This window comes from Cyclopterus lumpus, chromosome 24 (assembly GCF_009769545.1).
Source record: "Cyclopterus lumpus isolate fCycLum1 chromosome 24, fCycLum1.pri, whole genome shotgun sequence".
Lineage (NCBI taxonomy): Eukaryota > Metazoa > Chordata > Actinopteri > Perciformes > Cyclopteridae > Cyclopterus > Cyclopterus lumpus.
The window spans coordinates 5249366-5321454 of NC_046989.1; the positions used below are offsets into that span (position 1 = coordinate 5249366).

A 72089-nucleotide genomic window follows, 5' to 3' on the forward strand; every position below is an offset into this window, starting at 1 on the left:
ACTCGGCAAGCACTCTGCAGTGGTGATAATCAGATGTATCTCATATTAGCATACGAAAGAACACAAGCCTTTTTGATTTCATTGACACGGGTCACGTTTGCATGTTAATATTTGTAGAATTATAATAAAGCATCAATGCTGATCATATTTCCCCTGTTTCAAGGACGTGCTCTGTATATTTTGTACACGTTCTTTATCCGTAACGATGTGATTCTTGAGCTGATTCCAGCATCATTCGGTTTCCATTAAAAGCCTTCCTCAGGCATTAATAGATGACATTTCTAGATTGTATCAAAGCAAATATTTGCATACTGTGTGTGTGTGTGTGTCTCTGTGTTTTTTCTTTTAAATTAAATCATGTTATTTTCCATTCAAATGAGTGTGAAGCGCTGCAGGGCCGCCAGCAGACACGTATTGTAGACATTCAAACAAAAGTGGCGGTGTGAGACGGGAAAAACAACGTATTAGGCGTGTAAAAACAAAAGCGCCTTGAAATACTCAAAGCGTTTATCTCGAACACTTTTTTTTTTCTTTCTCTCCCTAATCTGGATTCCAACTGTTCCAAAAGGGGGAACGCTGTGAGAAGAGTTGCTGCTTGAAAAATGAAAGAGAGAGCGAGAGCGCGGAAGGCAAATCCCATCCCTCCCTCCATATACCCCGATTAATTAGTTCCAAGTTATTCATGAAAGTAATACACTGATAAGGCCGGGGAACAAACAGAAGCCAATTACTAGCGCTTCCCTGTGAGCGCAGAGCCGCTGAACACCAGCAGCGCTGATGGAAAACATTTAAAGGATGGGTCTTGTTGGCTGATTGGACAGGTGTAGGAGGGTGTAGGAGGGTGTAGGTGGTATAGGAGGTATTGGAGGGTGTTTCCGAGCGCTCTCTGTTGCCCGGCAGCGCGCAGCACGTCTTTTTCACCGTCACCGAGCCAAAATCCAGCTGTTCGATGATGGGAGGTCATCGACATCAACAACAGAGTGTGAATGAAGGGATCCTCGGGACCTGACCTCGAGGACCCCAAAAAGATGCACAACACACACACACACACACACACAGAGCAAAGCACGGCCTGGCTAATATGTCCGAGTAATAGCCAGTCATGTAATCCTGCTGCTGCAACGCCATCAATACATCGATTCTGCCGCCGCCGTGCTTCACGAGCAGCCTTTGACTCCAGATAAGAGTTTTTTCTACATTAACCCAAACAGCTGGATTCTTCTGCCCACCGCATAATCAGGGATTGATTAGCAGCCCACTGGTCTGCTCATGCGCCTCAAAAACCACAGGGCTATATTTTCTTGCCCACTTCAGAGCCAACAGAGTCTAAGAAGAGTGCGTCATTACAACATTACATCTATGTTAGCGTGCATTACGTCTATGCAGCTGGATGGTCCGACCTCCAACCACGCCATGACCCGACATCCCTTCTCCTCTTAGCCATCCATCCATCCTTTCTGAAACATAACAATCAAGGCCAATCACCCAGCTTTGCGAGCGCGGTTTAAAATGTGGAAAAACACCCTTTTCTTTCTTCTCGTTCTTCCTGTGGTGTAAGTGTGTCCCCAGACATCACTCGCACAACCTTCCTCTCGATGTGTACAAGCAGGATTGATTTGTTAAGGAGTCGCCCTGGGGGAGTCAACAATGAGCCCTCAACGCAGGCTGGCTCGCCATTTGGATGGGGGCCGTCATCGGGAGGTAATTGACTGTCAATTAGGCGACGGAGACAACGACGTTGGAGTCAGCCGGAAGGCAGTAAATCACTACCTGTCTGTCAGACGCCTGCCGGCTGCCCCGGGGCCTCTCCATCTCTATTTCTAGGGTGTGTCAGGACTCAGCCAGCCGGACTCCCTCCTCAGCCCGTTCACACAGTGACACCCGGTACCTCAGAGCGCGCTGCCAGGGAGCTACGGGCTTGGAGGCGGGGACAAGCCAGGGGCGCTCCAACTCACACCTGAAGCCACTCAGCTCGTCCCACGGCTGCAGCTCGTCAGCTCGTTGTATTCGGGGGGATAAAGATCAGGACTGTCTGTGTTGACGTTGCGAGTTCGTGCCATGATGTCCGTGGACTTTCCTCCTTGTGTCGTCACTGAACTTTCCCTCGTGTCTTTGCTGACTTTTTTGTGTGGAGTATTTTCTTGGATTTTTTGGGGTTTGATGTTCGATCACCCGTGGACTAAGGGGACACTTTGAGTTTTTTGTGTTTCTTTTCTAAGTGACTTGTTGTGCTCAATAAACTACGCCGTGTGTTCGGCTAGAACTAAACCTTGCTGTTGTCGTGCGCTTGGGGTCAGAGACAAACCATAACAGTACGAACTCGCCATGACGACCCCAGCCGACACAGAGAGTGGATTGTCCAGCTCTGTTCAGGTTGCCCTTAGTAGGCAGCTGCATCTGACCAACACCCACTCTCACCAGCTGGAGGCGGCCTCCATTGCCGTGCAGAACCTCCAAGCCCAGGTCCAGCCGCTCCACGCTTCTGTGGAGATCCTGACTCGTCAGCAGGCGGCATCGGCAGACCAACAAGCCGAGATCCTGCTACAGCTGCGGGCGTTGACGATGGCCCTCACCACCCAGCCGCTGAACCAGCCTGTGAACCCGCCCCCTGTGTATCCCTCTCCGGCTAACCCTGCGGTTTCCAACCCAGTACCACGGGAGCCTCTCCAGCCCCCGACCGTTCGAGGGTGATTTTGAGACTTGTGCCACCTTCATCATGCAGTGTGAGTTGGTTTTCGCTCACCAGCCTAGCAGGTTCACCTCTGACACCGCTCGAGTCGCGTATGTGATTAACCTGCTCGCCGGCCGGGCAGCCCAGTGGGCTACCGCTTCCTGGGCCATGGGTGCCAGCTTCTGTCTCTCCTATAGGGAGTTTGTGGCAGAGCTACGTAAGGTGTTCCATCATCCAGCCAGTGGTCAGGACCCCGGTGCCCGGTTGAGCAGTATCCAACAGGGTGGTGGCAGAGTGGCGGACTACTCGGTGGAGTTCAGGTTGGCCGCTGCGGAGAGTGGGTGGAACGATCCTGCGCTTCGGGTCACCTTCCGGAGGGGGCTCAGCGAGGCGGTGAGAGACCAGCTAGCCACACGGGAGGAGTCCTCTTCCCTTGATGACCTCATCAACCTCGCCATCCGCATCGATGGACGCCTCTGTGAGAGGAGGCGGGAGCGAGTCCTCCGGGGATCCCTTCCCACCCCCCACAGACCCAGCACACAGGAGAGGACCCTCGCCGTAGCTCAACCTACTCCCCCTACTCCCGTCCTGCCCTCATCACAGACGACGACTGGCGAGGAACCCATGCAGCTGGGACGCATGCGCCTTAGCCCAACCGAACGGGAGGCCCGATTCAGGGCAGGCCTGTGTCTCTACTGTGGCCAGAAGGGACATCGCATCAGCGGCTGCCCCACCCGGCCAAAAGATTAGGCTCACCAGGACCTCGGGAGATCCTAGTGAGTCACCTTTCCTGTTCCCGTAGTCCTGCACCACCGAGCCGGCGGATTAGCGTCACCCTGGCCTGGGCGGATCAGCGGATTACAGTGGGGGCCCTCCTCGATTCTGGGGCGGATGAGTGTTTCCTGGACTCGGAGTTCGCTGCCCAGGCTAACATCCCGCTAGAAGCACTGGAGGAGCCCGTAGAGGCCTTTGCACTGGACAACCGCCATCTGGCCCGCATCACCCAGAGCACCCGTCCCATCTCCCTCACTGTGGCGGGAAACCATGTGGAGAACCGCAAGTTCTACCTGATCCAGTCCCCACTGGCCCCTGTGATCCTAGGGCACCCCTGGTTTGTACAGCATGAGCCACACATTGCCTGGTCCTCTGGGATGATACTGGAATGGAGTTCCTCCTGCCACGCCCAGTGTCTACAGGCAGCCCCCAGCCCGTTACCCCGACCAATCCCCAGTGTCCCTCCCCCGGACGTTTCCTCTATTCCTCCGGAGTACCACGATCTGGGAGAGGTTTTCAGCAAGACCCGGGCTCAGTCGCTCCCTCCACATAGGCCGTACGACTGTGCAATTGACCTCCGCCCTGGGGCTTCCCTTCCCAGCAGTCGGCTGTACAGCCTGTCTATTCCGGAGAAGGCTTCGATGGACGAGTACATATCGGAGTCAGTGGCAGCAGGGCTCATTCGGCCGTCGTCCTCCCCGGTGGCAGCGGGCTTCTTCTTCGTGAAGAAGAAGGATGGGGGCCTCCGACCCTGTATTGACTATCGCCAACTGAACGACATAACGGTCAAGAACAAGTACCCCCTCCCCCTCATGAGTTCCACCCTTGAGCCCCTCACCCAGGCTACCATCTTCACCAAGCTGGATCTCCGGAGTGCCTACCACCTGGTTCGAATCAGGAAGGGGGACGAGTGGAAGACCGCCTTCAAGACACCCCGAGGTCACTACGAGTACCGGGTAATGCCGTTCGGCCTTACCAACGCCCCGGCGGTATTCCAGGCGCTCATGAACGACGTGCTCCGCGACATGCTGGACGAGTTTGTGGTCGTTTACCTCGACGACATCCTGGTCTTCTCCAGGACCCTCGAGGATCATGTCCAGCACGTCCGCCGGGTGCTCAAGCGTCTCCTCCTTAACCGGCTCTTCGTCAAGGCTGAGAAGTGCCGATTCCACTCAACCTCTGTCGACTACTTGGGCTTCGTTGTGGAGAAGGGTCAGACTCGGGCCGACCCCCGCAAGATCCAGGCTGTGGTGGACTGGCCGAACCCCACGTCGCGAAAGGAGTTGCAGAGCTTCCTCGGGTTTGCCAACTTCTACCGGAGGTTCATCCGGAACTACAGTGTCGTGGCGGAACCTCTCACCAGGCTGACCTCTCCCTCCCAGCCGTTCATCTGGTCCCCAGCTACCGATGCCGCGTTTCTGGCTCTCAAGAGGAGGTTCACCAGCGCCCCAGTTCTACTCCATCCCGACCCTAAGAGGCAGTTCATTGTGGAGGTGGATGCCTCCGACACCGGCTTGGGGGCGGTTCTTTCCCAACGAGCCGTGGCGGATCAGAAGGTTCATCCCTGTGCGTTCTTCTCTCGCCGGTTCCTTCCTGCTGAGGAGAACTACGACATCGGGAACCGGGAGTTGCTGGCAGTGGTAGCTGCTCTGGGGGAGTGGCGCCATTGGCTGGAGGGGGCTGAGCAGCCGTTCACCATCTGGACGGATCATAAGAACTTGACTTTCATCCGGGCGACCAAGCGTCTCAATGGTCGACAGGCTCGGTGGGCCGGCTTCCTCAGTCGGTTCGATTTTTCTCTGACCTATCGTCCCGGTTCCCGCAACATTAAGGCGGATGCCCTGTCCCGACTACACCAAGGGAGGAGCCTGACTGCTGAGGAGTCAGTTCCCATCATCCCCAAGGGCAAGGTGGTTGGCATGGTGGCCTGGGGCATCGAGACAGTCGTGAGACAGGCGTTGCGCTCCCATCCTGCTCCGAGTGGCGTGCCCCCACGCCGTCTGTTCGTTCCGGAGTCGGTCAGGTCCCGGGTGCTTCAGTGGGGACATGCTAGCCAGTTTGCCTGCCATCCTGGCGTCCACCGCACCTTCACCTTTCTGGCTCGCCGTTTCTGGTGGCCTACTATGAGGAACGAGGTAAAGGACTTTGTACTGGCCTGCCCCGTTTGTGCCCGCAGCAAGGCCTCTCACCGGGCTCCCGCAGGGCTACTGCAGCCCCTTCCAGTTCCTAGCCGTCCCTGGTCCCACGTGGCATTGGACTTTGTGTCTGGACTTCCGCCCTCCCAGGGGAAGACGGTGATACTAACGGTAGTGGACCGTTTCAGTAAAGGGGTGCACCTGGTGGCCCTCCCTAAACTCCCTTCGGCGTTGGAGACGGCGGACCTCCTGACGAGCCACGTGTTCCGGCTTCATGGTCTCCCCCAGGACGTCGTCTCGGACAGAGGACCCCAGTTCATCTCCCAGGTATGGCGAGCATTTTACAAGGGGTTGGGCGCCTCTGTCAGTCTTTCCTCTGGTTATCACCCACAGACAAACGGACAGACTGAGAGGATGAACCAGAGCGTGGAGTCTGCGCTCCGTTGTGTGGCAGCCAGGAGACCATCCTCCTGGAGTCGGTTCCTCCCCTGGGTCGAGTACGCCATCAACTCCCTGGTCAGCTCCGCCACCGGCCTCTCCCCCTTCGAGGCGTCTCTGGGTTACCAGCCGCCGCTCTTTCCTGCTCAGCAGTCGGAAGTGGCAGTTCCCTCCGTGCAGACCCATCTGAACAGGTGTCGTCGTATCTGGGAGGTCACCAGAGCCGCCTTACTCCGAGCGGCTGAACGTGGCAGCCGAGGAGCCAACCGTCGCCGGAACCCAGCGCCCGCATACCAACTGGGGCAGAAGGTTTGGCTGTCCTCCAAGGATCTTCCCCTGCAGTCAACCGCTAAGAAGCTGGATCCCCGGTTCGTTGGACCCTTTGAGATCACAAGGGTGCTCAGTCCTGCAGCGGTGAGGCTGAGACTTCCAACCTCCATGAGGATCCATCCAGTGTTCCATGTGTCGAGAATTAAACCTGTCTCCCACAGTCCCCTGATGCCTCCTGCCCCAGTTCCACCTCCCCCTAAGATCGTAGATGGGCACCCTCAGTGGAAGGTTCGCCGACTGATGGATGTTCGCCGACGAGGACGTGGGTACCAGTTTCTGGTGGACTGGGTGGGCTATGGTCCGGAGGAACGAAGCTGGGTGTCCCGCCAGCTCATCATGGACCCAGGACTGTTGACTGACTTTTATCAGGCCCATCCCGAGAAGCCTGGCAAGTCGCCAGGTGGCTCCCGTAGAGGGGGGGGTATTGTCAGGACTCAGCCAGCCGGACTCCCTCCTCAGCCCGTTCACACAGTGACACCCGGTACCTCAGAGCGCGCTGCCAGGGAGCTACGGGCTTGGAGGCGGGGACAAGCCAGGGGCGCTCCAACTCACACCTGAAGCCACTCAGCTCGTCCCACGGCTGCAGCTCGTCAGCTCGTTGTATTCGGGGGGATAAAGATCAGGACTGTCTGTGTTGACGTTGCGAGTTCGTGCCATGATGTCCGTGGACTTTCCTCCTTGTGTCGTCACTGAACTTTCCCTCGTGTCTTTGCTGACTTTTTTGTGTGGAGTATTTTCTTGGATTTTTTGGGGTTTGATGTTCGATCACCCGTGGACTAAGGGGACACTTTGAGTTTTTTGTGTTTCTTTTCTAAGTGACTTGTTGTGCTCAATAAACTACGCCGTGTGTTCGGCTAGAACTAAACCTTGCTGTTGTCGTGCGCTTGGGGTCAGAGACAAACCATAACAGGGTGTACACGATTCCCTCTGAAGTAATCCGGCTCTTTCGCTTTCTCCCGTGTCGTCTTGTCCCGCTCCCCCTGATGGTGTTTACAGTACGTACGGCGCCATTTTCGCACGAGCGTGCAACTTTTCAAAAGGAGCCGTCGCTTTATTAGCTGCTTTTTGCAGACAAGGACCCTCAAATTCCTCAGTTTTGTGCGTCGTTTGAGTGCTAATTTGTTTAGAACGGAGCACTGATCCTAATCAAACAGACTCCAGTGATATGGCAATTATCCACGCTCATAATCAGACTTAATTCCCAGCTGGGGGAAAAAAAAGTGCAGCTTGAGCTTGTGAGCCGGGAGAGCTAGTGCTAGCTCCATATCACTAAAGGAGAGAAATCCCACCTGGAACCGGCCTCTGCGTACCGGCTCACCAGCTGAGGCGGAGATACAACCTGCCAACACTGAAGGAAGACTCGTGTTTGAGGGAAGGAATTACGAGTCGAGAAAACAAAAGAAAGTTGCGTGTGGCGGCTGCAGGAGGTGTTCCCACAGAGCCGGGTGGATTGTTAAAGATAATGACAGTAGCAAGTGTGTGTGTGTGTGTGTGTGTGTGTAGCTGGTGAATGGTGCATTATTCAAAGTGTTACAGTTTCCATTTCATATTGCTAATAGCTGCATGCTCCTGAGAACCTCATCTCGTCTACAGAGAGAGAGACTGGAGTGAAATTCCCGGCGAGATGCTGTGAATTCAATCAAGCACGAGCATCACTTGAAGACAAGGAGGTCCAGATGCCATTTGAAATGCTGCAATCTTTTAGGAATCATTAATGTGACAGTTGTCTGGCTAGAGTTAAAGGATTCATTAGTTGAGAGCTTTGCATATCATTCTTACCATTTAATGACATTTTATGACCACTTTATTACAGAGATGAGTCCATCTAAGCATGGTCGCTTATCTAAATGACTCACACGCACACACACACACACACACACACACACACACACACACAGCAGCATTTGAAGATATGTGCAAGATGATGGAAAGTTTTTGAGAAAAGAGGCAAAAATAATTGACTCGCTCCTCCCTCGGATGGGAGCGATACTCTTGCAACCTTGACATTCGAAAGTCAGTTTTGCCTTGTAGACATTCGATTGCTCTCAATTAACACCTGCAAAGTGACACCGCGCGGTCATAAATGCAACGGATGCCCACGATTCCCCTGCAGTGTGTCACCGCTCGAGGCAAACTGCTGGTTTTGATTAGCGACAGCTCTGACGATGTGAAAGGTCTAAGCCCCTCTAACTGCTGTGCTGATTCCTTTTTAATGTCTCAGTTAATAAAATAGCATTTTAATCCAACTCGCGACACATGGATACCGCTGCGTCCGGCCTTCCACGCTAGGGTGAACAGCGTTGATCTGGTGAACCGAGGGAAGAGTGTACATCCTGTCCTCTTTATTGAAGGTGTATAGATTCTTCAGGACCGGCATCCGTCACCAGACACCCCGCAGCTCTTCTCTGAAGCGGGTCGCTTTGAGATGTCCATTTTATTATGTTTTTCATAACGGTGCCCCGCTCCTCTTTGTCTTGAGGAAGGTGGCTTTTGAATTTCAGAAACGGAAATGTTTACGAGGCCAGACAAACCCGAGCGTCACTATGGAGGCAAGACGAGATTAGTTTTCACTTCTGCTAAAACATGAACTGATGTGCTTTTGCCGCAGGCGACAGATTTAAATGGTGCTGTGTGTTTTGTTGTTGGTGCGTATGTGTGCAGGTTGTGAAACAACACGGTCGTACGCGTCGTCTCTCTCTGATGGGTTCCAAGGTTGATATTGGTACATCGCAACGCCCCAATATAATTGATCTAATCTACGGAAGTGAACAAATTAAGAGTTGTGAGCTGTAGATGCTCGTATGTGGATTTTATTACCTCTGTGCAAATTCATGCTAGCTGTTTCTAGTCTTTATGCTAAGCTAACTGGCTGTAGCTTCAGTGTGAATAAGCATATTTTTACAACATGTTGAACTATTACGATTACACAAGTGTTCCATTCTAATGGTCCGCAGGCCCGTGGAGCTGAATAATGTAACTCGCAGTTTGAATCTGTTATCCACATTGCTAACTGCTTTGTCGACTTTTACATAATCTTATCTTCCAGAAGAAAAAAAAGAAGATATGTCCCCCCTCAGCTGCACAGCTGCTTCCTCTGACCAACTTTCTATAGCTGTACATGCAAAAGACTCTGCTGTGCAATCTCATATTTATGACTCGCGTTTTGAGTTGATAAATACATCTTTTCATAAGTATCCTGCTCTCTCCGGTCCTGGAGGCTTCAAAATCCATAACATTAGTTCCATCTCGCCCCCTCCCCCCCCCCCCCCCCCCCCCCCCGTCTTGCTCACAGACAAACTGACAAGTGCAGAACCAAGATAAAAGTCGAAGTTATGTGAAAACATTATTATGGGGAAACGATTTCATTGCATTTGAATGGGCTTTTTTTCCTGGAAAACGAACAGCGTGTGCTCTCCGAGAGGTCATGGATGAGAGAGAGTTTTTTTTCTCTTCTTCCTGTATTAGAGATTTCCAGGCAGACCTGCATTATTTACTCGCTCTTCAACAGCATTACCAGCCTGATACCGCTGCTGCGAGGTAAACAACGATCCCGACGCAGCACTGAGAGGAAGACCGTTAACATGTGCAAATAATTGCACAATTTAATTCGAGAGCTCTTTCATGCGTCTCCCCTCGACTCAAACTGCCACAGGTTTATTATTGTGCAGGCAGAAGTCCAGACTCCCAAATAACCTTCCCCATTATTTTTTAGGATGCCTGAAATTAGAGTTACAGCTATAATTTATGGTTCCCTGATTCCAATGATGATTAGATTTATCTTTCCGTGCTTACAACATCTTAGCATTTGCTGTAGTGAGGATTTTGATTCAAGTCTCTCAATCTACTGCAGATATTTCCAGCTATGACTCATGCATAACATAAATGCAGCACTTTTAATCTGTGTTATTCAGCAGGGGACAGAATTTTTCTTCTCTCCACCGAGGTTTCCCTCATTGAAAGAGATAAGTCAAATTAAATATACCCTCAAAGAACATATGGAGGCTGTTTGTGGAGGTAGAAGTAGAAGTAAGATGGAATAAGTTCGTACCAAATGGTGCCCGGCTAGGCCTTCCGTGAAGAATCTAGAGAACTTAACATCTGGGTGCCATTTAAAAAAACATTTTTTTATACGGTTTGAGGCTTTTGAGAGTTTCCTCTCAGCAGAAATGCCGATAACAGTACATTACAAATTCACAAAGGTATGTTAAAAACCAGTTCATTGATAAAGATAAATGAACTTCTTTATCTGAGGTTTTAAAGCCCCCAAGCTATTAAAACTAAGAATTAGCATATCTTTTCTTTTTTTTGGCTAATCAATGAAAAACTAAAGCTCCCCAAAACCAGTATTGATATGAGAAAAGGTATTTGCATTGCTTCTTCTTTTACAGCTGTAGGAAAATGACTTCAGTCGGAGGTTTACTCACTTGATTTCTATCAGCTTCCTCGTTGGTGTGAAAATATTTATCAGCTAAACAAACCTCGAAACGATTTGAGGGGAGTTTGGAACCTCAGAAATATTGCGTATTACAGCCCCAATCGTCTGGCTGGTTGGGAAAACAATATGATTGGAAGCAACAAAAAAAAATCCTATTTGAATATTTCCATTCTCTTTCCTCCCCTGTCTCTTTCTATTGGGTTACAAAAGCTCTCGTCTCCAACTCGCGAGGAAAAGGTTCACTGCAGTGAAAACAACGTTAGCTAAGAAAAGAATCAGCGAGAGACGTGTGCAGTGCGAGCTGTAATTAAAACACAACGTTTAGGACGACCACCACATCGCCCACCCGTGAACAGTGTCACGTGTGGGGAGCTCATATAAAGTGGAGGCTTCCAGGGTGTTGCTGCCATCCTCGAGTGAAATACCATAACCAATCTCAACAAATGCACTTGCAGAAAAATACGTTGTAGCTTCCAGTTAGAAACACGAGGAGCAAGCGAGTAAAACCGGGCTCATCCCTCTCCCGCGATAATCTGATGTCTGATGCGATCATGCGACCAATAAATGGTTGAAAACCGACTCACATAATGTACGAGAGACACCGGGGGGAGTCAGATACTTTGATATTTGGTTAAATCAACAACAAAAACAACAACAACTCTATACTCTGTAATGATTAAAAGCGTGTGATGATTCTATTTGGAGCCCTTCTTCTGAAGATCTTCTTAACTTCAGAAAACATTTTTTAAAGGGAGCACGAATCAAACAGACGACACCAGAGGACCAGCAAAAAACACCTTCCTGTCTTGTTTGCTCCGGGAAAGTCAACGCCACTCAACGCCAGGTAACACAACAGTCTTCTTTTGATCTGTATTGCTTATTAATTCAATCTGCCCGTGTGTCTGGCGTTGAGCGTAGCCCCTTTATTTATTTTTTTACATATCCCGGTGAAGGGAAGAAAAACAAAAAGTGGAGCGTGCTCTTTGTTTGTTTTTATATGAGCATCCTTCACCCCTAGATGACAAGGCAAGCGCCTCAACTATTCTGCCGCAGCGTTCACTGACAAAGACATCAACTTGTGAATCACTTCTTATTCACTGATGAGTAATGAGAGCTCTTCCCCAGCTGGTGCTGCAGTCGTAGCGTGTAGTGTTCAACCTACATAACCTCAGAATCGGCTCTGACAGAGCGGGTCGGCTGCATGGAGGGTTTAGTTACTACATGGGAAGAGGATGTTGTGGAGTACTGTTATAGAGCAGTGATTCCCAACCAGGGTATTGTACCTCAAACTCAAAAAGGATATCCATAAATCTGTGTTAAAACGGAGAGGTTACAAATTGGTGTAACTCTGATCTCTCTGAAGCTGCCATTCATGGGCTTTAACTCATTTACAATTATGCGAGCAAGCAGAGAAGTTGAAATAGTTCGCTAAAATGCCAGCTACAATGAATGAATAAGCGTTAGCTATTTCAATTTAGATAAAGCTTATGCAAAGGATAGACAGGGTTTCCCTGCAACTAGGGGCCAGACAGCACGGGAATTCTTGCAGAGCCAAGCGCCAAAGCTAACAGTTGTTGTGCAGTTATGTGCACCGCCAACCACACAAAGGGTGGATGGAAAATGCTTAATATTCTGCGGGATCACGTGCATTCGTTCAGAAGGATGGGTCCAGAGACGTTAAAATGGCGGCTCGGGGGTCCCGGTGCCCCTGAAGGCAGCTCAATGCTATCATCAGCTAGCAAGGCGATGAGTACGTTAGCACTCCGTGTAATTCATACCAACGATAGACTGGAGATAGTGAGTGTGATTACTGACAGCGGTAGTTAAGCTTTGCCCAACTGAACTGAATCAATATTTAGTTTAGCTATTATTGGTGTGACCCCAATCCGCCCTTTTTAATAGCCCGGATCCATAATCTTCTTTTGTTCTTAGCAAAGGCACGGGATGCCACCGGAATATTAACCATTTCCCATCCATCTCTTCTGCCGATGGTGCAGTTTACTGCCATCTCAGCTTTGGCACTTGGCTCATCGATTACGGACAGTGGCGAGCGAGTAGAAAAGCCCACAGTGGAGATGGCTGCCAGAGGGGTTCTGCACCCTCAATGCATCTCCCAGTCATGTTTGTAGACACGAAACCAGTCTATATGCTGGTGAAATAGCTCAAAATAATGAATTATGCTAACTGTTTCAACTGTGAGTATAATTCATTACGTTTAGCTAACTAGTTAAAATTGCTAGCTAAAAGTAGCCTCATGAATTACGTATGCTAACAGCTGAAATAGTCGTGGTACAAATATTGGATAGATGGTTAAAATAGCTAAAAGTAGACTCATGGGTTGAAGTACTGAGGTAATAATAAGTAGGCAAATCGATATAGTTTGGAAATTGCTAGCTAAAGCTAGCCTCATGAATTATGTATGCTAACAGTTGAAATAGTCGTAGTAAAAGTATTGGATAGATGGTTAAAATAACTAAAAGTATGCTCATGGGTTGAAGTACTGAGGTAATAATAAGTAGGCGAATAGATATAGTTTGGAAATAGTCAGCTAAAAGTGATAATAAACAGTTCAAGATTATAATCCATTCATAAAAACATATTTAGGCCATGTCGATGAAGCGGTACTTTAGCTCTTCTGATATAGCTTTGCGGGTACAGACAAATATAGATTATATACATGACCATTAGAATTAAAGCTCTGTTAGACTGCGTGATTGTGACTATCAAAATAATATAACGGGACAGTCAGTTTGTCCTGTTCCTGCATTATTCAGTGTGTGAAAGGCTCTGCATTTACGCTCAATAACCATGATGGTGACGGCACAGAGAGGTTGTTTTTTTTTTCCGGCTCGCAGCGATGAGAAAACTGAAGCCGCAAATTTTCCGAGCTGCTCGTTCCATCTTTTTTTTTGGCAAAAAACACCTCCACTCAATGACTCAGTCTGTGTTTGCTATTGTTTTAAGGACAATTCAAGCATCTCCATTACTGGGCCAGTTCTCTCAGGTCGTGGAGGGTTTTTTGGGATATGAATCAGACTATAGAGCTTTACGTTATATAAACCACAGAGAGAGAGAACAAACATGTTTTGCTTTTAAGAAAGGACATCCTTCCCTTTTGATTTATTTGTCATTACATTTGAACATGTCTTTATTTGCACTATGTACATGTTGCCTTCACACAAGATAGGAAAATAAAATCCCCAAAACATAAACGTCATCTTTAATTCGGCTTAAGAGCCACGACACGAAGAGAGCACGGCATTGAGGGATGCATTGAGCGGTCGTCTTCGTTGCGTGGATGTGTGTACATTAACTCATCACAATGAGAAGGAAATAACAGCAGTGAAACCCGCATACTGTTGTAACACATTGCACAATACCAGGTTGCCAAAGAAGCCAGATTAAAAAACACCATCATTTTGAATGACACGCTACACAAAAAACATGTTCATCGTTATCAGCAATACAACTTTCTCCAAGGAGATGGGAGCAGACGCACGGAGTCTTTTGGTATATATAGTTACAGTGACGATGATGGTCTGTGCGTACGCCGACGTGGAATCAGTAGGCTCTCGAGTTGCCACGGGGAACACGTGGTCCGAAGGGTGGGGGGGGGGGGGGGGGGGGGGGGGGGGGGGGGGGGGGGGTCGGTGGTTGTAAGGCCAAACATATATACGGTGTGCGATGACCGGCTTTTCAGATGAGCAGGAACTGAATGAGGTGAATAACAGGGCCCCGAACAAACACTGAGAAATCAATCGGCATTCAGCTTCTGACTGCCTTTTTTTTTTTTTTATTCACGCAGGCAGCCGAAAATCTAAATCAAAAGAAAAAGCTTCGAGTCTTACCTGCAGTTTTTTTATTTATTTATCTATTTAAGCAAAGCACGCTGGAAACTTCCCCCTCGTGGAGATTACGGGCAACAATCACTCTTCATTAGTACAGCAGAACCGACTTACATGGTTATTTTTAAAATGTTCTCCGAGCCGAGGATGTGTTAATGGATTGTTTACTTGCAGGGTTTGACAGCAACCAGCGACGCCAAAAGTGGCTTATTAGTGAAATTAATGCGGTTGTGTTATTTTAGGCCTATGCTCCAGAGAGTACACATTCCTTCAGATAAACAAAAAAAAAGTCATTATCAGGGAGCTAATTGTGCACCATGAATGTCAGGTATGACTAATGCGGGACCTGACGTCACCTCTTGAGGCTTGAGCTAATGTCTGCCTGGGTTTACAACAACAACAACAACAACATCTCTGTAATCAATAATCCCTTCATACGAAGAGAATTAGCGAACTCGAGTAACACTTCTTGGCATTTGGCTCAAAACTTTATTACTATGGAATATCCTGTGTTTTAATAGCCGAATCATGGGAATGTGATTTTTAAGCATTGCACCATTTTAATAGAGGCTTTTAAAAAATTTGTATTATTATTATGATCGGACAAAAACAAGTTCGACCTCCAATCGATCATGCGTCGCAGTATACTGCTGGCATAGCTAGTCATGCAAAGAATAATTGACCACAGATAAACTCAAAGCTGTCGGACCGCGACACTTTGTTTATATGCACAACCCTGCAGGTACGGCCTTGACTTTTAAAGACATTATCTACCTGATTTATAACTTCCTCGCCCGTCGTGATGGCTGATGTTTCATTTCACACTGCCTTTCCAGATGCAGCGGGGTTTTTTTTTGTTGTGGAGACACTGCACACCGGTTCCCCATGAAATCTCTGGACCATCTGGCCAACTTGCACAACGGCGCTTTACTTCAAAGGCTCGACGTGAACATTCCTTAAAGCTAGATCAATCAAGGTGCCTTCAGACAGCAGGCAACACAAAAAAACGACAAACATGAAAACAAAGCACATTTGCATGGACGCAGGCAAACCATATCTGGCGTGAACAGATAGTGTTAGATTTCAGGGCCTTTGATGGCTGGACACCTCCTCCTCCTCGGAGGTAAAATACAGGCCTGAGGCTCCATCAAGATTCTTGTTATTCATGCCAGTGCATATTGTTCACTGAGACAGAACACGGCCTATTATCATGTTTTATCATGTTGTTGTTTTTCCTTCTTCTCTTGGAGCTTTTACTCTCCTTTAATTGAAATTAGAATCAATGGTTCTTGTTTTTCTGAAGTTTCTCCAAAAAAATGAAAAAAAGCCCTCCTTTGTCAGGGTTGAAGAACACGTGAGGCGTGGTCATCTGCTGTGAGGCCGGTAGCCCAGAGACAAAATGGCAGCCGTGGTATTTTTGAGTAGATGAGGGCGGCTCACCCCCCCCCTCCCCCCTCCCCCCCCGGGTGGCACACTGAGATGACAGGAGATCCGCGGAGAGGCTCCAATTTGAACTGCAGCCCAAAAATGACGACGACACAAGAGTTGGTTTTAAGAGCGATGTGCATTGATTTTTTTAACAGCAGCCTTTGCTCTTTAATAATTGCTTAAGTGAGCAGCGTTGTCTTTCCTCCTCAATGTGTCTTGAAAGTTTAAAGTCAACAGGGGTTCAAGTCAATGGGATGCAAACTGGACTCCAACATGGAATACATCCATTACTCAAAACCCTCTTCCTGTCTCAACCACAACAAAAAAAAACATTCTCAATCCCACAATTCCCCCTTCTTCTCACCCTCCAGCTTGACCTCTCTCCAGTCAGTGTGGCTAATCTAGGCTGACTGGGGGGGGGGGGGGGAGTGTGGAGGGGGGGGGGGGGCCTGTGTGGGGAGAGAGAGAGAACCTGGAGAGAAAACGAAAAGGCGGAGAGGAAAAGAGACCGCACATCCTCTGAAAAAAAAAAACTTTTTCCACGAAGTCTGCAGGAGCAATGCCGTTCCCACGAGGCTGTCGTTCTTCTACCTGGGCTCCCCGGAGGCGCTGAAGGTGCGTCTGCTATATGTGTCCTGGTTTCGAAAGGTAGGCGATGAGCGCGACCACCACGCCCACGTACACGCCGGTGCCTATGGTGATGGAGAGGGCGGCGAGGAACAAAGCACGTCTGGAGGCGATGTTGGCCAGCGGGAAGTCACCTTTGTTCACCGCCTTGGTGGTCTGGGGAAGGAGGAAATGCAAGAAGAAGTCAGACAACAGTTTAGGAGGGGACCTCGGGAGAAAAGGGTGACCTATTTTTTAAAAAAAAGGGGCCATAATTACAGAAGCTGTCTATTTTATTTTTTTTGTGGCGGTCTGAGGAAAATATGTAACTGGAAGGGGGGGGGGGTGGTCGCCGAAAGAGCTCATCATGCATGACGGGACTAAAAAAAAATGGCAATTAGTGTGAAAATGTCAAGGACTGAAAGGGTTCATATCGGCGTCTGGCTCTGAATCATAAATGACATCTGAGAAAAGCAGATTTATCATAATTAAAGTGAGAGGGAGAAAAAAACAAACACTTGAGATTCAGCAACAAAAAAACATCTTTCACAGTCAGACACGCCGATAACAAGAAGAGTACACTATTATGGAAGATATGGATAATACATCAACACCTTGAGAGGTGAAAAGATGAACATCGCAATGCCTTTTTGAATCATTAAAAAGCAGGATCTTCGTGTGCTCTTCCGCATGACATAATATACAACAGCGTGACCCACTTCCCAAGTATTTAAGGTTATAGTGCGTTTTTACAACCCACTGTAGGCACACATAGATCCTCTCTGTGGGTTGTTGCATTAACCTTTCTGCTTAAAAATACAGTTCTTTTAACTCAGACTGACCGCAGTATAAAACAACTTAAATATTTTAGTGCCGAGTCAGGCGGCGGTTCTCTTTAACGTTTCATGTTGTTTAAAAAAAAAAAACACAAAAAAACACCACATTGCCAGAACTATTGATCGCAGCAGCTTTTAACGATATCCAGAGCGTGGATATAGCAGCAAACAAGCAACTAAATAATTTGATACTTAATATCTTTAAAGGTGCCCTGTAGAGTTTCTCTCGTAGACGGTATTTCGAATATTTAATCCTATTAAAAAAACGGTTCGATAAAGCATTAAGTCCCCCGTTAATGAGTGAGACGGAGGAACTGAGCCGACCTTCACGAGCCGGAGAGGACACGTCGGCTGTGCGGAGTGATGCGTTCAGGGTATCTCGCTGCTTGTGTTATTCCACACCAGATATGAGGACTTTGCTTGACAATGAAAACAATGGATAAGAGGTTCCTCTTATCTGTGTTTACACCTCTGCTTGTTCTGAGTGTCTTACAGCTGTCTTACTATTCCAATGTAATTGCTTGCCATGAGGGAAATGAAATGTTTTGATTTGTTCTTTTCATTCATAAAGCTGAAAGTGGAATTGAAATGGTTACAGCTGCTATTTTTTAGGACTTTGTGTGTCTTCCCCTCGACTAACTTCTCTTCTACTTGACTCTGGATCTAATCTCTTAACTACTGAGATGAGATGGTGTCAATGCACAACTATAATTTAACGCACCTATAACACAAAACACCGGTCACCCTTTATTGAGCCGAATGCTCGCGAGTGTGCAAAAATGACCTTCGTTATTACCATCATTAGTAAATGATAGTGGAGATGATGTGTGTGTGTGTGTGTGTGTGTGATGAAGCAGACATCCGACCTCCAACTCGGAGGCCCACGGTCATTTCTTGCAAAAAAGCCCCATTCATTTTGGAAGTGGAGCTGGAAATAAAAGACAAGGTCGCGTTTCTTGTTCACGGCTGCGTTTCGAGAGGAACTGTGGCTGCCGGTGGGATGCGGTCTGCTGTGATGATGATTTTTTTTGTTGTTGTTGTATCTGGCGGTGGTGATGAATATGGTAAATAAACACCAAAAGCAAAGGCGCTGCACGCATCGACATTTGATTTTGCTCTCAGGCTGCGTGGGGCTCAAGTGGATCAAACGGGGCTTCCTCTGCAGGGCGCCGAACCTCGCAAAGCAAAACGAAGACTTTGGAGTCGAGCCACTGCTTTTCCTCATTTAGAGGAGCCAGCTGGTTCAGGTACCTGACCCTGTTGCTCCTTTATTTTTAGCTGCGCTCTGCATGGCTAACTGAAGCGAGAGCCTAAATAGAGACACTAGCAGTTGGTTTAATGTTGCAGTATTCAGTAACACATAGCTCATACACAGGCTACATGTCAAACTGGGAGTTGTTTTCAATTTCTATCAAGATGTTTTTTTTAAAATGAATATCCATATTCACTGATGCACATTGCACCTAGAAAATTATTGAACAAAGATACTGTGTTATTCATAGCCTCTGCTATTTGCACTACGGTCATGCAAACAGGAAAAGAGCATCCGCTTCAGACTCCCATCTAGACTCTATTTCCCATCTGGCTCAGCATGCTTGTTCTTTCTGTCTGTAATGTTCGAGTTAACTCGGTACGGCGGATGCAAATTACAACTGACACAAAGTGGGATGTGCCCTGGGTTTTAATATTAGAATAATTAGACGGCGATGGCACATTTGACCTGATAAAAATCGGAAAGCAAATGCAACAAAAGGACAAAGGATACCTTTCTAGCTGCGTAACGGCTACTTACCCCATTTCAAGTGGTTTACGTTTGTCTTTTAGTTCAATCAGATCTTCATTGTGACGTTGCACGTCACCCGTTTAGGGTCATCGGAGACATATATCAAAGATCAGACAACTCGATCTATCACTGAATCTCATGCACTGTGCTACAGGAACAAAACACTACATTTTCCATTCTCAGTGGTTGTTACATAGAGAAAAACACTACGCATGGGGTCTTTCCCCCCGTGCACCACATGTTTCATTAGAGCCGAGACGATGCCTAATAGTCCAAGACAAAGACCGCCAGATGAGAGCCCCGAGAGAGAGAGAGAGAGAGGACTCTTTAGGAAAAAAAGACTGGAAAGGTCAGGAATAAAATATTGAAAGAGGACAAACCCTTTAGCTTCCACGGTCAATAACGTAATTATTGAAACAAAAGCACAGTTAGGAGGGGGGGGGGGGGGCTTATGGGAAATTAGGTTGGAGTTTGCTTTCAGGCGTTTTTCACTTTGTATCACGACCCCACAGCAAAGGTCTCCAGAAAGAGAGAATCCTAAAAAAAAAGAAGAGTCTAACGTTGACACCGGATAGTTTAATTAATGGTCCGCATCGCTGGCGGGGAGCAGAACTAAAGGGCACTCATTTGCTTTATTCATAATTTCTCTCCACCGAACACAAATAATTGGATATCAGCATGTTGTCATGTCATGACTGAATACTGTGTGTGTGTGTGTGTGTGTGTGTGTCTATGCTCAGCATCAGTGTATAATGTGTATAATGTGCCGTATATAAGTCGTTTTTTTCCCTTGAATCCCCTTAAGAGGAAAATGGCGAGGAGCATGAAGGCTTTATCTCCACAACCTTGACAAAATGATTGAAATGTGGTGTCATAGAAAAGCAGATACCATCACAGGCTTCGCCGCACGGAGACTCTCAGAAGTCGACCCGGCCCCCGTAACAGGGTTTCCTTCTCCATGAACGGCACACAAAGCCACGAACGTCTCTCTTTCTCGCGCCCCTCTGTGAAACCGTCTTTCCCACCTCTACCACGGAGACGCGCATACAAATGCATACAAAACAAGTATTAGCTCATCAATTTCCATCCACTGTGATGGCTGGTGTGCTCGCCCCTTATTAAGGAATACGCTGCCGACGTCTCCGAGCTGAGAGAAATTCATCAGCTCCTCTAAACAAAACACTCACCCTATTAGCGGCAATAATTGAAACTCAATTCTGCTTCTCTATCAAAATGCTCCGAGCTAATTCCACCCCCCAGATATTCCCGTTATTTTAGTCGTTATCAGTTCTGTGTGTGTGTGTGTGTGTGTGTGTGATAAACGCTGCGTCCTGAATAAGTAAAGCACTGTTTGCCCGTAAAGACGTAGAATTAAATATGTAGTCTTTGGCATATTCAAAGCAGCACATGAATGCGTGTTTACTTTCTCTGCTGATGGCCTCACTCAAACATCTCTCCTTGGGAGGTTGTGCGGCGTCTCTCTCTCTCTCTCTCTCTCTCTCTCTCTCTCTCTCCGTCTTCACGAGGTCTGACCTTCCATTTAGACAAAAACACTATCGACCTGCCGTCCGCGGACTCCATTACGGCCGCTAAGCTGTTGCCAATGCCCTCGGAGTAAGTGGGCCGAGCCGATGCGTTATCAATTCTAAACCTTTTTCGACTTGGGCTCATTCCTCCCCCCCCCCCTTTTTTGTTTAATCCCATAATGCATCTGCATGCGCCGCCCGACGAATGCAGAGAGGAAAAAAAAAAACGGTTTGGAAAAGGTTAGTTAGCCCAAAACGGTGATTCTACGTCCTCGTGACGTGAGAAGATCCAGATCCCTACTCGATTCTCTGAGATGGGGCGGAGTTCACAAGTTCTCAACGTACATAATCCTTGCGCTAAATCCTGCAGAATGAATTCGTTTTGGGGCGATGGTGGGGGGGGGAGGGGAACGATTGAATGAAATGAAGACCAGTGAGGTGGGTTATTAAGCTATAAAATGAAGAGACTCCCCGCTATATCTTTTCCTGACAGCTCTTCTTTACGCCACCTTCTAAAAAGGAGGGAGATTGGCAGAAAAGCCATCCATCCCTAAACACAGCCATCACTTCCCCGTAATTACCCGGGAAGAATCAAATTAAGGTTGTGACAAGATAATTCACTGACTGCCTTCATCTGCCTGGAACTACTTCCCCCACCACCACCACCACTGCGGATAAGTCGGCTAAATGCTCAAGCTTTTGACAAGAATTCAAAGTCAAAGAAGAGAATGTAGTGAAAAGCCTCTCGCGTGCTTTTTTTAAACATAAAAATGATCCACGCAGTGCGACCTCTAGCCCGTTGACGGCACACTCGTCAGAAAGAGGCTCGAATTGTGAACCCCGACGAGCAGCGATCCCTCGAGCAAAGTCCACGTCGGTGTCCATTTAGACGACCGTTACCGCGCGGATTGCCGATGTCGGCACTCTCAGTGCACTCCGAGAAAGAAACTGTTGTCTGTACAGTTCGTAATAACGTGGCTTTTTTTTTTTTATCCCTCCGTCAAAGTCGACATCTCTGGAGTTCAAAGCTTCTGGATGAGATCTGATAGCTAAACACCCGTAAATAAATCACAATTCGGGTTTGAATTCGGTTAACGGTCAAAAAACGGGACAGAAAGACGCACCGTTGAAAGGTTTTCCCCGGAGAAACCTTTAGTGTGTTTTCATGCTCCATCAAATAACGGCTCTTTAATCTGTCTGAGTGCTCATCGCCTCTAATACGTCGGCACACCTGTAATATCCTTCATGTCCCGTCCAAAAGGCTGTTCTCTCTTCTTAGTATTCGTATTGCTTTCTATTTATTTTTTTTTTTCCATTTGCAAATAGAGGCTTGAAAGTGATTCGTATCTCAGCCATTACAGATTGGCCTCGATTTATTGATGGGTTGCCCGGTAAGAAGAGGCCTTGCGTTGGCAGTAAGAGTCCTTTTTTCATGTGTGATGGGGCCTTCATCTTTGGGTGATGAGTCATAGAGCTGAGTACGCACATGTCAACACATTGTGTGTGTGTGCGTGTGGGAGGATACACCTGCTTTGTGTTGGACCTCGACAAACCGATGCAGTATTGTTCAGTGTGTGTGTGTGTGTGTGTGTGTGTGAGACACACTACAACTTTTTGGGGGCGTCGGCATTGTGTTTGTGTGTGTGTGTGTGTGTGTGTGTGTGTGTGTCTGTCCTCACCCCTTGTGAGAAGTAAAATGCTGCGATCCCCAAAGGCCAGAAACAGCAGAGCATGGAGAAGATGGCCAGGCCCAGGTGGTCTCGTGGGGGCACGATGATGAAGTTGTCCTCGCTCTCGCTGTCGCTGGAGCAGTCCGTCTGCAGACGGCAACACAGGTTTAAAAAAAAAAAACACAGATTTCACCTGAACGGGAACAAATGTTCTACCCGGTTAGCTTAACTTAGTTTAGCATAAAGACTGGAAACGAGAGGGGAACAGCTTGTCCGAGGGCAACTGGATCTGCTCATCAGCTTGTCTAAGGCTCACTAATTAAAGGGACAGTTCACCCCGACATCAATAATACATCTTTCCCCCCTTAGCTGTAGTGCTATTTATGTATTTAGATTGTTATGAGACATTGGCTGTAGAGATATCTGCCTTCTCCCCAATATTACGGGACTATATGAGCACCACATGCCAAGTGCCATATAGTCCCATTCATATTTGAGAGAAGGCAGACGTCTGTATGGCTGATGTGACCAAACCAACTCAAACCAAAACAGTGGAGACTGAAGTGAGTATTTTGTCGTGTGTTTTATGATTTGATTGAGGTTATGTGCCGAGAAACTGTCTGGCACATAATCCCCCGTAAAAAAACAAAACAACCCGCAACTTGTCATATTTTATGTTTTCTATGGATTAAACGAACACGATGCATCGCGTTCATAACTTGGCTTCGGACGTGCCGGTAGTCTGATGCTGTTAGCATCGTGCAGTGTCCTGTCTGGCTCCTTTTTTGTTGTTGTCTGCTTCCAGTCAGATAACCCGGCTGCTGGCGGAAGCTTCGTTATTTTTCGTTATATCGAGCTCTTGGCAAGAAAATTAATAGGCGTGCAAAACTATTCATTTAAAAGCAAACCCCATCATTAATTAATTGCAACTTCAGAGAAGACATAGTTTAGTGTTGTTGTTTTTTTGTCCTCCCCTCATGTCATATCTTGTCGTATCTGATATTTGCAGCATCCCTTTGGGTCAATCAGAATCAGTGAACAAACGCTGTAGCGCCCTCTTTAAAAAAAAAAAACCCCAAAAGAAGCCATTTCCTGTGAAGTCTGGAAGAGGCTTGATCATTGGTCAAGTGGATTTCCAGACGAGACATGCGGGGGAAGGAGGCGCATTTTTTTGTAAAAGATGAAAGGACAGGTGGAGGTGACTTTCTGAGAGGAGAAAGAATCTGCATTCACTGAGAAGAAGAAGAAGAAGAAGAAGAAGAAGAAGAAAGAAAGAACAAAAGCTATTTTGCGTAATGGGAAACAAAACATCGAAGAGTCACTGCATGCCGGATCATTTCGTTCCCCCTGTAATGTCAGCGCTCGTATTCATGGACTTTTTGTGACGCCCCATTAAGTTCTCATTAGTTTTGAGATATGCAGATTCCTACATTTCGGCATCCAAACAACAGATGGCATAAAAAAAAAAGAAAAGAAAAGAAGAAGCAGCAGCTACGGTCGAAGGTACACTTCATTTTAAATGTGAAATAGTTATGAATCAAACACACCTCCTCCTCCTCCCTGAAAGCCTTATGGAACTATTTCACGCTCCATGCAGAGTTCCTCACGTGAAACCGAAGACGACGCCTTCAGCGAACCAGAATAAGACGCTCGCACATCTGCATTATGTTTTTCGGGGGGGAAGGCTCTCTCGGCCGCGAAGCCGCTGCAGAAAAGATCGGGGGCGCATTCGTCCAAACGACCTTTTAACGTAAACGTGACGCGTATGTTTTGCCCCACAAACAAAAGGCGAAGGATAACAATAGAGATTTTATCCCCCCCCCCCCCCCCCCCCCCCCCCCCCCCCCCGATAGCGCCTGTAATGAAAAGAAATCTCCGTGTTTTTTCTTCTTCTATAGAAGCCATGAAGCTGCACCCTTCACACATCATCCTGTTTGAAGGACGATCCAGCGAGAGGGGCGGAACACGAGAAAGAAATGAAAGAAATCAAGGCTAACAGCGCGCTGTTGTGTCACAGAAAATGAGCTTCAATATGAAGCTGAATATTATCCCCCCCCTCCCCTATTCAGATGAGGGGAGGGGGGGGGGGGGGGGGGGGGGGATGGGACAAAACACGGGGACATCATCAAAAAGCCCAATCATCACATTTAAGATGGAAAATCTAACAAAGGAAATGCTCGTCCCTCATTTTCTTTGAGCAATCTAACGTCTTATTTTTGTCAGTATCTTCATTAATGACGCTTTTAATCCCTCTGTGTGGTTTTTGTGATACGAAACCAGCACGGCCTGGACCAGCATGGCCTGGATGAGCATGGCCTGGATGAGCTTGGCCTGGATGAGCATGGCCTGGATGAGCATGGCCTGGATGAGCATGGCCTGGACCAGCACGGCCTGGACCAGCATGGCCTGGATGAGCATGGCCTGGATGAGCATGGCCTGGACCAGCATGGCCTGGATGAGCATGGCCTGGACCAGCATGGCCTGGATGAGCATGGCCCGCAGCAGCGCTGGATAGAGTTGTTGTTTTCTAGTCCAGGAGTTGGTGCCCAAAAAAATCCATTTTGCATAACTGGCACCTGGCTTGTGTTTCCCTTTTTTGCTTAAGTTAAAAGAAAGCTATAAAATCCACTTTCTGCTACTGATAACTCGTTATAAACTATACTAACAATATAAACATACGTATAAACATGCTTCTGATGCGCCACAATCGGCTTATAGCATTGCATGTTTATAGTTATGAGCACAAATACATTTAGAAGATTGAGTATCGTTCTACTTCCTGATTGGAAGCTTCGCGTAAAGTAACAAATAAAATCAAAATGTTGTAAAATTATTTTTGCAAACCATGACGACTTGGCCCTGAGATCATGATGCATTATAACAGGGATTATAATGTATTATAAAAATGAATTACAAATAATGGAAATGATAATAAACGGTGCAATTATGAAGCGTTATATTAAACCGTATGGCCTTAAGTCTTTCTAAAATGCTATTATCATTGTTATTAAGCATTGTGAATATTTATGAATAATTTAGTATAGTTAAACAGATTATAAAGCATTATATAAGTATTCTTATACATTGGCATCGTAGCGTGTTACCAAATTAGTAATTGTAATTAGTAATTGAGCGAGTACGGTTAGATTTTCTTTGAGGTGAAGGAAAACAAAGGGCAGCAGGACTTTTGAATTTTGAGTATTATTTTTATCTTGTTAAATGTAAAACTATTTTAGGGAATATCGTCCTGGCAATCGAGGCTATACTCTGAAAAACAACGTAATTCTGTTGTGTTTCATGCTCTGTTTGTGTGAGATATGTATTTCAGTCCGCAGCAGTGCAGCGTGATGGCACTTTGCTTTGTATTAAAAGTTATTCCAACTGGTTTGACAGTGATGGGAGTTAATTTGCTTTTTTTGAGGGGTGAAAACATTTTCAATTAGGTTTAATAACACGTGGCCCTGGTAGTGTGTCATATTGACGGATTGATGGGTGGGGATTAGTGGGTGTCTGGGTAAAAATGTGTGGGGGCCCCGCCGCCCACTAATGGTAGGGACAAAACAAACACACACACACACACACACACACAGACACGCTTTCTATGTTAATCCCAAAAAATAGCCATCGTAGATGACAAAACAAGTCTGATAAACTCCAGAAAATCGAACGAGCGAGCCAAACCCGCCCTAATCCGTCTCTGCCGCCTCGGACAATGCCCCTCTGCGTCGGCAAGAAGCCGAGAAGCTTATGCGTCTGCTAAAAAAGCCGAGATGATCGATATATATATATATATATATATATATATATATATATATATATATATATATATATTCTCATGCTCTTTCATAACGCTGTGCGGAGGCGACGAAAAGAGAGGAAAAAAAAAAAAAAAAGGTCATAACACACGAGCATAATGCGGCCCACGTTCTGCATGATGTCGTTCTGCATTCACGGCCTCGAGCGAGCGCTAGAGCGCAATCTCTCTCTGGAGCGAGCCCTGCCCTGCCTCTGCGCCTCAGAGCTTACTGACAATATCTGCGCAGCCTTCTGGCTGTTTGGAGAATGAAAACCATACATCATCTAGGGATACAAGCTGTTTGGTTAGCCTAGGCTATCAGGGAACAGGGGGGGGGGGGAGGAGAGAGAGAGAGAGAGAGAGGAGGAGGGAGGAGGGAGGAGGGAGGAGGGAGGAGGAGGAGTCACGCGAGTGAGCAATGAGGTCGGCCCAGATGGAGCATGCGGGGTCTGTCTGGATGGACGGGGGGGGGGGGGGGGGGGGGGGGGGGTAGGTCATAAATCATGACAACAGGCCACCGGTCGTCTCGTGGAGCATTCAACATGTCGCGCGTATGATTCGCGGACGTTATCTTTTATTTCCCCTTCGAACCCGGCAGTCACCATGTGGGGGGGGGGGGGGGGGGGTTGGACCGACATACTTTGGAGTTTCCCGAGAAGCCGATTCGATTCAAAGTGAACGGGATATTTTGTTTACCCGTTTTTAATAAGCGCGCGCGTGTTGACAGTCGTACGTCCTAATGACGCCGCGTGCCGGCGGCCGCACGCTGCTCGGATGTGTCTTGCGAGGGGTTTGTGTAAAGCCTGTCGACGTGTGGCAAAAAGGCTTGACAGGTAACGAAGAACTAATGGATGGTTTTCGCCACTCAGGCGTGACAGCGTAACCACGAGGAGCGCTCAAATAATTCATTTGTTTGTCAAATTGCCTTCTCGCAGCTTAACGTGAAATGCACCCTCTCGCTCTCCGTTCTCTCCCTTCTTTTTGTCTTTGTACCTTTTCATTCATTCTTTTGTCCCGATGTCAAGCGAACGCATCGCGGCCTTGCCCTCCAGGTGATCCTATGAAGATGACGTCGTGGGGGGTGGGGGGTGGGTGGGTTTGAGCCACTCGTCTCCCGGCGTCCCATTCATTTGATTTTGTTTTTTTATTATTTGCGTGTGTCTACGAATAAACAAACGAAGCGCGGCGAGAGCGGTGAAATAGATAAATACGTACGACTCTTTTTAGTAAACGAACTCCCCGTCGCCGTTATTTTTCAAGGGGCCTTTACAAATGAAACACATCACAATTAAACATTCCTCTTTATGTGTTACTTTGATACGCTTTTTTGAAACCAGATTTATGTGGTCGAGAGCTGACTCCTTGAATGAAATGCCACAGGGCTCTGGAATAAGTCGAAAAACAACTCTACGTAAAAAAAAAAAGAAAAATTCTTTTAGATCAATGCTTGTGTGAACTGCACACCACAAACACACATCACCGAGGACCCTGAAATCAAATGACAGAAAATTAATATTGTCTTTTCAACCATTTCATGGAGCAAAAAAAAAAAACAGCGGCTTGAGATTACATGAATGAATTGCTTTACTGTGCAGCCACACACACACACACACACCACACACGCACACACACACACACACACACACACACACACACACACACACACACACACACACACACACACACACACACACACACACAGGTAGAGGTCTGGCTGTTGGAAGAAAGTACTTCACAAGCAACGTGGAATTTAAATTACTTGGCTGAATGCGTAAGCAAAGTTAATGAGCGAATTGCCATTAAAGATGCAATACGGCAACAGAAAATTGACACTTTCAGCACATTTGCAATCCCTATAAGAGGAGAAGTAGTCGCCGGGAAAATCACACAAACTCAAGCCCGATGTCATCTCGTCGCGGGCTGTGTCCATTAGGACAAAACATGCCATTTGGAGAAGAAGAAAAAAAGGGAGCAGGCACACATCATTAGGATCGGTGCTCTTTTAATAGTCCCATCTCATTTAATTACATTTCTACAAAAGATGGCGCGTGTTTCGCTTTGCATAAGTGTCATCTGCAGGTCATCTGGCCTCGCTGTCCCCCCCCCCCCCCTTCCCTTTGCATCCCAATGCAGCATCAGTGGAACGTGGACCCTGTACTTGTATAGACACACACTCTGTACCCTCCGATCCTTCGATCCAGATGGTCATGTTTACTTATTTCCAGGGTGTAGGAGGCCCCGAACCCCAGCTAAGGGGTTTGTCTTAAGGGTTTTGTCATTTATGAGACGGTGTGATTGAGGGCTATCGAAGGAGGGAGGGGGGGGCGGTGGCTGGTAAAAAGAAATACAAGCTTTTCCCGCGCCCGCTTAATAGGAACCCTTTGATTTACGCAGTGCCTGGACCCCGGCAGCCCTATGAAGCCCGCCGCACTCAGACGGGAGCCTCAGAGGGACGCTCAGTCACAGAGTGTGTGTGTGATCACAGTGATCAAAGCCTCGTCACGAAGCAATCCTCTCAAACATGCATTGCAGTCGTCGGGTTGTGGATGGGGAGGGGGGTGGGGGGGGGGGGGTGTGTGTGCTACCTGTGGTGAATTAACGAACACGATATTTGTTATTCCTCTCTCCATCGCCGATGGCCCCCTGGCCTCTTGTTGACAGGTGTGCAATTTAGGAGCGCGTAATGAGAATGCGACGCGGGGGGAACGCCGCTCATCGTGCTCGGCGTCCCCCCCGCCGCGCTCTCTGTAAACAAAGTTGAAAACGCAGTGATGAAATCGGGGATTACAGCTGACGGAAAAATAACAAGTAGTCCTCGTCCCGTCGAACCAGAACACCTCTCGTATGGGCCATGTTTATGTAGTTGTTCAGCGGGCCTATTGGGGTGCAAAGGGGGACAATTGTCTGGCCTGCATGGGACTTTTTTTAGCATGTGCCTCTCTTATAAAAGCATTAAATGCCCCAGAAGCAACATTTTTAAAAAAGCTTATATTGTAGTTTATAAAAAGAAGGGTTAAGCTCTTATAACCCACAGTCCACACTGAACACGTCAACAGTGTTTTCATCAAGCAGGAGCACTTCACGTACCAATGAAAGAAACTCATCACACCAGAAGCTAATATCATCTTAATATCAGCTCCATGACGACATATTTCCACAAGACAAACACCAGATCCAAATATTGTAGCCACAGTAGAACTAGAACACCTTATGTGGAAATAAAAGCCACCAGACTGAGTTTAAATGATTGGAGTGAAGCCGCTAGCATCTATAATTTAGATGGCGATCGATGAAACCATTTAATACGCTGTATTACATATTCACACCCAATGAGAAGGTGACCTGCAGGAGTTATGAAGAGAGTGGCTATAAAGGCTGAAAAGCAATCTATTGTAACAGATGACTGATTACACATACATAAAAATAAAGAAGAAAAAGCCTCTTCTCCCCTAAAATAAAACGGCTAAATCCAACAGACCGAAGGACAATCATTACACGACGGTCCCCTCAAACGGCTCAGATTTATAACAAGTAATCATCCAAGAAGAAGCTGAGATTACCCAAAACTCAGAAGCCTCCCTCTCGGTTTAAAAAAAAACAACTTTTTATTACTCCGGGCTGCCGTTCGGGCGCGGATTAAGGAAGTTTGGCGAGAGAGACAATGCTGTGCTCTTTAAAAAAAATATATATTTTATTTAACGAACTACATTGGAAACCAAGAACGGGGAGAACTTTTCTATCCAACAGTTTCAAACTCAACTTTCACATATTATCTCTTCTTTACCTGAACAGCCCAGCGTTCAACTGTACGTCACACATGTAAAACATATGCTGCCGCTCAATATTACTGACGTGAGTAAGAGGGAGCGGAAAGGAGTCGTCTGGGTTCCAGAACGCGTCTCTTTGACTGTCGCTGTCACTTTCCGCGCGATGGATGTCTTCCAGGAGCGAGTGTCAGAAAAACTGTGCGCCATTATCCCCCAAATTTATGGTCTGCTCTTCTCCCCATCTTCAGGTGTGGCCATTCAGAACACCTATTGACTCTTCTGATTTCTGATGACGTCTGATGAGGTCGATGAGGGCTGATTTTATGATGTATAGGCATTTTTTACATGGTTTTTCCATTTTTTTTTTTTGCCTCACACAACGTTAAACCTATGAGAACGACTTAGTTATGTGAGCAGGTGTGCAGATGGATGTGTGAATAGTGGAAACGGCGTCCACATTCTTGCGCCGCTAACTCCCCACTCACTCTGGGGGAGGTTGTAGACAGGAGACAACCAATCAAACGGCACCAATCACTATAATTGTGACACAAATCAACCTCACCGGTTCCCCCACCGAACGCTGCCAACTGTGGCCCTCGGTTAAAGAACGGCTGCCAGGCGTTTAAATCCAAAGTCTCTTTATCGGTGGGCGATTGCACCGTTTTGTTTCATCTACTGACCGTCGTGTAGTAAATCGTCTGTCTATGGTCCTTAAACGGTACTCCTGTGCACCTTTTTTTTATTATTGTGGATCATATCTTAAATTATGTTTTCAAAACTGTGAAAACCTTTTTTTTTTTTTATAGCTTGAGCATTTAAGATCTGAGGGAGTGATCGATGTCGGTCATTCAAATGTCATTAACGATATATGCAGCGTAAGCTTTTCATAATTCGCCTCTGCACAACGCCCCAACATATCTAGTGTAACTAAACAATGTTGACGGAAACAGCAAAAGAACAATAAACGTACAGTGAAAATGTCCAGGTGTTAGGAGGAGGAGCCATGTGTCCAGGTGTTAGGAGGAGGAGCCATGTGTCCAGGTGTTAGGAGGAGGAGCCATGTGTCCAGGTGTTAGGAGGAGGAGCCATGTGTCCAGGTGTTAGGAGGAGGGGCTATGTGTCCAGGTGTTAGGAGGAGGGGCTATGTGTCCAGGTGTTAGGAGGAGGGGCTATGTGTCCAGGTGTTAGGAGGAGGGGCTATGTGTCCAGGTGTTAGGAGGAGGAGCCATGTGTCCAGGTGTTAGGAGGAGGAGCCATGTGTCCAGGTGTTAGGAGGAGGAGCCATATGTTCAGGTGTTAGGAGGAGGGGCTATGTGTCCAGGTGTTAGGAGGAGGAGCCATATGTTCAGGTGTTAGGAGGAGGGGCTATGTGTCCAGGTGTTAGGAGGAGGAGCCATGTGTCCAGGTGTTAGGAGGAGGCGCCATATGTTCAGGTGTTAGGAGGAGGAGCCATGTATCCAGGTGTTAGGAGGAGGGGCCAGGAATAATGATTTCTTCACTTTTCTGAATAATTTGAATCCTCGTTCGTTAAGACGTCTCTAGCTCTTGTTTTTATTATTTGTATTAGTTGAACTGTAACATTTGACTAGTAAGCTATTTGAAAAGGCAGGCGCAGACAGAGACATTTAAAAAAATATAATTTGTCTTTTATCTTGGCCCAAGCGGAAATGGAAAGGTAGAGAATAATATGTCATTTCAACAATTCAATGAAAATGTTTGAGATGCCTGACTGGATGGTTGACTATTCATCTGACATGACAGTATGGAATAAAACCACAAAAAGGTACATTACATGTCATTTAGCTGACACTTTTATCCAAAGCGACTTACAGTCATGTTACATTCATACACTGTAGACAAAGCTACAGGGAACAATTCAGGGTTAAGTGTCTTGCTCAAGGACACATCGACTAGGGTGGGGATTGAACCGCCAACCCCCTGATTGAAAGACGGACCTGCTAACCACTGACCCACAGATTCTATATGGTAATTACTTTGTGTTTAATTTTGAGTTAGTTTTAATCTCCTAATGTAAAAAACTGTGATTTATGGGATCTGTAAATAAGAATAAGGGACCTATTTCTTTAACAATTACGTGACATTCTCTGACGTGTCACCCTCTTCCTTTCCTTCTCTGGAGCCACAATGCGCACACACGAAAACCCCTCGAGATAAATATCCCCGGTTAGCAGAGGTGAGCGAGCTTTAAAATCCAATGGGCAGACTCGCTTACCGCTGAATTGAAATGATCCGAGAGATCGGTTTGTCATTTACTGCTTAATGACAAATGGGAAATCTACGAAAGATTATATGACCCGAGCTCACATTGGGTGCTGGACCCCTTCAGGAAAGGAACAATGTGTGTGCACTGAACTGCAGCACGACTACACTGTAGATTTAATGAAGGCGAAAAGCTCATGTCCCCTCAGATTTAGTGGCAACGGAATAGCCCTCTAATCAAACCTGGTCTGATTTAAAAAGGCTGAGGCAGAGGGCAGTTGGAGGTATATTTATGTAATAAAAACCCATCTATACATTTGATTTTACGCCCGTGAGGCATTAGCACTCCGATTGAAACGTTGCAGACGTGTTCAAATCATTACGTGTAATATGAAATGGCCTGACGAATGCAAATTTCAGGTTCACTGGAGATGGCGTAACAGATGGCAGACAAATAGAAATGGCGAGTCTTCTTCTTCACAGCTCGAGGGCGATTTCTTTAATGCGGGTGAAAATACACGTTTCCATCTTTAGCGTGACGAATGCACGACTTTAAAGATCAAAGCGGGGACCTGGTATTTATTCCGCTCTGGCCATTTACACGTGTTTCCCATTCATTAGTGACCTCTAAACACAATAGTTTACATTGCTGTTAATCCAGAGAACAGAACATCTGGCATTTTTGAAGAGGAAGCATATTCAGATATGTTCATCCAGGAGACTATTTAAGGGGAGAGATTAGCATGGATACTGCAATAGCATCGTTTATATCGGAATCGGAGAGTGTACTTCTTTTTTGGGAGAAGAGCCAAGATGGGCACTTCTTCTCCCAACTGTCTTCGTCAAAGGTTTGATTGACAGATGGTTTATCCAATCCCATGCCAAGTATTATTAGAAGGTGCTCGCCCTTTTTCCAAACAGTTTCCAATGGGTGGCTCCTCAGATGTTTCTGTGGAACGAACCATCTGGCTAGCTCAAGACCTAAATCGAGCCTTTGATAAACACGTCTTCGGGACTTGTGTTACAGAGACGTATTCAGCATTACCGCCAGTCACCAGAGGTGTCGCCAAATCACAGAGAACTGAAATCTTACAGTGGTACAAACAAATACAATTCATGATATTGCAAACCCAACTATTGCTGAGGATCTACCAGCTCTATTCACAGGGATGAGTGGCTTAAACTGATGACCGGTTCAACCGTCTGTACTCTGCTGTTAGATGTGCTACCTTTGCCAGGTGTGCCCACATATAGAAGTATAGAAGACCCACCACCTGACACGCAGGTCCACACAGCAACGGTATGCTTTCTTTTTTTTTTGGCTCGTGATCTCACGAGCCGGGGAGCAACAAGACTAAAGAGGGAGGCGGAGACGGAGGGGGGTCCGCTTGGCAGACCTCCAGTGCTCATTGTGCACTTGTTAAGGCTGGAGCTGATAAAAGGAGACAGATTAGGTTGTCTGGGGTTTTTCCGGCACAGAGGCCTAAAACACGGAAGGACTTTAGCTCTGTGTTGGGCTTGTCGGCATCGGAAGGCAAAAATTCTCTTGGCTTTAATCTCCTGCACGGATAGGGGGACGTTGATGCAGTGCCTTGCTCAAGGTCTCTTCAGCAAGGGTGCCGCTGCCTATCATCGCGGGCCCTCTGTTTATTGGACGTTCTGCTTAATAACGCCACTGCCGGTTTCCAAAATTCCGCTCAAACAGAATAAACGGCAGGTAATGAAAAGGGAAGGAAGCGAAAAGTTACCTGAGGATATACAAACACGTCTCTTACTGGATGATTTTAAAAAGTAATAAAGGGGGTTGTTATGTGGAGATGTAAGCCCCAAAAAAAAAAAAAAAGGTTCTTGACAAAGGGAATGCATTTGTTGAAACACTTTTGTGTGTTTGTATGCAGTTAGTACTGAGCGAGAGGTTCAAATCTTAGGAGGATTGCGCATTTCTCGAGTGATACCATTAAAATCTCACAGTTGTTTATTATAACGCACATTCCAAGTTTGAAAACAGAAACACATTTAAATCCCCCCGCTCAGGCTATCTATAACATATTTTGATAATTGTAGAATTTGTGCTGTGTCTATTAAAGCCATTTAAAAATAAAATGCTTTTCTCCATCGCAGTAGTTTTCCCCTATTTCATTTCTTTTGATGAGTTCTAAAAACAGCAGGTGTTTAATATAATATCTGCATGTTAGAGAGGAAGCAGATCGAGTTAATGACCTTTAATGAATTGGTGAGGATTTAAAGCGTATTATTTTATATATATATATAACTCTGATCAGCGTAATCCTTCTATTACAGCAGGTTATTGAACCGCGTATGTGCTGCATATTTGTTCGCTGTAGGAAAAGTTTGCTAATCTCAAAGAAAGCTACAGCAGGTAAATCAGCTTTTTCTGGCACGATCTCGTTGAAAAGTGCTGACGAATGATTTTTCCGGGATGACGAGTGATATGCATTTGAAAAGGCTGCATCCCGCAACACTGCAGGATTATGATGATTAACGATTGGACCCCAACTCCTTTTGGGTGCCGAACACTTTTGAGCTGAATCAGGCAAAAAAGCCCATCACACCCCACTGATTCCTTTCTATTAAAATCAATACGACTCACAGAGAAACAGACGAGATGAAGGGGGATTTAAAAACTCTGAAAGACACAGTCGGCATTGCGGCGTGTGAAAAAATCCCCGAAAGATGTACCCCCCCCCCCCCACCGACGCCCGTAGGCCCGGTCACATCAAACCCCGCCGCGCGACAGCTACATTTAGTGGCCAATTTTACACCGTTTATTTAAGAGGGCGATACATATTTGTACCGCTGACGTCTGTGAACCACATCGTACGGATGAGCACTGGCGACACCTTCTCAAGAGGCCTTTGTAATGTGGCGCCGAGCCACTTGCAGCCACACTGTAACCGTAATAAAAGAAGAAGAAGAAGAAGAAGAAAAAACACGAGAAATCCGGCTGGGCCACAACCATCTTTTTCCTTTAAAAAAAACAGAGCTTCCTAAAAATCCACCACCCCACTGATTTAGACACACGAAATCGCTGCGTGGCTCCGGATAACTGAACAGTTTAGATTATACCAGAAAATTGACTGGATATAAAAGCATAGCGTTCAATCCTTTTGTCACATTCACAACCTTCTTCAGAGGAAAGCCTCGACGACCCACGTCTTCTTCTCCCTCATGAAGAGGTATAGAGATTGGATTTTTTGTGTTAAATCTATTTATTTTGTGCACTGCACATGAACTAGAGTGGTGAATGTTAATGGTTGAAATAACACACAAGTATCATTGTGATTTGAGCTGAACATTGTGAGCTGAACATTGTCATTTCACTCCCTAAACTGGCTTCCAATGATGAAATGTACCCCAGGAGTTAAAATTAATGCCTACTTTGATACTCATTTGTTTAAATACAGGCTCTATATTTTTAATACAGGCTTCTACCTATCTTTTTCTCACCTATTAATTTTTTGAATAAATTTATAACATAGTTTTGAATCTCGTTGAATATATAACCAGGAAAGATTCATGCCCTTGCGAGTCTTAACCTTGTCTAAACTGACCTTTTTTACGTACCAAGGACTCTCTAAATAGCTCCTTTCATAAGTGTAACTCTATTATAACTCCACTTACAGTCCTGTTTAATTTAAGCATGATTGTTCAGACTAAAAAACGAGCATCAATGTAAATGCTCTCACCCAAGAGTTCAATTTTTAATGAAGCAAAGAAAGAAACGCACCTTTTGTGACGCGGCGGCGGATAAATGTTTTTCACAATCGGGGCCTTTTATGTTTGTTTTTGTGTCGTTCACATTATTCCTGCCCGCAAAATGTAGATCTGTTCCGCGTACCACTTGGTGGCAGCAGTGTGCAACGCGTAGGCAGAGAAGAGCAACGCGTGCACGCTACAGGGGCAAAAAAACATGCGTGTAAATATATATTGCACAACTTTAGATGGTCGGAAAAAACTCTTTATTCATCTTTATTAATGTTTGTTAGAGCTGGAGGACACAATCAATGCTTTTTGTAAACATAACCTTTGTTTGTTTACAGGAAAACTCCACAGGGCGCCTTTCAGGCTAATTAATATTTTTGCCAAACAATCCCACAAAATGATGAATTTTCTCTCAATGTCTTCGCCCATTGTGGTGTCAAAGGGTTCTGCTGCGAGGCTACATAATAAGTCCTGCTGTGTATTTTCCTTTTTTATATATTTTGACACTGGCTGAGGGGACTGATGATGCTGATCTTTTGTTTTTGTTTATGTGCTTGTTCATGTGTGAAACAGGAAGCATGTGGAAATGTATGAACAATATGGTAATGTGTGCACTTGACCTTTGAACTGCCAAGAGGAGCCTCCAGTTGGTGCAACATTATTCTTTTCTTACTCATCTGTTGTGCTTTTTGTGCGCATCCACCTACGTTTACTGGTGAGAGCGAGAGAGAGAGCGAGAGAGCCCCAGAAGGAACTTTATGGCCTCAGAAAATGCATTTATTTACTATATACAAATGCATATGCGACTATTCGCTCTTTGACATCATGCACACCCATGTATGTCTGTGAAGTCAGTGAAGAACCATGTTTTATTTTCTTTATTCATGTTATGCTATGTAACCGCGTCACGTCCCATTTCAGCAGCTCCATGTTCATCGTAGCGATTCCGGTTAATTCCGGCAGACTCGCGTCTGTGTGTGTGTGTGGCAGTGGGTTCATTAGTGTCTCTTGCAGGACACCGGTCGTACTCAACATCCCATATTACGCCAGTCCCGATCCCCTAAATCCTTTAGAGTGCTCTCCGCTGTTGGCCACACCAGTTGAGGGTTGAAAAACGACTGTATTTGCTGTAGTACCGGAGCACGTAATAACACCCCGGGTGATTTGTTATTATCTGACGGTGATTTTTTTACCAGAGTTGGGAATCGAGGCCAAGGTCAGAGGATCAAGTGGGATTTGTGGTTAGTAAAATGTCAGTCTGATCCGGGCGTCGAGCCCAATCGTGTGATGATACAAGTGTGCAAATACCACAGGGGGGGGGGATAGGTGTGCACGCCAGCGCTTTGGACACATGGATGGGTGGAAACATCCACCTGTTGTGGAACGTTAGGAACACAAAGGTTTCTCTCCCCCGACTCCCAGAGAAATGAACCTCCACGGCCATCGAGTATCTCACTGAACTAAAACTAAAGCATTCTGCGCGGATCTCTTAGGAGATAGTGCTTAGCATCCTCCATGGTTTGCACGCTGCTCTCTGCATGATGGCAGAAGCATAAAACTCAAGGCGACATTCTTTAGATTTTATTGGATTTCTTGATTTTAAAAGGACCTCATTTAAAAATGAATATCACCCAAAAAAAGAAAGAAAAAAAAAGGTCCATTCTGGTTTCTCTCACTATTCCTCTCTTACCTCGTACTCCACGTACTCCTCCTCCTCCACCTCGTAGGAAACCGTTTGGATCTTGACGTGCTCGCCGTCCTCCAGCAGCTTCGCCTGGGGATCCTCGGTGGCGGGCGTGTCCGCCCCCGCCGCGTTGGACGCCTCCTTGGCTTTCTTCTCCGTGAACGTGGTCTCGCAGCACTCGCTTTTGTATTCCTTAGCCTTGATGCCGTCGCTGTCCTCCTTGTACAGGATGAAGTTGGGCCTGTAGAACGCCTCGACCGCCAGGTGCAGCGAGGTGGCGTCCAGAAGCTGCTGAGATTTTACCTTCCCGTTGGTGTTGTAACTACCTCCGCTCATCACGTTGCCGTTGTTCACCTTTCCTCCGCCACCTCCTCCTCCTCCACCACCTCCTCCTCCTCCTTCTCCTCCACCTCCAGCAAAGTAATTAATAATGTTTTCCTGGTACTGGTTATTAGGGAAGTCGCCCCCGTAACCGTTGACCATGTGCTTACTGTTTTTGTCCAACAACGGGTTCTGGAGCTCGCTGAGATTCTCCATGGCAACGGAGGGCGAGCGGGGAGCGGTGTGTGTTTGCTGCTCGGCGACGACGGACCAAAAAAAAGAAGAAGAAGAGGAAAGGATGTGCTCCTCAATGGCGTGCGTCGATGTCAGTAAAGGTGTTAGCGGCGTTCAGCATTCAGAGATCTAGGGAGGACACAGACGGGGAAGGAACATGTGAGGATGATTTTATTCGACGTCCACCAGCAGGTGACAGTTTGCCAAACACTTGCTCGCATTAGATCAAAGTTCAGCTGTCGTTCCCTCGGCAGCGACGACTTTTTACAGCGTCCCCGCCTGTCAAGAGCTGCACCCTGCACAGATGATTCATCGAAGTTTAATTTGCTTCCTCGCTCTAAACACATAAAGTCAGAGACACACACGCGCACACACACACACACACACACACACACACCGTACCACGGTGCCAGCAGCAATACATCAACGCGCTGCTCTTCAACAATATCATTTGATTATAATTGCTCGTCATGTGTCGTCAGGGTGTCATCGGGCCAGACTTTCTGATCGGGGATCAGTTGAGTTCTCGGGGGACACCCTGAACTGTGAACGTGTGATAGAAGGAAAAAGAAAAAGTTTGTCATATTGTCGGTTTGTGTGTATTGTAATCAGTCGTGAGGGGCGAGTTCACTGATATTGGCCGAATCGGCCTCATTCGAATGCATCTTGTGGTGATTAAAAAGATGTGAATCTTATTGAGCAACTCAACACTTAATTAAAATCGGGCACTTGATTCATTGACTTAACAAAAATGATTAAAATGTTCAAAGAGGGAAATTTGGACCACAAAAGTCCAGATGAATGTTTTTTTTTTAAACATTAAGCAATCAGTAGCTGTGAATAGACACTTGTTGTATGTTCATGGGAACGTTATTTAGTTTTCGAAATCTTATTTTTTCCGTCTTTGAGACAATTATTACACCCGAAGGAAGACATGATTTGTGATGACCAAGATCTACTCTGAAGTCAGATATGTGTTGTTATGAAACTTGTATATGTATATAAGTAAGCGCAACCGAGGCTCATTGGGTTTGTTGTATTGTGTACACACAGAATAAATGAATCATTACTGGTGGCTGATGGATTTGACGGCTTTATGGCCACCGTGCTTCGATACATTTCCGCCTTTCTAAAATAATATTAGCAAAAATCATTTCTGGCTGTTTGCCACAAAGAGGTTAGGGCCATAAATAATCTCATATTGCCCATAAATGTAAACAAAAGAAGCACAACCATACAAATAGAGGGTTGCATACTTTTGGTAGTTGCATAAATAAGCCCCCATTGATCCATCTGTGTAATACCGTACAGCAGAATGTTGATATTGTCTTAACAGAGGACACCTGACTCATCGGCTGAGATCAGCTCTACATTTAGTTATCACAAGAATCCAAAAACCAAATGAAACCTAAATCTGATTAATCTGCGTTTAAAACAGAAAAGCCCAAAGCAGATTATTTCCTTGGGGTCGTGACCCCAATCGTGCATGTCTGGCTCCCTCCACTAACGGTTAAAGAGAAGGTATTTACAATACCAAGACGACAAGATTACACGTAATGCCGAATAGCATTTGTGGCGATGGGATACGGATAATATCTTGTTGGTGCACAGGTTAATAACTTGTCCATTAATCATTTTGTGGACGATTCATCCCCCCCCCACCGTTATCCCTTGGTTAATCATGTTCAGAAACCTCTGCTGTTTCATATCCAGCAAACAAAATTCTGTGTCATACATTAATAAAAAAAAAAAAAACGTACTCAACGAGGTTCAGGACGAGTAATGAAAATATCAAGCTCTCCTCCTTATTTTTAAATTCTTAAGCTCCGTACGACATGATGTTATGGAGGAGTCTCCCATCGGGCATGAAGGAAGAGACCAATAACCTGCAGTGTGCTTCATCCTCTCTCCAAAAAACAACTTTCATTATCTCCGGCAAACCTGCGGGGAGATCACGTGTTCCGCCGTATGTGTGCGTCCGTCCGCGGCTAATCTCGCACGCCACTGGACCCCATCGGCCTCATCGCCTCGTTGCGCTCATTTACGACTCAACTCTACCTCTCGCCGGTTACGTTCATGACATTTTATTTGGTATTTTCTTCTGGCAGTTTATTTTTTTTGTACTGTCTTTGACGGCTGACTCCTCTTAACCGTCCAGTGTGGGGCTTCAGGAGCGAAAAAAGGCATCTCTGGGCTAAAACATTCATAGACATCCATAGAAAAGGATTCCATACCCCGATACGTTATGATCCACGAAAAAAGGCCGGCACGATGCGATATGAATAAATCCCTCCATTTCGTTGATCTTCATCTCCATCTTGAATGTAAGGCAGCCGGGAGGGAGGATTCATTGTGTGACATTGAACTCTTCTTCTGGTTTGGAGTGGGAGAGGCAGAAAACATCTGCACGTTGCCGAGAGCACTTTTTTATAGTTTACCAGGTAATAATTTCCCCCGACAAAGTTCTCTCATTCTCTCTGAATCTCTCTTCCTCGTCCTCGATTACCCCGACGTCGGATGTTGTTGCTGTTTGCGCTATTTTTTTTTGTTCTCAGTGTTTTCTGGCCCCCATGAATAAAACACGAGCCCCGCGGGGGCGCTTCGAGGTTTCCGAAAGCTCAGCAAGCAACCGGACAGCCGACGGAAAGTTTTCACGGGTTCCTCCCCCCCCCCCGTCGTCGTCGGACCTCCTGCTTCCGAATGCGCTGACGTCGACGTTCCGCGCCAGCGTGCCCTTTGGTACCACGCGCAGCCTCCGCTTATCGCACACTCGTGCAGTTCTCGAGTCGGCTGGAGTGTGAAAAGTGTGAGAAACGAAGAAATGAAGAAATCCTCATGAAAAACTAAAGACGAGCAGCTGCTGAGGCTCCTATCCACTCGGGATGCTGCCGCTGCAGGTCTGAGCCACGTGGTGGCATCTGCCTTGATAGCGTGTCCTTAAAATGCTAAAGAAGTGTCACCGCGTTAGCTGTGATTTGATGAATAATCAAAACCGATTACGTGGACATGAACTATTTTGATTTTTTTCCCCCGGAAGCTGCTTTCTGATAATTGGTTTCCAGCTGTCACATGCCAACTTTTTACCCTCGTGAGTTCTTTTCGAATGTCAGAAAGCATAATTCTCAAAATCGTGGAGGATGTCGACTTAAGCCGAAGCGGCTGCAAAAAGCGCTTCGACATCAATAAATCACCACGCGCATTAATGCTCCGCTGCGATTACCACGATCGAATGAGACAGCCGGCACGAGGACGAGCTCCTTCGACTTAAGTTTTGATTTGACGGCGGAATTTTGCATCTTCAACGGATGTTTCGCCCTCGGGACGAATAAAAATGAGCGTTTAGTTTTTCTCTACATTGAGGTAGTGCAACCAAATCAATGCTAATGAACTCCATCTCTCTTCTGACATGGACCCGAACTCGATAAGTGCTCTTCCAAGTAACCAGCTTTCCGGGTCCCGCGACTGTGGCACTCTGCACAAAGGCCCCGAGCTGACAGCGGATTAGTTTCCGTGTCATTACTTAAGATGCTCTGAGAAAAATCTTCTTGATGTTGTCGGGCATCCCAAAAAAAATACGTTGCTGGTGCAGAGGGGGGCTTTTTCTTTTCTTTTTTTTCACACCAAATGGGAATTTGAAGTGTGAATAAGCTATTTCAGTGAGAGCTGAGTAATGTAGGACATCGCCGGCGAGTCATAGAAAGAATCACTGTTCTGCGTGTCTGTGTGTGTGCGTGTGTGTGTGTGTGTGTGTGTGTGTGTGTGTGTGTGTGTGTGTGTGTGCGCACATTTTGTTTTGTGGGTGTTTGTGGTTTCGTGCCCAGCGCCGCGGCGGCTGTGAGTAAATATCCGTGCGTACGAGTGGGTGGAGGCGTTCGCAAGAGAACTAGAGAGTGACTAAAGAGAGGCAGAGAAGAAAGGGGAGGGAAAGAGAGAGAGAGAGAGAGAGAGAGAGAGAGAGAGAGAGATCGTACTTCTATGCGATGCTCCGCTCGAATGCATTCGGGCCTGTCGGTTGACGGGCGCCTGAGGCCCGGGAGGCGTAAAGAGCTTCGGGAGGCGCGGCTGAAAGCGAATGAGGCAGAGAGGGAAACAATCCGGCGTGACGGAGGTGGCAGACGCGCTGTTGTGCTGCAGTGCTGCTGCTGCGTGAGAGAGAGAGACCTCCGAGGTGTCTGTCGGAGGGGCTAATAGACGAGTGAACAACCTGTAAGCGTCCGGGGGTAAGAGCGAGCCCCGTGGCATCGCTAACATGCCCGTGGCTTCAACCTCCCATCAGACTCCGGTCAGCACGCTCTTTATTTCCCCGCGTCAGCCCCGTTGCCAATCAACCTCAGACCTCTGACCCCCGAAGCCGAGAGCGGTTATTATCAGCCGGGCCTCGAAAAGGCCGACGCGGCGAGACGCAGCTGAATACCAATGTGGCTTATCTCTCGGGCCGCGTTTACCGAAAACCCCATTTTCTCGCGGCTTTCTTTTCCTGCATGTGGAGAGATCTGCACACTCCACCACCACCACCACCACAACAACAACAACAACAAATTCATCTTTCTGTAATTTCATCTTTTTGGAGCGCCGGCTGGCGTGTAATGTGCATAATAAGGTAACGCCAGGTAGTTATCGATGATAGCAGGACGCTCATTGCACGTTCGCCCGTGAACCTTTGCCCCCTTGGCCTCGGCACATGAAAGTCCACCGGCAGATTAAGCAACAGGAAAGGGTGAAGGGAGTAATGGGCTTATAACCGTGTTGACTCCATCCATTATCATCAAAGGAGACTGCGTAAAAATGTCATAATCCACTTGAAATTAATCTGAATCCTATTCCCTGTGTTACTGCTGATAGTCTGTCCCCTCTGTCTATCTGTGGAGCTGATAAAAGCATTACACCCCTGAGCGAGGAACCTTCCACGAAAGGAATTAGGACTCCTCTGGACCCTTCCTTGTCTCTTCCCGTGTGCCGCTACACTCTAGCCGCTTGATTTTTTTGTGTTGTCCACGCCTCCGTCAGATGTTCCTTGGTGTGTAAATCCTCCGTTGAAAAGCTCCGCCACATGCGTTTGAATAATCCAATGAGTTGATAGCAGCCGCGTACACGAGTGGTTTGTTGTTAGGTGAGAGACTTGTTGTCTTCATTGCCTATTGATTATGGTCTCCAGTAGCTGATGGCAGGGCACCAGAAGTTATTCTGTTAGATAGATAGATAGATAGATAGATAGATAGATAGATAGATAGAGAGAGAGATATATATAGATAGATAGATAGAGAGAGAGATAGGTAGATAGATAGATAGATAGATAGATAGATGGAGAGAGAGATAGATAGATAGATAGATAGATAGATGGAGAGAGAGATAGATAGGTAGATAGATAGATAGATAGATAGATAGATAGATGGAGAGAGAGAGAGATAGATAGATAGATAGATAGATAGATGGAGAGAGAGAGAGATAGATAGATAGATAGATAGATAGATAGATAGAAAGATGGAGAGAGAGAGATAGATAGATAGATAGATGACTGCTGAAGTTGTGAGTGGAAAACCAGCTACTTTCTATGGTTTTTCTCAATCTATTAGGACTGCAGCTCAAGCAGCGATCAGACCTGACATCACTTGTGCGGTCCCAATTGTTGCCGACACCAGGGGCCGATCAGAAGGAAAAGGTTGGGGATTGAGTGTGTGTGTGTGTGTGTGTGTTTTAGAGAGGGGGGGGTATATAAGCTCCTTGCTGCATGCCTCTTTTGCCCGAGCAGCTGAATCTTGGCCGCAACATTTATCCCTGTCAACACCTTCAACAACAACTTACTGCGTGCATTAAAAATGAGGCTAATATTCACAAAATATCATGAGTGTAGACACTCCTTTTCACTCTTTTGGATATATACTGTATATCTTTGTGTCTGTGAAGAGAAATATTCTTGATTTAAAAAAAAGAATATAAATAATAGAATAATAGAATATATATATATATATATATATATATATATATATATATATATATATATATATATATATATATCTAGAGCCCACAGAGACTTGATGACTTCATGTTATTAAAAGCTCCCTCAAAGCACAACACGCACACAAAGAAAAAGGGATGGAGCAGTTGCAGGTGGGAACTGCCTGCGGAGTTCTTTCTCAACAACATCCTCCATCACAACACACACACACACACACACACACACACACAGACACACACACACACACATGCGATGCGACACGTCACCACTTGTCTCTATTAAACGGTCATGTAGACGAACATGCGCATACATGTAAAAACACATCCTGCGTGAAGGCACATTCACTGAAGCCCCGCGTGCATGCAACAAATACCTTCACGCGTTTTTGAAGCTTTTTTTTTTTTTTTTTTAAACACACCATTACGCACGCTGCAAAAAAAAATAATATCTGGTTTATAGTTTGAGCTTTTAGTGGATGAATTAATCTCCTACCTTTTTGAGTTCTCAACAATCCCAAATATTGTTTGGAGGATGCAAACACTCGCTTGTTTCCGCCTGTGCATTGTGGCCGGGATGCGCACGGTGTCGCCCAGGGAAATAGACATCTCTCAGACTTTTTTCATTTGAAGAAAGAGCCAATCATTTCGGGCTGAACAGGTTCTGCGCCGCCGTCACAGTGTCGTTGTCTCTCTATCTCTCTCTCTCTCTCTTCTCTATAAATATAAAGGTCTCCCTTCCCAATAAAGCGTTTACCTTGAGAGTCGACTGCACTGTTGTTGCCTTCGGAAAGTTCAAACACCCTCTCCCGTTGGTCTGCGCGAGAGGGATGGAGAGAGAGAGAGAGAGAGAGAGAGAGAGAGAGAGAGAGAGAGAGAGGGGGATGGAGAGAGAGGGGGATGGAGAGAGAGTGGGGGGAGGTTCAGAGAGCCAGGCGCGGCTGGAGAGAGGAGGAGAGTCCCGGATACGGTTCGCAATGCGCGCAAAGAGAGAATAGAGAGCGCGTGCGCTTTACTTTCCTTGAGCGCGTGAAGGATGTTCTTCGAGAGGATGTGTTTTTTTCTTCTTTCTTCTTTCTTCTTCTTCCCAACCGTCACCAGGCAGCAGTATCCAAAGCACTGGATGATAACAGTACATTAACCCCGCCCGCACACCCTTATTTAAATCAATTATTGAGCTACAGTTGGGAAGCAGATGGCGAGCCTGCAAACTGTAATGTTTTTTTTTATGCAAGTGATATTAAAGTATGAATAAATAGCAATGGAAGTGAGCGAGATTATGATTGGGTGGCTGGATTGTCATCTGTCGTAAATCGTAAAACAGGTCGCAGCCACAGAAAAGCGTTTTCCTCAAACAGCCACTACAATTACCCGGAGTGGAACCGAGGGTGGGGGTGGGGGGATGTCTGATTTGATTAGTGCAAGTGAACGCGGCCATAACGTCAGCGAGAGCCCTCTGTGACGTTTGTGTGGCACTCAAATTAGTCACTTTAACTTTCTTCGGTTATAAAATAGAGCCCGCAGAGCCAAAACGAGTTCCAGTTCTTATGAAAACACTCCCAGACCAGACAAGGCCGTGGTAGCGAGCCGTCAATAAAGCATACCCTGCTTTATGGTCTTATTTCAATCTCAATGGACCATCATGTACTAAATGAACATCACGCTGCAATGAAGAAGACTTGAAACTAGAGATTGAGACCATGAACTCATGTTTACTGAGGGAATAAATCAAGAGACAGTTACAAGTTCTACACAATCTGCCTTCTTTTTGCACCAGAGGAGTTGCTCCATGACGGATGGATGGATGGATGGATGGATGGATGGATGGATGGATGGATGAAGAATGCATGTTCAGAATCAGAACCTTTTATTGCCAAGTATGTTTTCACATTGGAGGAATTTGTCATGGCGGGTGGCGCAACAATAGACAATAACATTAACAAGTGACAACAATCAACACAGTGCGTGAATTAAGAACATAAATATAAAATAAAGTGCACAGACAGGCAGGTTTCAGTGCTTTAACCAGTGTAAGTAAGTTTAAAGTGACAAGTGCATTTAAAGTGAAGAATTAAGTGAATTTGAGGCACTTTCTCCATTGGCTTGATTTTTTAGATTTGGAGATTGCCACCTGATCAAACCCCACCAACACAGTCCTGAGAGAGAGAGAGAGAGAGAGAGAGAGAGAGAGAGAGAGAGAGAGAGAGAGAGAGAGAGAGAGAGTAATATTGATTATAAATGGCTAGCTGTCTTCTTGGCTCGAAGGTCTTGTTGTTGTTGTTGTTGGCTTAGTGGGGAAAAAAAGAACTTAAAAATCAAACATACACACAAAATCCCACACTCAGTGCAATTAAAAAGACTAAAATTCAATAAATATCTCCCAGACTGACGGGTAGTAGTGGAAATGACAACCAGAGAACAGCGGTTTGCTACTGCGGCGCCGAGCTCTGCTCCAAACGATTTTGGGGCGATTTCTCGTCGGTGTACTTTGCTGATGTTCTCCCTCTGAAGAAGGAGTGAAACAGAACCAGCGAAGGGGTGAAACCGCCTGATGTGCCACTCTTCTTTTATTTCCAACAAACCTATAAGGGAGCTGATTGTTTGAACAATTAGAAAGACTTAAAGTGTGTTTCCACGAGTTTACAAGGCAATCAAACCAGTCCGAGTTTGGCGCGAAAGAAAAAAACCTGTTGAACTCATCCCGAAAAAACTCACGCGGCGCGTTAATGCAGTTTGAAAGCCATGTTGTGGGTGTCATTTATGCAAACATATATTTGTGATTGTGCTACGTTCAGGTGACGGAGGATAACAAGTGAGGAAGACTACTTGTGGAAGAAGGTGGTCGGATGGGTCATTCCACCTGAGGCCTGTACTATGAGTGAGCCGCTGTGGAGACGACTATAATTACAAGTTAATGTGTTGGTAAGATGCATTCCTATAGAATATAATTAAATCACCCACATATTATAATAGTGTACGTATAGAGTACCTGAAGGAAGGTAACGCGTACAGTCCTGGTTATATAAATGTCATTTATGGTGCTGTTAGACTACATTAATACAGGTGTGTGTGTGATCTCTTTGCAGGCGAGAGACCAAAATGCTTCTTTCTGGGTTTTTTTTTACCTCAATGAAAATTAGTTTTTTTGAAAGGGCAAAAAAACATGGATACAAGCAGAATATTGTGTTTTGTATTGTCTTTTTTTTCCAATACATTTTGGACTTTTTGACTTTGGAGTTATTGCAAATGTTTTGTTCACACAAGTCCAGAACCAAACCTATACGTTGCCGTCACTCTCGGATAATATTCTACAAATGTTCGGCCCATTATTACTAATAATATTAGTGGCTCCTCATCTTTATCTGAAATTCAAATGTCAACGTTAGGAATTAAGCTTTGGAATATTTAGTGCAGCCCGATATGAAGTATAACTTACAGATTTTAATTATGATCTTATATATATATATATATATATATATATATATATATATATATATATATATATATATATAATGTATTTGCTGACATCGGTGTCACCGCTGAATACGGATAAAATATTGAATATGCATAAGAATGCATCCGTGCAACCACACAATGCACACAGGTAGTTATTACAGAGGCAGTGATATAAGGCCTTCACAAAGGTTAAGTGTGCAGAGTAAGTTACCATGGCGATCTACCCTGAGAAGAAGTAAACCACCTCCATTGAGCTTAAAAACCCACCTGAAGTTACCTCTCTATCTATTCCTGCTTTGTAGTTCAGGGGTCAGGAGATGTTTTTTTACATTAAACGATGTGGCGTGAAATAAGACTTTACATGTCCCGCTATTTATACGCCTTCACCATGAGATCAGGTTGATTTTTCTCTTTAAGTGTAACAATATGTATTGTTTATTCATCAGATGTGGCGCACAATGCTTCCTGGTGCACGTAGGCCCGGCTAGCGCGGCTTACGCAGTGGGAGAGATCAACGTTCTCGGTCAATGTAGCAAAATCTGGGGAATTTAATCTTTCCAGTGGGACACATGTACCACCGGCACTGATTAGACATCCACATGAAGGTGTTGCATTTAACTTTTAAGCCCAAGACAGCCTCCACGTGGGGTTAATGCGTATAGTTCAAGTAGCCTGTTTAAGTGAGTGAACTTCAAAGGTTGCCACATCATTATCCAGGGCTCCGAATCGTCTTTAACAGTGTAAGAAGGTTCCTGACCACAATCTCTGCATTTTTTGATCTTTGAAGAAAAAAAAATGCTCCTACATTATTTTTTGCAGGCGAAAGGGATCTCGTGGCACCGACACTTCCGTCCTTTCATGTGCGGTGTGTTGTGCGATTGGCATTTAAACGCGTGCGCTACAGTGCAAGAAGAAAAGTGAGCGGCTCAAACACGGTCTTGTGATCATTGCTTTGGTTTGACCATGAGTGGGGGGGGGGGGGGGGGGGGGGGGGGGGGAGTGAAACGGGGGCAGGTACGTAGGGACTTGGCTCTGATAGACGGTGTAATAGCCTTGAGTGTTCTGAAACACTGATCACACCTCTGTTTCAACATTACCCCAAACCACCCTCTGTTCTTACCCTGCAGTGTGTCATTTCTTTCTCAGTAAGTTTTTTCTTCTTCTCAATGTCGTCATCTCTTGTCTTCTTTTTTTTTCCTAACTCAATATTACTGCACTCATATACGACAAATAGATCTTGATCCATGGCCAGCTGCACTCAGGACCCCATCAGAAACCTATCAATCATAAATATATATATATATTTTATTTTTGTATATATATATATATATATTAAAAAAATATATATAGAAAAAAATTAAATAAATATATATATATATAAATACAATTATATATATATATATATATATATATATTATTTTGAACCCAGCTCGCCCACTGAACCGAATTTGTCTGTATCCTCTTCAGCTTGTTGTATCGGGTCATTCAGCATCTCGCCGTGCCGCCGGGCATGACTTGCATTACAGATGAGCTGCAAGATCCAATTTGTTTATGTTGAGATGACTCCAATTCCTTTGCCGCAGAACATTAGGACTGCAAATTAATATCCCAGGGCTCAGCGGCTCACAGGTCTGTTTTTGAGACAGGTGACAGGCACACTGGGGGTAATGGCAGACGCACAGAGGGAATTCTTTAAGAGCTGAGGTACCTCATCTTTATAAACCCTTATTCTCCCCTCCCACCATTTTTCCCCTCATGGTTTCATCCGTCACCTTTAGAGACCTTCTCCTAAATGAGTTTAGAAAATAGAGGCCTCGTCTACAGCGTCGTGCTCAGAGTTACAACATCTCCAGTCACTCTCGCCTCTCGGTAGACATTCTCGGGGAGCAGCGGGAGGGAATACCAATGAGCGGTGATGTGAAAGTAAAGTTGTGAGAAACCTCCACGCAGCTGAGCCGGGCGACGGTGATGTTCACCGATGTATATGCAGCACTGTTTATGCTGCGTTAAGTGTTTAATGTGTGTTCAGTATGGCAAACACATTGTTATTGACACATGCATAAAGGTTATTGTATCACACATGTACCACATGTGCCATAGTTAAACTGTTTTACCCCACTTCTTTATGCTAAGCTAAGCTAACCAGCTGAATGAAAGCATGTGTTTGCAGCCACATATTTACTTTATTAATTTGCTACAATAATACCACTAATATAACAACAGTTGCAATGGGATATATTCAATTGGCCACACGCAATGTATGCATTAAGAAAAGTTTCTTTGTGAGATGGAAAGTTTCAAATAAGAAAATTAATAATGTGTATAATAATCTATAAGTTAACCAGCATCTGCTTAAAGGTGCAGTGTCGGCGTCGAGCGGTATGGTTGCAGATTGTAACCAACTTGAAACGTGAATGGTCTTATCAAGTGTTTAGTTTGTCCACTCTGGGCTGCTGTAGAAACATGGCGGCCAGCTCCATGAAGAAGAAACGCTCCGTATGTAGATATAAACATCTAATTATAAAAGGTAAAGAAAACACAACGTTTCTTTTTTTTTTTTTACGGCGATTGTACACTGAATAAAAAATACTTCATGTTCCGTTTCTGCCTGTCGATCCCCTGAAATACTGCACGCTGCACCTTTTCTAAAAGTCATGTTTAATTCACCGCTACACACAGCGCAGTCGTGACTCTCGGGCTACAGGTGGGTCGAGTCTAAACCTTCTGCTTCGTGCCGCAGAAGAAGCCGGCAGGTTTGATGGCGGCATACTGGAAAGAAAAAAAAAAAAAAGGTGAGAAGGGAAAAAAAGAGCAGATTTCGTGGGCTTTAAACTCTCTCGGCTCGAGGTGAGATCAGTCGGGGAGAACTTCAGTCACGTAGCGTAGCCGCGGCGCCTTCACACCGACGCTGCGCTTTCTAACAGAATTTCAAGCTGTGAAGAGAGACAGCTGTTGCCTGCATGCTATCAACACACCATTGTTGTCCCTCTGAACTCAGCGCACACAGAGACCAAACCAGTCCCGCTTCATCTTTTGAATGCGCGACACTTTCATCAGCGGTTTCAAACATGTCATTTCCTTCTTTTTTTTTTGACCCCCGGCTAACCTTTTGTTGGTCATTTTTCACAACGATCGAGAGCGGCTCACAGTTGTCTTTTGCGTTCTCTCCGCCGAATGAAAATGTGGACCTCGTCCTTTTTGCACACCGCTCCAGAAAATGACTTTTGAAAGTCTTTCGTGAATTGTGTTGAGACTCGAATGTGAAGAGAGCAGTCGTTGCAGATTATTGGAGAAAAGCGGCGAGGGCTGTCGAGGCGTATATCTCTCCTCTCCAGCCGTGTCTTTAATGCACATTCATATTCTTACATGCCCACCTCCATGTCAAACATTCATTGTTCTTACGCTCGCAAGCACCCTTCTGTTTATAGTAACTGGCTTTTTACTAATAAGCTTCGTTGGGAAGCCATGAAGCCTCTCATTTGATTAGTTTCTCTGTTTCTTGTTGTTCACTTTGTGCAATTTTTCGATTTTACGCCAGAGATCCACACATTTTTTTGTCTGTTAGATTCCTAAAGATAATTCTCTCCACTGTTCCGTCCGTAGTCTCGGTAACACCTCTCGGTATTTAGTGTTTTCATAAAATACTCTTGTTTGCATGCCAATACCATCATTTTGATATTAGATCATTATTTTCACGTCTAAAAATGGTGTGCCTCGTGGGAGGAAATATATTCTCCTTTCAACCACACGCACAGGCTATAAGTAAGTTATTCAAATGTACCAAACTTTTTTTCCCCAAAATGTTTCAAAAACCATTCCCGACGATATCGATTGTATCTTGCATTAAAATGGAAGTAGACAAATTAAAAGCAAAAGAAAACCAGTGGAGTTAATTGGGGCAGATAGACCAACTCTTTACCGCAAAACATGTCTCGTCGGAAGCCACTTCAACATGTCTGTTCCACATGTGCGTAGCAACGCTTCACTGTCGCGCTAATGAACACAGTTCTCCAGTAAAACCAACCGAATAATCGCCGATTGGTTCAGTCGCAAATGGGACGCGCGTCACCGGCTGGAAAGGACTCATAGCGGGATGACTGATGAGGGTCGAGATTACGGTAATTATGCTGCTCGGCGAGATGAACATCCAATAAAGAGTTGTCATGAAGGACATCCGTAAGATCTCTTGACAGAGCATGCGTGGGCATGTGTGCACGTGTGCATTTGTGTGTGTGTATTTGCACATAAATCTACGACTCTACTATAATACGTGTCAGTGCGTGTGTTTAATTGGCGAATGCACCGTGCGTACCAGTCTGAATGCTATTTGTCCTGCATTTCACATCCATATCAAGCCGGATACATATACTACTTGAGTTATTGGGACTACATCCCTCGGAGGGCTCAACTTTCTCTTTGATCAGGACCCTCTCCGTCTCCGTTGCATCACTGCCATGCCTTTGGGTGTCCTACCAGACATCTCTCTCTCTCTCTCTCTCTCTGGCTCTTTGATTCCACCACTTGCCCTCCCTGGTTGTGACTGTTTCAGCCGCCAACTAATCGGCGTCTGTGCGCGTGTGACCACGGATAACCCCCCTGAAGACAGCTTTTAGAGCGAATGCCGACGCACAAACTGAGATATCGATGTTGGAAAAGAGTCTCGCCGAAAACCCCCGAATGCCTCGCGTTGCATTTTAATGCCTGCGGGATCGCGGTCTCCTTGGCAATTAATTAAACTGTTAATGGGATTGTCTTAATGGAAATATATTGCAGAAACAGCTGCGCAGCTGGGTAGAACGTGTGAGAATCTTAGTCCTTCATTTAAAAAGTGGTGCATTCCCAGTCCTCCGTCTTTATGAATTGCGTGCGGTTTAATTTGTTTCTGTCTGGCACGGTATCATAAAAGAAGGGTGCGTGTCAGAATACCGGGCCCAGATTCTCCGCCCTCCCTCGGCGCTCGGCGAAGCCTCCCGCGGCCCGTCTCGGCCTTGATCCCGGCTCGGTGATTGGCAACTGTTTAATGAGGCCCTGTGTACCTTTTGATTACGAGGCCCCCACTAATGAACAGCATGTCAGTTTTGCCCTATTAGCCGAGAATACAGTGCCGGCTACCCCCCCCCCCCCCCCCCTTGGGTAATCAGCGTGTCCAAATGCCAGTCAAAAGGGCACAATTGATATTTCATGCGGCTCCCCTGTGGGAAAAAAAAGCCTAATCATCATCGTTCGGTCTTTTAGATAATAATTCTGTCATCTGCTCTGCATAGGAGTCCGGAAAATGGTTGTATGTATTGATGCCGACACAATATTTATCACATATACTTTCTGACATACAGATATATTTTTCAGCTCGTGTTGGAAAACGCAGTGCGTGTACACCGGGAGTCAGACGGGATGATTTCCAGATCACGAAAGCGAGATATATAAATATATATATATATATATATCAATATATGCTGCAAGGCTGGCCTGGTAGGAGAGAAGGTTGTCAGGCATTGCATCTAGATTTTAGAAGATGAAGCAAGTATTAAATTCACAGAGTTTTCTGGCTCAAAAAACTTAAGGCACGAATAACATGAAACTAAATCTCTTCTACGATTCGTCCTAAAAATCCTTGAATTATTTTTTTTATTTTTTTGAGCACCAACTGCTGTAATAACTCCCTTCTAATAACCTTTTTGAGGATTTCAGTCAGGCTGTAATCGCTCTGTAATCGGCCAATCCAGAGTGGGCTGACGATCACCCCTTTTAGTTCTCCTTGATCCAAGCACAGTTTTTCATTGCATAAAATCATTTTATAAAATTTAGTTGGAATTAAATGAGCGTCAGTGAGTTCATTCCCAGTAATAGTTTATCTTTACTAAAAACAGCAGCTTGTCTCTCCATATTGTTTCGATATATATTATCTTTCAATGCTCGTGTAAATTCCTAGCGTTTGTATTTTGGGCATTAATATGCGTTTTTCTATGTGTTGACCTTTGACCTGATGATCGCTCGGAGCTGTGTGACCCTTTCCCCCTCTCAGGGTCGTGCGTCTCTGCTTCCGAGATCTTATACTTTACTTTCTCTCTGCCTTCGAGCTCACTATTTTAATTTTACCATAATTTAACACCCTTTGCAACGTAATAAACACCCCAGGTTACTATTGTTCTTTTATTTGATTTTTTTCTTGATATTTTTATACTTTTCTTTATTAAAACAAGTTTTGGGCCATCGTCATTTGAGTATTGACAACCGTGGTGAAAAGTCTCCCCGTTGCAGTAAGAAACAAAAGGCACGAAGACATAAAATTCAAATGAAATTGGTTTAAACCAATTAGCTCAATTTGATATGCTGAGTATACTTTGGGGACCAGTGCGGACTGAAAGAGTCCTAATTGTGTTACTGCGCTTACACTAAAACGTGACTTGACTATTGAGTTAAGACGTCAAACTCTAGGGGTTTGAAACATCCCGTGTATATATTTATTTGCACCCTTATCATACACCGACAATGCAAACCAACCTTGATTCTGCGGCTTAAAGGTGGGGGAGGAGTCACCTTCATTGTGGGCCGACATCCGAAGGAATCTCTTGATGAGTCAGAATGCACAATGAGATCTTGCGGTAGAAATATTCACAGCTGAGTGCGGACGGAGGCAAGGGAGTCTAATCAGCAGCCAACACACACACACACGCACACACACACACACACACACACACACACACACACACACACACACACACACACACGTACGCACCTGGAGAGACCATATTCACTGCAGAACAAGACACAATCTGCACCATGCTTCACTGGCCTCTGCTTCTAGTGCTGAGCTCATTTGGACATTATTTATATGAGTTATGGCATTAAATGTATTTGGACTTTACTTGAAACTTTGACATTTTAGTTATTTAGGCAAAAGTTGTAGATTTTCAATTTCAGAAAATAGAACAAATAGTTCCAAATATATATATATAAAATATATATATATCAAATATTAATAAAATAAATAATAAATAATAATAATACATAATAATAATAATATATATATCAAATAATAATACAATAATAATAATAATACAATATATATATATTGTTAAATGTGTGGTACCATTAGAGACAGGTCTGCTGTAATTAGAACAATAGATCTTTTTTACCTCAATATACAGTACATTTTACTTGCTAATTACCTAATTGGTTTCCTGGTAATCAATTACATTTGTCAAGTATTGCCTTACTTATCACCCTTCTATTCAAATACCGGGGCCTATTCGTATTCATTTATTCATATATTATTTGGCAGATTTAAACCTCTTCACTGGATGTTTCTAGTCCACAGTAAGAGCAGAGATTCACATCAAATATGGGGTTCATGGGAACGAATTGTGGACATAAGCTTTCTTGTTAATGACCCAAATTCAATTAAAGCCTCATTTAATACGTCTCGTATATCCTAATCTCTTTCGTAAATATATTGACGACTAAAGGGGGGTTATGTGTGAAGTAATAAATGTCCTCTCGGTGAAGACACCCTCCAGCTACGGAGATTATGACTGAATGACTCAGCCTGAGGTTGAGAGGATATTGGAAATAAAAACTTAACTCGGAGTCACTACACCATGCTGAGAGAAATCCGGCCGTTTTCTCTGCAAATTCAATTAAAATGTCAGACTTTGCGTTGCTCCATGCATAACGTCGGGGTGTATTACATCTCTTTTTTTGTTGTGACAGAGGAGTAGAGCGCGTGGGCGTGAAGACTGGAGGTTCTAGTCGTTGCCCTGTAAGTAAATTAAAGTAAAAGTAAAGAACATCAGCCAGCAAGTTAAATGAAAGATGGCGGAGCACATAGTTGGATCACATGACCTGGATCACAGTAACATCCTTCCACCATACACCAACATGGGATAAAAATATGATATCATTTCTATAAATATATATAACATATACATACAAATGCAAAGATTTCATTAGGCAATCAACAATTAGGACGTCTGCGTGTTTGTGTGTGAAAAAAATCCAAATCGATTGCCATTTCTTACACATCATCGTCGGCTCAGTAGACGGACGGAGACAAAGCACCGCTCATAAATCTGCCATTTTTCACAGATGAGGATTGATTAATACGGCTACCAAATCATTAGTCCTGTCATGGGGGGGGGGGGTTTGTTTCTTTACTTGTTTAACAATCAGATGATATCAGTATTCCCGGCACCACCGTGCTCCAGGTATGTCGTAGATTATCACCGGAATGATGCTCCGACATTATTTCTGACAACACAAACAGGGAGCGACTCACAGCCGGACTAATTTGTATGCGAGAGCAGGGTGTGTGTACACACACACACACGCACACACACACACGTTTATACAAAGTCCAGAGGGCTGCGTTGGTCTTCACAAGACTGTTGGATACATGTTTTTAAATGACATATTGACACCGGAGCCTTCCCAGTGTACTCAGAATAAAAAGTTTAAAAAAAAAAAACATTTTAAACACGGGAGAAAAGGCCTCAAAGCAACAAAAAAAATAGTTCATCATCCTGGGAGCATGACATAATTGTAGCCTCTGAACAAAGCTGACATTTTGACCTCAGGGTTGCGCAAGAGCCCACCGAAGAGAGTATCCAAAAATGGAAAGGGTACATCCTCTGAGGGAATGAAAACAATAATTATTAGGTAAAAAAACAAAAAAACATACTTATTTATATAATATTTCCTTCCACCCCTTCCTTTACGCTTTGCGTGTGTTTATATTTTTTTCAGACACTGAAGTTATATATATATAATATATATATATATCCCCCAAAATCAGCACAATATTGCTATTAACCAATCCAAGCACCAATCCAATGTTTGTTTTGTTTATGCCAACTCCGTCTCCACTCTGCTCCCGTTTTTCCAAAATCCTTTGAGGACCATAATGGAGGATTCGCTCCATTATGCTGCGCAAAGCTATACGAACCAGCCGACCGCTTTAAATGGCTTTTCATACGCGTAAAAAGGCTTAATTTTTTTTTTTTAAACGCTGTCCGTTGAAAAATCATCTGGTTGTCTTCTGACTCCGTTTACACACAGGCTGCAAACAGACAATGTCTCTCTCTCTCTCTCTCTCTCTCTCTCTCTCTCTCTCTCTTTTCTGAGTGACGGATCTAGATTGACAGTGTCTGCTTAGAATAGGATGTCATGAGAGGCGGAATTTTTTGGCGTCTGGGTTTAATGTGTTTTGTTTTCCTGTCTGTGTCTCCTCCTCTCGGAGGCCTTTGAGTCTTTGAAGTGCCTCCCCCCCCCCCCCTTTCTTCTCCAAGAGATCCTTTTTTTTCAAACAGTCATTCAAGCGCTCGGTGATGTCACACGTCTTCTCCGTCTCCGCCGTGTTCTTCTCGATTATCAGTTGAACGCGCGTCTTTTTTTTAATGACGCGCGACAACGTGAAATAAATAACGGAATCGACGACTTGAAAATAGAAGTCATTTTTTAGTCACTAATGGAGTATTACGAAATATTGAACAGATGTGTTCAGTTGAATGCAACAATTTTTCATTTGCCAGGAAAATAAACCTCTATTTCTACTGCGGTTGTCAAGACGTGACGCCGGATGTGTGTACATCAGTCGTCTTATGGGGAACACCATTCATTTTTATTTACCACTTTTATTCCCCCATTAAACAGATGCTCCGGTTACTCTGGTATTTTACCGTGGATCGTATCGCATGCTAAATCTACCGATGTGTTTTTTGCTCTCGGGATACAGTTCCCTGTAGCGTTCAGTTTAGCCCTAAAGTTGACTTCTTCATGTGTTTTTATCTGACAAGTCTATGATTAAACCAATAGAGGTTTGTTGTTTTGGGTTGTGTTTTTTTTTTGCCATCGCTTGGCATTTCCGTGAAGTCACAGGGGCCATGTTTCCAGGAACTGACGGACTTCTGCAGGAAGGAATGAGCCTCCAGTGTTCTGAGTCTGGAACGAGGAGCGCGAGGCCTCCGAGCACGGAGATAAATTTAGTCGACTGCTGTTGGGTGTTAGATTTTAAATGCATCGGAGATGAGAAGGTGAGGCTGGAGCGGCATCTTCACACACACACACACGCACGCACGCACACACACACACACACACACGCACACACACTTGCACACAAACACACACGCACACACACATGCACACTTACACACACACGCGCACGCATGCACGCACACACACACACACGCATGCACACACACACACTTGCACACAAACACACACGCACGCACACACGCACACACACATGCACACTTACACACACACACTTGCACGCATGCACACACACACACACGCATGCACACACACACACACACGCACACACACTTGCACACAAACACACACGCACACACACATGCACACTTACACACACACGCGCACGCATGCACGCACACACACACACACGCATGCACACACACACACACGCATGCATGCACACACGCACACAGACACACAAACACACACACACTTGCACACAAACACACACGCACACACGCACACACACACACAGACACACACGCACGCATGCACACACACACACGCACACACACGCACACACACACACACACAGACACACACGCACGCATGCACACACACACGCACACACACCTGCACACAAACACACACGCACACACACACACACACACACACACACACAGGTGTTGCACATTTCCCCCTTTTTGGAGTATTTGCCTGTCTGGAATGTGCGATAACTTCGAACCACATGAATCAAATGTAAACGACGTCTTTGATGAGCTGATCAGTCCGTTTAATTGCGAGAGGACATTTTATTCTCAGAGAGACAAGAGAATCGCATTCGGACATGTGAGAACAACAATATCCATACGAGCCACACATGAGGTGCACTGCTGGTCTTAAAAGCGACGTGTTGTGACAGGAGCTATTTTTCCATGTCAGCCGTCTGCTGGCGTACAACACGCTGATTACTTTAATGGAATATTAGCATAAAGACGGGCGACAACGACCCCGGATGAATTTACCGGCGTGACACGTGGGGCCAAATGCGTTTTTTTCCCTCGATGATTAAAAGGGGGCGAGATCTCGCTGGACTCGTGAAGCTATAAAGACAAAACGTTATGATTATCGATCTTTTTTTTTTTTCTTCTTTTTTTTTTTTTTGCATTTCACACAAAGGATTTGTTTATCGCAGGCCGGGCAAAAAGTCAAGGAACACAAAACCCTGTTTGATGGTCGTATGCTCGCCCAGCTTGCAGGGACGGACGTTTTCATTTTCATAGACGCTCTCTGCATGGACTTGAATATGAACAGGCGGGGTTATATTAAAAGTGATTATAGATGGTCGGTGCCTCCCCGTCCATCTGTTGATCGAATGGACGAGGCATCCGATGCATCACGTCCTTGTGTCTGTAATACAACTGACATCGCATGCCCCGAGGGGGGCAGATAGCAGGAAACAAAGCATTCATCATCATCATCATCATCATCATCATCATCATACAAATCACCCTTCCCTTCTTCCGCTTTCGATTTTCTTTCCCCGCTCTCTCTTTCTCCAGTAATGTGTTTTAAAAAAAAAAAAAATGTAACAGAGATGAGTTGTCTACATGCTTCCATTACAATTACTAAGCACCCCCCCCTATCCTCCTTCCCCCCTCCCCCCCCCCCCCCCCCCGTCCGTCAACATCTTCTGACATCAGAGGCGGCCGAAAAAGCAACAGGAACCAGTGTAATGTTCCTTTTAATGATTTCAAGCTAAATTATAAAGGCGGCGCACCCTCTGAAAGCTTTTTGTCGGCGCACTCTTTGATTGCGATCAATTGCGCGCACAAATTGAAAGGGGAACAAAAATAAATAAACAAAGTTTATTGAATGGATTGGTTTCATTTGCCTTCCCGAGGCCGTTTGCGTTAACGTCGGTGCGATGATAGCAAGCGTCGGGGGGCTGCGACTGCCTCGGAGATAAGAGCGTGCTTTTTCCCCTGAATACGCTCCCCCCCAAAATGTTCATTACGGTGTGAGAGAAACAAACAAAAACAAAGGACACACTGAACCCAGAGGGCAGTAGCGATGGCCGCGGGGATATGTTGTAAACAACCAGAGAATAAAGCACTTTTAGTCTTTCACTTTGCATGAAGCAGGTTTTAATTTTGTAATTTTTAATCCTGACTGCCGACTTGTGCAACCAGGGTAGTTGGGCAATTCATCACACGCAACACAATGCATTGACACGTCCTCGATGCACTTGCAGTGTCACAAAGTATTGAGAGTATACATAAAAATACCTCACCATTAAACCGGAGGATTTACCCCCCCCCCCCCCCCCCCCCCCCCCCCCTCCCCATGTGGGGTGTGCCGTAAACACACTTGTCGTCGCATAAGGACGCCGAACACAAAGACAAGATGGACACTTTGTGGATTGGACGACGGCGCTGATGGAAGCCGGATTAATATTGATATGTCATCTTAACATTTTTGGCCCGCGCTCGCCAGGCGTGAGGTGGGGAAACCGGCACTCTGTTCCCGTCCCCTAATGAGTTCACGCTCTATCGGATGCTACACCGACGCGCCATCAAAGAGAATGATCGTCGGCGGGGCCGCACTTCATTCGCCTCCTCGTTTCTCTTTCTTATATTCCCTTTTGCCTCTCTCTCTCTCTCCCCCCCCTGTCGCTCTACGCCCTCTCGTTCCCATCGGCCTCTCCCGAGGAAGCGTACACCTTCGCCGTGGCTGCATTAGGGCCACTCTAATCTGTGTGTCGGGGCGGAATGGAGATGTTCAATGGCTTTTCCTCGTTTTTCCCTGGCTGAGAGGGCCGTGTAATGTGCTAATGGACTCCGCCGCTGCTGCCTGACCCCCACGGTGGCGCGTGCAGAGTCCCCCCCCCCCCCCCTTATCTCAGCCAAACAAGTGTGGTGTCGTCCTGAACATCTTTTTATTTTATAGCTGCAAAGAGAGTGGCCATCCACTCTCAAGGTCGTTGGAGCTTTCCAGGTCTTCTGCTGCATGTTTGGATAGACATGCACTCTGACATGCAACTGTTAAGCACTAGTGCGTTTATCTGTAGCCACTCGGGTCAATCCTGTATTTCTTTCGGTATAGAGTGATATTTAGGATGAGGAAAAGATATCAGTCTTGTGCCAAAAGAGTCTCTGGACTGTAAGTAGGATTTTCTTATGGATCCGGGGGTTAGTACGATCTGCTACGGGTCGGTCATTATTAAAGTCTTGTGTGGTACTTTACGAGGGTCTTTGAGTGTCATCGCCACTGTGACCGCGCTGCTGTGCATGATTTGGGGACAGTATAAAGGGGACTGCTTTCCCTCTGCGGGGGGGGGTCCTTATGGGAGTTTGAACAAGGTTTTAAGGCGTGGCCGTGACAACAAACTGGCACATTCATTAATATTCATCGTTTGTGGCCTACACACAGAGAGAAGACGAAAAAACAATTTAGCATTTGTCAAAACAGCCGTTGGTAAATTTATCTTTCTCCATGCATTTTGATGTTTTGAGGGGATTTTTTTCTTGTTCTTATAATAAGATTAATGTCCACTTTATTGATCCCACAGTGGATAACTCGTTCAACTTAATAGCGCAATTGCTCATCAATACTCTGTTTGTTTTACAGCAATAGGCTTAGCTCTGGTTCACATTCATGATTCATGATTCTTCAACATCGACGTCAGCAGCTCCTCGGTTCCCGGGCGTTGTTCACGACGACTCTGAGATCTCAATTAGCGAGCTGGCTGCGCGGCGAGCGGAGTCGCGGCGTCTCCGCGTCTCGGCGGTTCCCTACTCGTTGTGTTTCAAGATGTCTGATGTCGGAAAAACAAGCGATCGTGATCTCGGCGTGAGCCTGGCGCCGAGCCACGTGGTTTTGGCAATTTGCATCGAGTTTGAAGTAAATCTCACGTGGCCTCCCCCCCCCCCCCCCCCCCCAATCAGATTGTTTATTTGTGACTCAGATCTGTCTACGCCACATAATAATCACAGTGTGTCACAGTGGAATCTGATCTTTTTTTTATTTGGGCCACTTTCAAATGTGAGATTTTTTATTTTTTTGCAGCACGACCTCAGACTGAACGGTAAGATCAGAATTCACCGTTCCCGGGCTCCGGCCTCGCACACCCACACACACACACACACACACACACACAGTGTCCACCCGCACAGAGGTAGCCGCTCTCTTTCTCCTCATCCTCGTCCTCTTCATCATCATCTGCCCACAAACTCGCCGGCTTCCGCTGCACATCAACTTTAAAATGAAAACGGCCTGCAGGACGGCGTGCTGCGCGTGACGTCTTTGTCATTGTTCTTTTGCACACGGCACTTCGCGGCTTTGACCAGTCGAAACTGGTATCGGTCACATAACAAAAAAAAATCGGATATGAGCAACACATCCAAATTGAACAGTACAACAGAAATAAAAAATCCTCGGCAGAAATAATAGAAGGAAACAAGCCGGACTTCTGTGGTCTTAACGAGAATAGGAAAGTACATAAAATGATGGATGATCGCAGTGACCCCCGGACACTTTAAAACGTTTTATTGTTGTAAAAAAAAAAATTAAACGTCGCTATTCTTTTAGCTTAACAGCTCACTCTAATGTCCATCATCACCTTTTAGAGAGCTGAAGGAAAACTATCACGGTACCTCAGAGCTGGATTTCTGCCTGACTCTTGCCTAACCTTGGAACATCCTATCAGAGGGCTTAAAGGCACTTTTTTTTTTAATCGTTCCTCTGAAAAATGTCTGCACTATTTCAACGTGTCCCTAAGGCCACTCCGGTGACCGCATACAGTGCAAGAAAAAACACCCAAATGGGATGCTGGCAGCCAGGGGCAGTGTGACATTTTGAGTGGAGATATTATATATATATATATATATATATATGCAGAAACAAGGGCGAGGCCAGCCGGCTGACGGAAGGGATGCAGACGTATAGGTCTGTGGGCCCATCACGATACTATTCCCATCAAATCTCTGTATACAAATTACAGCATACGGTCAGACCATAAGCCTAAAATACTGCACTACACTTAAAGTACCTCAGTCTCGCATGTAATACCACTAATGTAGTAGTCTAATTTATAATTTTGCCCTGTTGTGTTTACATCTTGCATCGTGGCATACCAATATTATCTGAATATTACTTTATCACGAGTTCTTTTTGTAGAAACTCAACGGCGAGGGTATCTTTTTTTTTTCTTATATGAGACTGCGTATTATTATGGAGACGGACAATCTGTGCATCCCGTCGAGAGTTTCTCCAGATAACGGGGGGAGGAGATGTGTGTGCCACTCATAGGCGCTGCTGAGGCACAATATGAATAAAATATCAGCCCGGTGTCACTGGCCTTTTCTACTGGGAAACAAGAGTCCATGCAAGACAATTATCCACCATAATCTGCAGGGTTATATTTCTGCCAACCATAAGCAAATGATGCACCATCAAATTAATGCCATTTTCTTTTTATTGTTAAAGACTACCACTAAAGGCTATCACATGTTAAAGGCTACCACTAAAGGCTACCACTAAAGGCTATCACATGTTAAAGGCTACCACTAAAGGCTACCACTTGTTAAAGGCTACCACTAAAGGCTACCACTTGTTAAAGGCTACCACTAAAGGCTACCACTTGTTAAAGGCTACCACTAAAGGGTACCACTAAAGGCTACCACTTGTTAAAGGCTACCACTAAAGGCTACCACTTGTTAAAGGCTACCACTAAAGGCTACCACTTGTTAAAGGCTACCACTAAAGGCTACCACTAAAGGCTACCACTTGTTAAAGGCTACCACTAAAGGCTACCACATGTTAAAGGCTACCACTAAAGGCTACCACTTGTTAAAGGCTACCATATGTTAAAGGCTACCACTAAATGCTACCACGTGTTAAAGGCTACCACTAAAGGCTATCACGTGTTAAAGGCTACCACTAAAGGCTACCACTAAAGACTACCACTTGTTAAAGGCTATCACTAAAGGCTACCACTTGTTAAAGGCTACCACTAAAGACTACCACTTGTTAAAGGCTACCACTAAAGGCTACCACTTGTTAAAGGCTACCACTAAAGACTACCACTTGTTAAAGGTTACCACTAAAGGCTACCACTAAAAGGCTATCACTATCACTATCACACAGGTGGTAACCTGTTAAAGGCTACCACTAAAGGCTACCACTAAAGGCTACCATTTGTTAAAGGCTACCACTAAAGGCTACCACTAAAGGCTACTACTTGTTAAAGGCTACCACTAAAGGCTACCACCTGTTAAAGGCTACCTCTAAAGGCTACCACTAAAGGCTACCACTTGTTAAAGGTTACCACTAAAGGCTACCACCTGTTAAAGGCTACCACTAAAGGCTACCACTTGTTAAAGGCTACCACTAAAGGCTACCACTTGTTAAAGGCTACCACTAAAGGCTACCACTAAAGGCTACCACTAAAGGCTACCACTTGTTAAAGGCTACCACTAAAGGCTACCACATGTTAAAGGCTACCACTAAAGGCTACCACTTGTTAAAGGCTACCATATGTTAAAGGCTACCACTAAATGCTACCACGTGTTAAAGGCTACCACTAAAGGCTACCACGTGTTAAAGGCTACCACTAAAGGCTACCACTTGTTAAAGGCTACCACTAAAGACTACCACTTGTTAAAGGCTATCACTAAAGGCTACCACTTGTTAAAGGCTACCACTAAAGACTACCACTTGTTAAAGGCTACCACTAAAGGCTACCACTTGTTAAAGGCTACCACTAAAGGCTACCACTTGTTAAAGGTTACCACTAAAGGCTACCACTAAAAGGCTATCACTATCACTATCACACAGGTGGTAACCTGTTAAAGGCTACCACTAAAGGCTACCACTAAAAGGCTATCACTATCACTATCACACAGGTGGTAACCTGTTAAAGGCTACCACTAAAGGCTACCACTTGTTAAAGGCTACCACTAAAGGCTACCATTAAAGGCTACCACTTGTTAAAGGCTACCACTTGTTAAAGGCTACCACTAAAGGCTACCACCTGTTAAAGGCTACCTCTAAAGGCTACCACTAAAGGCTACCACTTGTTAAAGGTTACCACTAAAGGCTACCACCTGTTAAAGGCTACCACTAAAGGCTACCACTAAAGGCTACCACTTGTTAAAGGCTACCACTAAAGGCTACCACTTGTTAAAGGCTACCTCTAAAGGCTACCACCTGTTAAAGGCTACCACTAAAGGCTACCACTTGTTAAAGGCTACCACTAAAGGCTACCACTTGTTAAAGGCTACCTCTAAAGGCTACCACCTGTTAAAGGCTACCTCTAAAGGCTACCACTTGTTAAAGGCTACCACTAAAGGCTACCACTTGTTAAAGGCTACCTCTAAAGGCTACCACTTGTTAAAGGCTACCACTAAAGGCTACCACTTGTTAAAGGCTACCACCTGTTAAAGGCTACCACTAAAGGCTACCACTAAAATCCCACCTTTTCTGTTGGCAGCAGGTGGGCCCTGAGTCAAGCCCTCCCCCCCCCCCCCCCCCACAACCCATCACCCCATAAACCGCTATTGCCCGGTAATACTCAGCAAATCAGAAGCTATTATTCTCTCCTTCATTTTCACCGGCGACAGCAAAGTGAGCCACCGGGGCTCTCTTTTATCTGGCAGATGTCATAAATGCCTTCCGGCAGCTTAATGCCTCTCAACTGGTTTCATTTGACTTTGAGTGATGAACACATTAGACCTTCAAATGTGACAAAACAAAGCCCATAATTAAAACACTGACTTTTTTCACAATATCTTCTTTTTTTTAAAGCTGAGTTAGCACATTGTAGAAGAAACATAATGACATAATTACACAGTTTGAGAAGATTACCTTAGCAATGCTGGAGATGGAGCTAAAATGTGCTCGCAGTGAAAAAAATGATACAAACCGACCACGGAAGAATTATCTCGCTGTACTGAAATTGCCCTGAAGAAAATATGTGTCTGCTTTCAAATATGTGTGAATTACAAAATGTATAAATTACACTAATTGCAATGTTAGCTGCTGTGCTTTGAGGAACGCCATGACGAAATGCCCCACTTGTGTTTTTTTACCCCACCATGACAAGTAAGCAGAAGAGAACCTGCATAAATGAGAAAGAAAAAATAGTTTAGATTAATGTTAAAATCATGCTACATATAAAGCTTTAAAAATCTTTAAAAAAAAATCTCATAGCAGTGGCAAAGGGTGGCAAAGTCATGACCCGCCCTCCTCTCTCCTGTGATTGGCTAGCAGTAATCATTACCTTCATTGGTTAGGTTACGCACGGTGGCACCAGGCGGCAATCTTTAGTTCTGAAAAGTGAAGCCAATGCATAAGTACCATAAACCTGCATTCTCTCTAATGGTCATCAGGGGGCGACTCTTCTAGTTGCAAAAATGTAGTCAAAATTATAGTTTAGTTCATAATAGGTAAGTTGTCTAATAATGTCTTATTCAGTTGTATTCTACTCTAATATATATATATATATTAAATATATATATATACATACAAATGCATATATATATATATAAATATATATACATGTTTTTTATGTATATATACATATACATATATATATATGTATATATATATTTAATATATAAATATATTAAATATATATATATATTAAAAAATATATATAAAAAAAAAATATATATATATATATATATATATATATATATATATATATATATACAGTTGTGGCACTATCCAAGGTGACTGGTGCTGGTGTAATATGTCTCAGTTAATGAATGACCTTTAGTCATTATGTTACTTTCCAATATGCCTCATCTGGGAGACCAGAAACGTGAAATGCGAACCGATATTGTGATTTCTACCTCGTCGTCTTCAAAGTCCCTTTTCACTTCTTGAAGCTGTCATGTAGTGGAGCCCCAAGAGAGGCTTCCTGAGGCCCTCCTGCCCACAAAACCACCTGTTTGCTCCCCGCGGAGAAGGAGCTGATGCAAAAGAAGAAAGGAATCTGATCTGTCAGTCTGTTGTCTTTTCTTGCACCTCCGTTTTGTTTGTGAGCTCCAGCTGAACCTCGTCGGTGTTATGGGCCCCGGTTAGTATTTCAAAACCTCTCGTGGTCTCTGGTATGCGTTATGCTGCATGCACGATATTGTACCGTAACAATATCAACACCGTGTGCTCCTGAGAGAAAAACAGGTACAAAAATTTGACCAGAGATCCAGAGGAGGAAAATGTGTTTAAGATTAAATTCAACACAAGCAATAAAAAAAGATTGACATTGAGTTTCATCCTCACTATACATAACTCTGATTATATTGTGTCGTCCATCTTTAATAAAACGGGTCTCGACAACGTCTAAATGCATTTAAATGTAATTATTTTCTATACTACATACACGGCTGCTGTTGTTATTGGTACTAGAATCGTTTATGTCATATGCATTGAGTGTGTTGTTCTTTCTGTACACATGACATATACATGACATATATTGTTTTATATTGTGATTTGTGATTTTGGGTTATACTAAATAAATTGAATTGATTCAACATTGAATGAATTCCTTCTACGACAGTCTTTATCCTCATATTTGAAGCCTCTCGGTCCCGTCTCGCGTTTAAACCGGTTCCTCTGGGAACGTCTGGTTCCTTTTTTAGATGAGAAAAATGGAGTTTGTATCTAAATCCTGCGAGGATCCGACCACGAGACACTTTGAGAGACTTTGCCAACCTTTTATTTAGCAGACATGTTTATCCCACAGAGAGTTTGGATCGTTTAAAAGCATCGACCAATAAAATAGAGGAGCGGTCACATGGAAATCCTATTCCCTCGTTTATTAAATTGCTTTATATACAGTTAAGATATACGTGTTAGTAACTTTAAGATTTAGTTTTCTATTAATGCTGTCATGTCTGTAAATATTTATTAAGATGTGTTTACTGTTGTGGGACCACTATATCTACTATGTAATACACAGCTCTGACCATAATTCTTGCAAGTGCAAAAACAATTACTGGAATATCCTTTTGATAATACAATACCCTTGATGATATTGATTTAAAATATATTGAGACCGAATATATAACATTGACCTGTCACATTTTAAGTCGACGTCCCTCGTTTTTTTCGGTCTTATGCACAAAGTGCTAAAGATCATCATAACATTGTTGCAAAATGTGAACGTTACGATCGGTTTTTTTCGTGAGGTTTGTGACCCCCTTTGTCTTCATCCTGTTAATTTCCATCCGTGTTCCTTTACACAAGGAACAAAGAGGGGCCGAAAAATTTGAGAAATTAATCCAAAACATCGTATTACTTTTATTGATTTGTTTAAAGGATTACCGTCTCGGGCGTTTTATGATGAGCGATTATACCTTTGAGTCATTTTCATGTCGCGTGAAATGATATCTGAAATTGAAAGAGCGACTCGTCCATTAGGAAAATGACAATGCAATCTTTTTTCTTGTTTTTTTTCTTCTCTTGCTTTTGTCAAGAAGGCTTTTATTAAGTTAATGCCGTCTGGTCTCTCAGTGATAAAGTACGAGTTAATTGTGTTTGTGGATGTGTCGTCCATACTGAGAAGGAATATGAAGCAGTTCAATAAGCTGCCTCAGACAGGTTAGACCTACTCAGATACACGTTGAAACGCACATGTCTCGGAGTAATCCTGCAGGACCACCTCACACGGCTTTTTATTTCTCTCTCCATCCTTTTTAAAATACAACAAAGCTGATTTCCAGATATGAAGCCTCTGTGTTCGGCTTTATATTTTGGTTTCTTTTTTGGTGCATTTGGAGGAAATTAAATTCCCCTTAAAAAAAGAACCTTGTAGTCAGGTTTAACTTAATGATTCTGATCGGGTTTCTCTCGATATGATCTGACAGGTGACATATTTTCTTTTAATCGCTTTTCATTCTTCCTTTGAAGCATCTTCACTAATCGCCCACCTTCCCTATTCTCATACCAATTGGCATATATAATAATATATACATATATGTTTCCCTCGACCCACCCATATTGTGGCAGAAATGAGCTACGTCCACATTAATAGTTGTTTTTGTCAAGAATGTAGGGATCCAATATAGAGGTTAGGGTTCAATGGATTTTACAAATATTTCTTTCAATCAAATTTGAGGAAGACTATAAAGAACACACCATCTTCATACAATCTTAGAAGAAAAGAAAAAAGTTTAAAAAATGTTTGCAGTTCCTGCAACATCCAACACTGTCGTACCAATTAATGTGCATTCTGAACAAAGGAGTTATCATTTGCCGATATCAGTAAGAAAACAAAACAAAAAAACAAGCAAGACAGATGCTAGATTTCTGCTTCATTGTTCGGATTGTTAAACGATCCATTTCATTATTAACATGACAGAGAAACGTAACACTGTCCTCGTGGATGATGCTCGATGGAGCGTGAAAGCTCCCCAAATCCAAAAGAGCAAGACGCAGCCGTCCCTCTGACTCCGGCCCCACTCACACCACTTGAACATGCGGAGGAAATCCAGCTTGACGGACTCGCCGTGGTCCTGCGTAGTTACGGTTGCTAAGCTACGATTGGACGATCGCCGCTGGGGAGTAGGTTGGGGGCGGGGGGTGGGGGTGGGGGGGGGGGGGGGGGGGGGGGGGGGGGGGGGGGGGGATTTAGAGTCAATTGTTCCAATAGGATTCTTTGTGGTCTTTGATGATGTCGCAGGACCTTCAGTGGCCTCACTTGCTTCGGTCCAAATCCACAAACACACATTTGGGAGACGTGTTGCCTCCCGGCCTGCAGCACTCGGTGTTGAAGAGAAAGGAAGTGACGGTCCAGTCCGACCCGGTGAGAGAGAGAGAGAGAGAGAGGAGAGTGACACCCTGACTGACTCGGAGAGGGATGTAAAACGAGCCACCATAAGCGAGGGGTGCCTCTCCCTCGTATCGTAATGTTGACGAGAGGCTTTAATTAACCCCCGAGAATGTCTCTCACGACAACAAAAAAACGGAAGAGCGTCCTCTTTGTTTTTCCACCCGTTCAGTGTTTACGACGTCTTTCCATTCACCGATCCCTGCCGTCTGTTTATTATTTCTCTTTCAATTCAAGTGTGGGCTTTTTTTCTTTCTCATCTTACATCTCATTCATGAGATCTGTTCTTGTGTTGTTTCCCCATTGAGTCCAATCTGTGGGAAGGATGTATTTCTCTTCTCGAAATTGTGCGTCTTCGTAGCCAACCGCATAAAAAAAAATGAAATTGTGGTGTGTGATTTGGAATATTACTTTTTCCCGTTTATTAGAAACAGCTTAAGCGTAGTACAATTGCATTTTCAGATGACTGGAAATACATGTTTACGTACTGTGTCATTGCCAGATCTGGGAAGTTAAAAACAGCTGATTTATTCTATCTTTTAATTACCTGCAAACTGGGATTCCTCTGTTTTCATCCTCTGACTGTTGTCACATTTAATTTAAAACCCGAACCTGTAATGATTGGGCGGGTTACCTGGCTGTGTTCTCGCCAAACCTGCCCGCCTGGTATTTCTGCTCGTCACAGCTGTGAATACTAACAATAGCCACGTTCGTTGTTTCAGTTCCTCGTGATCTGTGAGGGGGGGGGGGGGGGGGGGGGGGGGGGGGGGGCGGCTTAAGAGGGAGGCCTGAAGGGACCCCGCAGGCCTCTTACCAAGCCTGCCTTTTAATGAAGAGGCGGCGCACTCATAACAGTTGCTGCAGAGCAGAGTCACTCATGAAGTACAAGAACAACATGGTAAATACTGGCAATATTATATAAGTACCAGTGAACGTCCAATATTATCCATGAAAAAAATTAAATAATGTGGTGTTATTATTGTTACTTTAAAGCTACCGTGTGCTCACATTTTCTGTTGATGTTGGCGGTCCCTGTGGACAGAATCAGTAATGTTTCCGAGAACCGTAACCCCCGTTCTCCTCTTATCGTTACTGCAGCGGGCTCCTGGTTCTGGTTCTCTCATACCTCCCTTCCTTCAGCAGCGGGGTGTCGGTGTCTCTGACGACGCCACTGAGATGGGAAAGGTTTTTTTTTTTTTTTCCCGTCCTCCTCCGGACACGTGTGGGTGTAGTTCTGTGAGACGCGACGATGCCACTCGGGATCCGCGTCTGCCGGCGTTTTTTCGTCCGCTGCGGGCCGCAAATTCCGGTTCCACTGCGTTGCCCCTTTTTTTGCTGCATCAATTACCACAAGACGTACGTTTCGCTGCTATCCGGACGCACCGCAACCACCACGGTAGCGGGGCAGAGATCACCGAGCGACACGGAGCAGCTCAAAACACGCCCGTTCGGAAAAAATAGTCTGATTGCTTTGCCTCGGGTATATTGCTGCTCGTCTAAAACAGCTTCGCGCTCGACACAGCAGGATTCCCTTACCGCTGATGGAGTAGCCTTTACGCATCATTTGGCAGCAAGAGCTCACATGCACATCCACGGAGAGCGAGCTGTACACCGGCGTGCCGTTTCGTGGTGTGAACAGTTGATTATATTGTAGGATGCAGTATGCACCTTTTAAAAAATCATTTAGAGAGTGATGTGGCAATAATCGGTGGTGTTGTGGCCGTAGCAATGAGGGGTGCGTGGAGTTGGCGGCAGCGTGGGTTCCCCTCCCGGTTCTCCGGGTTCCTCCCACAGTCCAAACGCATGCAGCTCGGGTCAATTGGAGATTTTAATTGGCCGTAGGTGTGAATGGTTGCGTGTCTCAATGCGTTGGCCTGCGATAAACTGGCGACCTGTCCAGGGAGAACCCGGCGAATGTGCCGATAATGACCTGTTCTTAAAGCACCTTGTTGGAAACGAAAAAATACCTTCGATGGAAGACACATTCAGCGGGGGTTGAGGCTCACGCCGCTTTAAATGTAGCTGCTGCTCGAAACAATAGAACATTTATTGCTGGTGGTAAAGAAATAAAAAACAAAACGTGAAAACATAACATACTTCAGCAGCACCGGCACAATTACCGCGGCTACGATGGACGGTGACCTCGGGTGTCCCACGTTGCCACCAAACATTGACCGCATGCTTGTTTGCTTTCCTCATCATTTATTTGTTCAAGAAGAAGGAAAAAAAAAGAAGAAAAACATTTATTTCAAACAACTTCACAGTCTGTGAAATACGTTATTTTACTTTTCACCGTAAAAGAACATTTGGTTATTAGCTAAATAAAAAAATGATGTTGATATTCCTTTTCGAATATTTTATATTTCTTGCTTTTTTGCCAAATTTAGTGGTTAAGAACTTCGCAACCTTACTTTTCGCTTCGATATATGCGATGTACGTATGTGTATGTGTGTGCGTGTGTATGTGTACCAGACTGCATTGTGTGTTAGTGTGTGTGGATGGGGGAGGGAGGGGGTGGGGGTGGGGGGGGGGGGGGGGGGGAAGGGGTATTGTGCGCCTAAATAAATTGTGTCAGTCGTCTATTTGTGCCCGCTTTCCAACATGGCAGCCTCTGGAATAAGCAACATTTGGAAGCAACAGTGAACTGGACAAGAGTG

At 45.1% G+C, this 72089-nt stretch overlaps 1 protein-coding gene across 1 annotated transcript; it reads right to left on the reverse strand.

Annotated features, from left to right (window-relative positions):
• Nucleotides 1-16680: 16680 nt before the first annotated feature.
• syndig1l (synapse differentiation inducing 1-like) lies at nucleotides 16681-38204 on the reverse strand. The gene is made up of 3 exons (XM_034527984.1): nucleotides 37674-38204; nucleotides 22487-22624; nucleotides 16681-16839 (listed from the first exon to the last, which is right to left on the reverse strand). Exons 1-3 carry the CDS (start codon nucleotides 38202-38204, stop codon nucleotides 16681-16683), a joined length of 828 nt encoding a protein of 275 aa, XP_034383875.1.
• Nucleotides 38205-72089: the final 33885 nt, after the last annotated feature.

Excerpts from the sequence above, each read along its gene's own strand:
- syndig1l (XM_034527984.1), bottom strand. The coding sequence starts at position 38,204 with ATGGAGAATCTCAGCGAGCTCCAGAACCCGTTGTTGGACAAAAACAGT. Across the intron at positions 22,625-37,673 it reads AGGAGTACGTGGAGTACGAG|ACGGACTGCTCCAGCGACAG; the intron begins GTAAGAGAGGAA and ends TGCCGTCTGCAG. Across the intron at positions 16,840-22,486 it reads CATTTTACTTCTCACAAGGG|ACCACCAAGGCGGTGAACAA; the intron begins GTGAGGACAGAC and ends CTCCTTCCCCAG.